The 69,041-nt window shown below is 43.8% G+C and overlaps 1 protein-coding gene across 1 annotated transcript; it reads left to right on the plus strand.

Annotated features, from left to right (window-relative positions):
- The first annotated feature begins 45,977 nt into the window (after positions 1-45,977).
- On the plus strand, positions 45,978-60,682 carry GPR26 (G protein-coupled receptor 26). Its single transcript, XM_069863560.1, has 3 exons — positions 45,978-47,053; positions 52,672-52,785; positions 60,295-60,682. The coding sequence occupies exons 1-3, from the start codon at positions 46,386-46,388 to the stop codon at positions 60,524-60,526; spliced, it is 1,014 nt and encodes a 337-aa protein (XP_069719661.1). The 5' UTR covers positions 45,978-46,385; the 3' UTR covers positions 60,527-60,682.
- Positions 60,683-69,041: the final 8,359 nt, after the last annotated feature.

The raw sequence follows: 69,041 nt of genomic DNA on the forward strand, positions 1-69,041 counted from the left end.
CAGACTCTGTCTTCTCTGCCCCATTCTTTAATTGACTTCGGGAGTGCTGGAAAGCCAAAGAAACATTTCTACAAGTATCTAAAGGATCTCCAAGCCATCCAGTTTCACAAAGCTGTCATCCCTTACATCTCAAAGCAAAGAGAAGGCTCTTTTTAGCCTGAGATCGAGTTTAATGTCTCAGGCTATGGCTGATATCAGGAAGAGAGAAGCGGATAAAGACCCTCCTAGCCGAGTGGGTACATTCTGCATAGCTATAATTTCCTTGGCTGCATTATTGCGGCAGCCTCCCTGATATGAAAGGAACCCCACAAGCAGCGTTTCTGAAGGGCCTGAGAGCCCTGACAGAGCAAAGCCCTGGAGTTTCACTGCACCTTCAAAATAAACCCAGCCCGCACAACAATGGGGTGCTCTTGTTCCACAGAGCAGGATGCTGCTTCTGCTCCTCCCTGTCACTCCCCCAGTACAGGACCCAGTAAAGCCCAAACCAAGGATCACAGATTCTGCTTTGGAAACTACCAGCCTTTGGCCTGGACAGGTGCACACTCTCCTGGGTGGAAAACTGGTTGGTTGGCCGGGCCCAGAGAGTGGTAGGAAATGGTGTGAAATCCAGCTGGAGGCCAGTGACAAGTGGGGTTCCCCAGGGCTTGGTGCTGGGTCCAGCCCTGTTCAATGTCTTTATCAATGACCTGGATGAAGGCATCGAGTGCACCCTTAGCAAGTTTGCGGATGACACTAAGCTGGGTGGAAGTGTTGATCTGCTGGAGGGTAGGGAGGCTCTGCAAAGGGATCTGAACAGGCTAGACTGCTGGGCAGAGTCCAATGGCATGAGGTTTAACAAGGCCAAGTGCCGGGTCCTGCACTTGGGGCACAACAACCCTATGCAGTGCTACAGACTAGGAGAAGTCTGGCTAGAAAGCTGCCTGGAGGAGAGGGACCTGGGGGTGTTGGTTGACAGCCGACTGAACATGAGCCAGCAGTGTGCAGAGGTGGCCAAGAAGGCCAATGGTACCTTGACTTGTATCAGAAATGGCGTGACCAGCAGGTCCAGGGAGGTTATTCTCCTTCTGTACCGGCACTGGTGAGACCGCTCCTCGAATCCTGTGTTCAGTTCTGGGCCCCTCACCACAAGAAGGATGTCGAGGCTCTGGAGTGAGTCCAGAGAAGAGCAACAAAGCTGGTGAAGAGGCTGGAGAACAGGCCTTATGAGGAGCGGCTGAGAGAGCTGGGGTTGTTTAGCCTGGAGAAGAGGAGGCTGAGGGGAGACCTCATTGCTCTCTACAACTACCTGAAAGGAGGTTGTGGACAGGAGGATGCTGGCCTCTTCTCCCAAGTGACAGGGGACAGGACAAGAGAGAATGGCCTCAAGCTCCGCCAGGGGAGGTTTAGGCTGGTCATTAGGAAAAGATATTTCATGGAAAGGGTCATTGGGCACTGGAAGAGGCTGCCCAGGCAGGTGGTTGAGTCACCATCCCTGGAGGTGTTTAAGGGATGGGTGGATGAGGTGCTAAGGGGCATGGTTTAGTGTTTGATAGGAATGGTTGGACTAGATGATCTGGTGGGTCTCTTCCAACCTGGTTATTCTATGATTCTATGATACTGGCAGACAGTCTTCTGTGAATTTAATTACCCACTAACGCACCCAAGACCCATGGGCGGCTGTGTGGGAAGCCAGTAGCATGGAACAGGTCATACAGCCAGGGCTGGCTTACCAGGTGCACATCCTTTTTCAAAGTCACTTTCAGCATTGCAAGCACCACTTTGTTCACGCTATCCACAACATTCCTCTGCTGTTCCCAAATATTTGAGGAGAGAAAGCTCTAATTCCACATTAATTAATATCCCCTTTTCCTTGTTATCTGTCATATTCATCACAGTCATTTCAGGTTCACCCTTTCATTCTGCAATTCCTTGGTTTTAAATGCAATGTGTGACTCTGACTGCCTTAACATATGCAGGTGTTTGCCCTACACTTGACATCTTCCAACCATGCTGAATCTCGAGTGACTAAGCAGTGATCCATGTAAACGTCATGTCGGCTTAGGTTTGATGGGATACCTTTTAAACACAGAAGGTGAAAAAAGATAATCCTTTCCCTTCTTTCTTTCACTTGAAAGATAAATCACTCTATTTTTGCTGTCTGGAAAATTAAAAAGCTTTTATTTAGCACCACTATTTCAGAACAAGCACTTTTATGAAATACAGAGGCACTCTGGAAACGCAGGAGCATATTTCCAAACGAGTGCGGATCTTCTCAACACCACTTTATGTATTTATTACAGCTCTTGCACTGCAGTCTCAGAAGCTGATGTATTTATACTCCTCACGATGTCTCCAACAGATGATAGGGCATATGCTGCAGTTTTCCTTATATACTCGGGACTGTAAGAAAAAGGCCTCTTATTTTAGCATGGACTGTGTCTTTTCATTCTTTTTCCAGACTAAAGTGGTAGTAGATCAGGTTCCCCTCCCTCTTTCCAAAGCTCGTGCAGGTGTTTCTTGAAGCGTAACCGAGCTCTGGTCTAAACGCCGTGCAATCAGAAAGACTGAATCCATGCAGAACAGAAATAAAGGAACATCTGCACATATCAGAAAATTCAACAGCGCTTGTGGTCTCAGTGCTGAATAATGGAACATGATTTTCGCCATATCACAGAATCACAGAATCACAGAATAACCAGGTTGGAAGAGACCCACCGGATCACCGAGTCCAACCGTTCCTACCAAACACTAAACCATATCCCTCAGCACCTCGTCCACCCGTGCCTTAAACACCTCCAGGGAAGGTGACTCAACCACCTCCCTGGGCAGCCTGTTCCAGTGCCCAATGACCCTTTCTGTAAAGAATTTTTTCCTAACGTCTAGCCTAAACCTCCCCTGTCGGAGCTTGAGGCCATTCCCTCTTGTCCTGTCCCCTGTCACTTGGGAGAAGAAGCCAGCACCCTCCTCTCTACAACGTCCTTTCAGGTAGTTGTAGAGAGCAATGAGGTCACCCCTCAGCCTCCTCTTCTCCAGGCTAAACAACCCCAGCTCTCTCAGCCGCTCCTCATAAGGCCTGTATCACTTCAAGGTTTTCTGTGTAGATAGGAGGGATTGGAGCCTGCCTGAGTCGCATATTGGCATAGAGTGTTCAGATGTGAACAGTCACTCAAATATAGATTTCCCAGCTGCTGCTGATCCCAATAGTGGATGCAGCTTATTCCAGAGCCCCTCTGCTAACTAAGTTACTGCCTCCAAAACCTCAATTCTTGCAGTTATAGTTTAAAATGTCTCTCTTCAACACTTTGAAAAGGCCTGTTCCCTTGGATTATGGTGATTCATGCATGACTTAGAGGTGATGCTGAGCCACATGGATTGGCAGTAGGGTGCAAGCTGGTCATGACAGTGAAGCCTGTGCTCCAGCCCCTCACAGCTATCTCTGCCTCAGACTAATGTGGATTTGTAGAAATCAGTTCTGGGTTACGCTAATATAGATCTACAGAAGTTAACAGGAGCTGCTTCTGACTTGCATTTGTATAAACAAAGAGAATCAAGTTTGCATTTTAAATTCACATATAATCCAGTCTTAAAATGATCACATTTTAACTTTCCAGGCTCCACAGCATTTCCTTGCAAAGCTTCTGTTATTAAACTTTTGAAGAAAAAATGTCTTTACCCTATTACTCCTACCAGTGAGCTCTGGAAACTGCAAGTAAGCTTGTTTTGCAAAGGATGAGGCCAGGATGAACAGAATTTTAATCCTAATCTGCCCCAAGATTTTCTGTAGTTCTTGGAGTAACTAGTTTAGTTTTAGTTTCTATCAGTTTTTGTGAAAAATGCAAATAAGTAAACTAAACCACTCTGAATTTGCCCAGGAAGCTAATGCTGGGCTGGGAATTTGGTTCTGCCTTTCTGTTTCGCTTCCCCGCCCCGCCCCCCCCCCCCCCCCCCCCCCCCACCTTCCTCCCTTGTCAGCCTGTTACTGAAACTTGAAAAACATCAAAGCCTGTGGTTTTCAGGTGGTTTGCACTCCAGCCTGCCGGCATTCCATGCTTCCTTAGCAGCCTGCTCCACTGCTTGGCTGCTCTAAAGGTTGCTGCTTGGATTCTTTATGAGGTTGGAAGAACTGTATGTCTCCGATCAGTATTTTTAGTGCTTTTTATTACTTATTTTAGTTTTTATAATAATACTACTAAATAATAATAATATAAACATAAATAACATAATAATAATAATAATAATAATAATAATAATAATACCCAGTGAATGTGGCTGGTCCAGTGGACAAGTGGCAGCCAGAAGACTCGAGTTCTACAACATCCACTGCGTGACTTCGAGGGAGCTGTTTTCTGCTCCTGCCTCGACCATGGACTCTGAACAGCTGGGTCAGACTGAGGAACGCTGTCACACCAGAAGCAGATATTTTAGGACAGGCTGGATTGCACAGACTGCAAGCTTTTGGTACTGAGTTCACTGAAATAACTGGGGTGGTGAAATAAACTCTCCCCCCTTGGCAGACAGTGCACTGCACGTCCCCTTGCCTGGCAGAGGGTGTCCAACCCCCTCGCTGGCAGCAGCCAGGGTGGCACAAGCTCGTGCCCCATGTGCCACTGTTGTGGATGGGCTCTCTTGCAGTTCCTGCCCCAGCAGGGCTGTCACTAACTCTATCAATTAAAGCGTGCAGTGCTATAGAATTCAGCTGAGTGCTGGGAGAAGCTTGTTCGCACTGGGTGTAACAAGAGTAATTATAATAATAATTTGCCCATTCCTCATGACTGTATTTTCTCTTAGCAACAGGCTTGAGCGCCACGAGAAATGCGATCAAAGTTGAAAGCAAATTCACTTTGATGCAAAGGGGTTTTTGTTGCTGTTTTGGTTAGGGAGGGCAAGCAGGGGAGTCTGTCAATGCAGGCAGCTAATGACAAACAGGGGATAAAGCCCCATGGGGATTAGCGAGGCCTGAATGCAAGTCAAGTGGTCTGATTCTGTAATTTCAACCAAGCAGCAAAGGAACCTACAGGCTTTTCAGTGTTTAGTTGCCACAAAGAAGCTTTGCTGTCATCCCTGAAACACTTTCTCAAAAAGAAATTTCCTGGAACACCAAGGTCTTATTTCTTGCTGGAGGTTAAGTCATTGCATTATCTCCTTAGGTAAAAATTCATTATGCTTCTTTTCGATGTGTGCTTGAGCAGCCTCTTCTTGTACCACAGGCTGCCTGTCTCTCCCTCAGGCAGTAACAGCATCGAGCGGTGTTCGGTGCTACTTATCTTGCTCACCTGCCAATTAGCTATAAAGCTACCAAGCTTTGTACCCAAAAAGAAAAAAAAAAGAAGGGAGAGAGCTGGATTAGTTTCAAGTTTAATTACTCCAAAAGAATTCAATATATTATTGCCTCAAACAAAAAAAAAATAACCTGAACCTTTAATCCTCTTTGAAGATGCTTCTTACTGATATATCTCATCACGTATTTTTAACACTAGTGACAGTACTTGGAGAAATTGTATCCAATCTTCAGTTAAGCCAGGAAACGTATTTGAGTTTTCTACTCTGGTTTTCACAGCGGCTTGGTAAAAGCAACCTCTTTACCCCTTGCAAACCATCCCATTTATGGTGCTTGGTTAAATATTGTGTGAGAAATGGAATAATGGTAAATTAATGTGTTTGTGCCTATATTGCCTACATTCACCTCACATGTATGAACTCATTATTGCCTTTTTCATAAGGATGTTTGGGTCCTTGAAGGGTTTCCACACTGCTGGTTGTGCCTCACAACTCTGATTGAACCCCAGCTCCAGGGAGGGAGCACAGGTGAGATTCACCCCATCCGTGGAGCCCCCAGGGACCAGGGGACATTCAGGCATGAGGGTAATCCCGTCTCAGGGGCTTGGCTCAGGTGGGATCATGGAGCACAGTGAGCTGGTCAAGCACCCATGGGAAGAAAATACCTTTCATTTCATGTGCTTTCATAAAGGATGCTTGACCCAGGAGAAACAAAATGCTATGTGGTTGAAGGAAGCAGAGGAAAGGAGTGGAATGTGGTTTTGTTGTTACGGAGTTTGAACACAGCTGTGAGCTGCAGACTTCCAAGGGCATTTTCCTACTTGCAAGCTTTTAGGATGGCTTTGTGCTGTGGGCCTGACCAGGACACTTGAATATTTGCCCACTCGAGTTTTGCAGGGGCTCACACAGCCAAATCAGCGGCAGGGGGTGATGGCACTTGTGTATATGCATGACATCCTTTTGGGATCACAAAGAAGGCTCCAGCAGGGAAAGCCTCCACCTGTGCAAGCAGCTCTCTATTTCTATAGCACTGCTCTCCTGAAGAGCAGGAGGTCCCAGATGAAATGGGGATGGGAGTGGATGCTGGAGGGCACACACAGCCCTTGACCTTGCATGGGTGCACACGAGATAAAGCTGAGGGAACCAAGGGCTCTCAGCCTCCTCTTCTCCCCTGTGCTGTTGTAAAGGAGCCTTAGATGAGGTAAGAACATAAAATCTGGTTTTCAAGAGCAACAAAACCAGCATGAAGGGAATTTACTCTAGCAAGGTTTCTTTGGCAGATTTCAAAGAACCCTCCAAGTATCTTCAAAGTTGTGATGAATGATTTGTTTCTCACACAAGCACAAAAGATTGCTTTGCTTTCCCTGTGAATCAACACCAGTCCAGGGGCTACAGAAACCACAGTTTCCTGCAAATCATTGCAAGGTTGACATACCTCCTCTAAGCATTTCCCACAACTGAAAAAGTAGTGAATTTGGTTTATTTTCAAGCTGAGCCAGTTCTTTGTTATCATCAGATTTACAAAGCAACTCTGTTTTCAACACAAACTGCTTCAGGAGCAAAGGTTCTTACTGGGTGACATTGGTTCATGCTTTCTTCTTAAGGTACACCCCAGTTTTGTAAAAACTGAACTCTTGAAACTCAAATTTGTCGATAGATCTATTCTGAAAAAAAAAAGAAAGAAAATCAATTTAAAATAAAAGGTGAAAGGTGTCATTTTAAGTTTTAAAACATGACAGTTGGAAATTGAAAATATACAATTCTGCAATCCATTTGTGTTGGGTTTTATCATGCAGTGAGATGTAGCACAGCGTTCCACTGTTTTGGGCATAGTAGTTGTTAATTTTAACTCTTTCTGAGTGTCCATTGCTTAATTGCCAAGTGTTGCAAATGGTTTCCAAGCTGCATTCATGCTGCTAAAACTGCTCAGAGTTCCTGATTTAACCCTTCTCAGTCAGGTGTCTCAGTCACCTGCCCTTTTGCCGTAGGCTGAGCCGAAATGCTCAACACCAGGAAGCTGGAAAGCTGCCTGGAGGAGAAGGAGCTGGGGTGTTGGTTGACAGCGGCTGAACATGAGCCAGCAGTGTGCCCAGGTGGCCAAGAAGGCCAATGGCATCTTGGCTTGGATCAGAAACGGTGTGACCAGCAGGTCCAGGGAGGTTATTCTCCCTCTGTACTCGGCACTGGTGAGACTGCCCCTCGAATCCTGTGTTCAGTTCTGGGCCCCTCACCACAAGAAGGATGTTGAGGCTCTGGAGCGAGTCCAGAGAAGAGCAACGAAGCTGGTGAAGGGGCTGGAGAACAAGACTTACGAGGAGCAGCTTAGAGAGCTGGGGTTGTTTAGCCTTGAGGAGGCTGAGGGGAGACCTCATTGCTCTCTACAACTACCTGAAAGGAGGTTGTAGAGAGGAGGGAGCTGGTCTCTTCTCCCAAGTGACAGGGGACAGGACAAGAGGGAATGGCCTCAAGCTCCGCCAGGAGAGGTTTAGGCTGGACATTAGGAAAAGATATTTCATGGAAAGGGTCATTGGGCACTGGAACAGGCTGCCCAGGGAGGTGGTTGAGTCACAGGTGGATGAGGCGCTGAGGGTCATGGTTTAGTGTTTGATAGGAATGGTTGGACTCGATGATCCGATGGGTCTTTTCCAACCTGGTGATTCCATGATTCTATGAAGACTGACCGCCGCCTCTCGGCGTGGCCCTGCCGGTCCCCTCGCAGAGCATCGCACCCACAGGGCTGGGGGACCTCAGCCCCTTCCGAAGGACCGAGCGCTGCTGGCTCAGGACAGTGGCCAATTCCCGCAGCCGTGGGAGCTGGGGGATGCTGACCCATCGCCTGGGACCGAGGGTGGGAGGAAAGCGCTGGAACACCAGCGCCCTGCGCTTCTCCGGCGGTTTGAGGCAGCCCTCTAGAGCCGAGAGCGAGAAGTGCACGGGATGGTGGGGGAGATTTCAGTCTGTCGGCTTTTTTTTTTTGAGGGATTTGATGGGTTTTGTTTGTTGTTGTTTGTTTGGTTTGGTTTGGGTTGGGTTTTCATGGAATCATAGAATAGTTTGGGTTGGAAGGCCCTTGAAGATCATCTAGTTCCACCCCCCTGCGATGGGCAGGGACATTTCCCACTGGATCGGGCTGGTTTGGTTTGGTTTTTAACACAAAGATTTTCTGCTTTGCTGGAAAACCGATTACAGTATCATGGAATCGTGGAATCATTAAGGTTGGAAAAGATCTCTAGGACAGCCCAGCCCCACCGTGCCAGCTAAACCATGTCCCAAAGCACCACAGCCTCATGTTTTTTGAACCCCTCCAGGATTTTGAACCCCTCCCACCACTGCCCTGGGCAGCCTCTGCCAGGGCTTCATCGCTCTTCTGGTAAAGAAATTTTCCTGATATCCAGACTAAACCTTCTCTGGCACAACTTGAGGCCATTTCCTCTCACGTTATCACTTGTTCATTGGGAGAAGAGCCCAGCACGCACCTCATCACAACCTCCTTTCAGGAGCTGCAGAGAGTGAAGAGGTCTCCCCTCAGCCTCCTCTTCTCCAGACTGAACAATCTCACTTCCCTCATGCAGAAGGCCTTTAATTCACAATTATTTCTCCTTACAGCACTTCCAACATTTTGAATATATTAGTGTGCATGGGACCAGTGAAGCTGCAGCACAGCCATGCTTTGTCCAGGTGGAATTTCTGCTCGAGGGCCAGGACAGCTGGGGTAAAGCTGGGCAGCAGCTCTGTGAATGAACTCCCAGGGCACATGGAAACACACAGGAAGGGCAAATGATTTTGGTGAATTTTGGGTTGGATATTTAAGAAATGCACAAGATTACTTCTGCACCTGGTTCAAAATTTGCGCAATGGGCATACCCTCATCACACTGAAAAGCTCACTTTACCTCCCACTTACCCACCTTTTCCCAAATCCCTACAGGTGCTGTATCCAAGCACTTCACAAACCATCTGGTCAGGCCTCAAAGAAACAGCTTCTGGCGTGGAAGGGAAGCTTGAAATTGAGGGTCTCTGTGGGATCTCTCTCCTGAGCTCCCATCTGCTGCAGCCAGTACAGGAGATTTCCCCATCTGGTTCAGCCTACTTCAAAGGGGCTCCCTACCCTGGGGGCGAGCAATGTGCCACCGCTGAGGACATGTGGCCCTGAGAAGACAGGTTTTTATAAAGAAACTGTGCATATGTATTTGAAACTTTGCTCTAGTTTTTTCATTTTCAGTAGTTTCCAACCAAGGTATCATACAAAGGGTAAGATATGGCTCATCCTTGCTTCTTGTCTTCTCTTCACCAAATCAGAACTAGCACTTTGATTTCACAACAAAATGCAAAGTCACCTTATCTTATATGCTTGAAAGTTCTCTTTAGGGAAGGTTTTGAAAGAAAAAGCCACCTTGTAACAGGTTAAGAGTAGATTATTGAACATAAATGTTGCAGTGTCAAAAATATGCAGTGACTGCCTATAAAATACCTCTTGCTCAAACCAGGTGTTCGATAAACCAGTCCATTCATTGGAAGAATCACATCAATCTTCATTTTAGAGGGAACTGGTGCTGAGTATTGGCCCCACAGTGACATTGATTCCTAGGACGGAGCAAACCAATTCTATAATCCATGATGAAGCTTGTGTACTGGTTCTTCATGTGTTTTTCCCTCTCTGTTTTTCTTGGCATGCAGTCACAAAATAGTAAATTCCCAAAAGGAAGTCCAAGACCTGTGAAATGTCAGATCATCAGGCCTAATCCACTGCATATGGATATGAGTTCCTGTGAACTTAGTGAGTGTTCAGACATACCTTGTCACTGGGTTGTTGGAGTTCCAGAATCTCCTCAATTAGCAACTTTATGTATATTTGACCAATAACAATGCCTTGTGTCACGGTCAGTTCTGCAACACAAGCCCAGTCCCTCAGGCACCTGATGATGAACTATGACAGCTGCAGCCAGGAGATGACTGAAGCAAAGTAAAGCACATCCCCCAAAAAGCTTTGTAATGGGTTCGGTTGACTGGGGAAGTTACCAGTGTGCTTGAATGACTGGAATGATGCTCTAGGATCGTTTCTGGCATCTTGGTGTCTTATCTTTGCTTGTAGTGGGAAACTGGTCCTAAAAGTGCGCAATCTCATACTTTCACATCTGGTTTGGGCATAAGGAATCTCTCTGAGCAGGCTGGAGCTAGAGATGGGTCCAACGCACAACCTTCAGTCTGAAAAGCACTACAAACCACTCTCAGTTTTTTGACTCATCTCTGCTTGCAAATTAGTGAAACTAAATAAAGAAGCCTGATTGGGTCGCCATTCCATGTGTGCCTTTTGGAATCGGTACCCTTCCCTCAGAGCATATAGATGTGCTCTGTGCATCCATGTGGACTATTTCAAGGCTCTTTTTTATTTTTATTATTCATTTGGAAAACAACCGTGATTTCTAAATGTTGTAAATTTATTTGTCATGGGCTTGTTTACTTTGGTCTCCTCTGACAGAAACAGTTACAGTCACCAAACCAGATAGAACCTGAAAAAAGCATTCGTGTCATCTGGGAAAATGATTTCTCTGAAGCCTGGCTTTTGGTCACCTTCGTACCTTATGAAAGTATTAACAAAAAAGCTAGATAACCCTCCTTGCCAATGAAAAGTATATTTCTGCTGCCAGCCTTTGATTTTTTCCTGCCTGGCTCCTGATTCTTCGTATTGACACCTAAAATGCCCCTAAAATACAACTTATACGTGAAATTACAGTTATTGCAGCCTCCTTTTTCCTCGAGTAGGGAGACTGAGCAAGCGGTGGCCTGAAATAACAGCCCTGTGTAATTAGGTTGTGCTTTTTGATGTACTCCCCTCCTCTGACCCTGTGTGAGCATGATAAGCATAATCATCTTCTCCCTTGTACTGTATTTTGGCCATATACTGGAATTTGATCCAACAGTCACCATTTGCTAAGGATAAGAAATGACTTTAATGCCACACGCCGACATCTGAATCCTATCAATTCTTCCCTGTTTCATCTCTTCCAATAGCCCAACCAATTGGCTTGAGCAAGCAATTCAGGAAAAAAATAAAGGTAATAGAGGCCCCTCTTTTCAGAAAGGTACTTCTGTCCAATTGCTTTCATCTTGAGAATACAGCTATGAGGTCTGTTTCAAGGGATGTCCTTCAGCAGGCAGCATGAATTGCAGAATCAGTCACCCAAATGGCCTAGCACATATAAAAATAACCAGTATATCAACGGGGCTGAAGCCAAGCAGCGGTTAAAATAAATATTAGATCGGTAACACTAAGCTCACTGTGTAGCTCAACAGACAGATGCAGGCGGAAAGGAAAAGCCCAGGCCATTTTTAGTTTGATTTATATCATTGCTTCATTTTTTATTCAAGGCAGGAAACATTCTGAAAAGGAAATGTTAAAGATTGACAAGGATTGCCAGAACAAAATGAAATGCGATGCAACTGTGAAATCGATAGGGGAATATTCCTGCCTCTAATGTGACAGGGCGCTGGGACTGAGAGGAAAATAAGACTGTCTGTGGTGGTGGAGCCCTCTTAGGTGAATGCTGCAGACCCTGCCAGTGCTGCACGGGGCTTTGCGGTCTTCAGTGCTGCAGCTGTAGAACAAGCCTTCCCCTGCGTGTGCAGGCAGCAGCTCTCCCTTAAGCTGAGCTGTAATCATTCACATGAGTTTTGGAAACGTTTGTTTGGAAACTTCAGACAGGAAGGTGGAGGGATCTCAGTGAGGGAGGTAGAAGGTAACGTGCACAATTAAATCTGAGAGTTTTGAAATCCCACTGCAAAACCCCCTCTTTCAGCACATTCTTTCCTGTTTGCAGGAAAACAAGGATGTCTTCTCCTGGCTCAAACACCCTTTAACCAAGTTCACAGTTAAGAGAATAAGGATAATTTCCATAACTGGGACTTGAGAGCCCCAAGCACTGCTCCCTGCTGGAGTTCCTGTTTGAATGAACTTAATTCAGGCTATAAAAACATTTAAGAAAATTGATACCCAATGCATCTCCGAAGCCCAAAGTGTTTAAGCTGCACCCATGGTTCAATAAATGAACAGATTCCTTTCTAGTCTTTTAAACTGAATTTGGAAGAACTCCTTTCTGAACCACTAGTGGCTTGATTCAGCGCTTTGAAAGACCTGAAAATGAGTTTCCTATAGCTGTGACACTGTTCTGAGCGTGTTTGCTGCAGTGCTGGCAGCTGCCAGGCTCCGGGGAAGCTGGGAATCCCTTTTGTCAGGTGAGTTTTCAGAGGGCGAGAGCAGGTGCAGCGGGCTGCACCGCGCCAGGAGCTCCAGAGGCTGCTGCCAGAGGAGAAACCTGCTTCCAGGGGGTTGTAGCTTTAATTGCGTTAAACCTGTCGGTGATGTTTACTTAGCAATTATTAATGTTTGCTTAGCAATTGGTAATGTTTAATTAGTTAAGTTAGCAAGGAGCAGGTCTTTTTAGACTCTGGAAAGCAGGCTTTGAGCTGCTGTACTGCAGAGCTGGACCTGCAGAAGCCCTCAGAGGTGGTTTCTGAGAGGCAGGACGGGTGTTGGACACGGGAGCTGGCCAGGCACCCCCTGCTTTTCCTGCTGGGATCCCTCACAAACCACCTGTAACCTCTGCTCAGCCCCTCCGAGTGATGCTTTGGAAAGATTCTCCAGCTCTCGGGGGCGTTTTAGCATCACGGAATGGTTTGGGTGGGAAGGGACCTCCAAGCCCATCCCGTTCCAGCCCTGCCACGGGCAGGGGCACCTCTCAGCGGCTCAGGGGCTCCAGGCCCCGTCCCGCCTGGCCTCGGGCCCCTCCAGGGCTGGGGCAGCCTCGCTGGAAGAAGGTTTATCCGCCGCTTTAACCCTTCGGGCCCCGCAGTCCCCGCCGCTGCCGCGCGGGGGCGCCCGAGCCCGTGAAGAGAAGTCGCGGGTACTCCAGCAGCCTCCCTCCTTGCAGCCAGAAGCCGCCCCTCGCCCTGCCCCAGGCCGAGAGGCTCTCCCCGGCCTTCCTTCGGCCCCGTGCTAAGGTCTCCCTGCAGCCTTCTCTTCCCCAGGCTGAACAACAACCCCCCCGCCCCAGCCCTCGCATCGTCTCCCTGGCCTGTGGTCACAGAATCATAGAATTGTTTGGGTTGGAAGGGACCTTAAAGATCATCCAGCTCTCACCCTCTACCCTGGGCGGTGAAGCCTTAAGTCTGTCTGCCCGTCCATCCCCAGGGGTGACGAAAGCACTGAGGGTATAAGTTGCAGACAGAGCCCTAGAAAGCAATGCTCCATTTTATAGTGCACAGGAAGAAGTTACAGTCTAAGAGAAGCCAAACGTGGTGTTTAGGCTGTCTAGAGGGGCTCCTCTGGACTCGCTCCAACAGCTCCGTGTCCTCCCTGTTCTGAGGGCTTCAGAACTGGACACAGGGCTCCAGGTTTGGTCGCACCAGAGCGGAGCAGAGGGGCAGAATCCCCTCCCTGCTGGTCCCACTGCTCTGGATGCAGCCCAGGACACTGGTGGTTGCTGGGCTGCGAGCACCCATCGCAGCTCATGTTGAGCTTCACATCATAGAATCATAGAATCACCAGCTTGGAAAAGACCCATCAGATCATCTAGTCCAACCATTCCTATCAATCACTAAACCATGCCCCTCAGCACCTCGTCCACCCGTCCCTTAAACACCTCCAGGGAAGGTGAATCAACCACCTCCCTGGGCAGCCTGTGCCAGTACCCAATGACCCTTCCCATGAAATTTTTTTTCCTAATGTCCAGCCTAAACCTCCCCTGGTGGAGCTTGAGGCCATTCCCTCTTGTCCTGTCCCCTGTCACTTGGGAGAAGAGGCCAGCACCCTCCTGTCCACAAGCTCCTTTCAGGTAGTTATAGAGCGCAATGAGGTCTCCCCTCAGCCTCCTCTTCTCCAGGCTAAACAACCCCAGCTTTCTAAGCTGCTCGTCATAAGGCTTGTTCTCCAGCACCCCAAGTCCTTCTCCACAAGGCTGCTCCCAATCTCTTCACTTTCCCTCTGTGCCATCCCTACATGGAAGTTCGCCTCCTATCTTGACACCAGTCGAACCCCTGTGTGCAGGAGTCCTGCTGGATGTACACATGGTGCTTCTCAACAAATTGAGATCCTGCTCTGCCCACAGCTGTCCAGGAGGTGTGGATACAATCCAGGGAAAACTTCCTTTTTCTCTGGAAATGTATTATTCTACTGTAGAAGCCCAAAGGCCACTTCCCAGAGCCATATCTGGATACCGCTTTATGTGTTGTCCGCACTGCTGAGACCAAGACACCGCAGAGCAGATCAAAGGGGAAGAAGAGTTCCCTACAGGCCTGCTTCCAACTCCCAGGGTGTATGGGGTGGGCTGATGGAGCAGGTGCTGGTGTGCACCAGCACTTACTGAGCTTTAGCAGAACGAGAGGTGCTGGGAAGCCAGGGGTAGATGCAGCTCCCTGCATCCCAGTACCAGCCTGGACACCTGCCCAGTCACCAGGGAGATGCCCAGATACGGTGTGAGCTCCGAGAGCGGGGATCAATTTGCATTTTTAGATCAAGCTGCCAAATTCCTTCTAAAACCTTCTTTAGGTGATTTAATTCTTTATTCAATCTGGTCCTCAGCTTCAGTTCACTCATAAAGCATTTTCTCCTAAGGCTGGAAACCTTTTGGAACTTAGTGCCTGTTGCCTTCTGCTTGCAGAGATATTGGTCATGACTTTTTGGGATGAGCTAAGCTGGGAAGACCTGACCAAATCTGACCACAAGCACTGATGCCTTTCATTTATACAATGTAAGTAGAAACTTGTCAAATCAGAGCATAACAAGTGGTGAGGAGGTTTGCTTTGCAACAAACAGCTTGCTAACACTGTGAAGGTGCCTGTCAGTGGCTCTGCTAATTGTCAGGATTTTTTTCAGTTGGGGAATTTTGCTGAAGAATCTCCCATCCATGTAAGAAACATCCAGAGAAAGGAGAACAGGTGAGAGTGAGCATTCAGGACAGACCTGCATCAGGAGACAGCCTTGTTTGAGAGCATTAAAATCAGGGTTTGTTCGATGTGAGCAGACAGTGAGTGTGCAGTCGCTGGCTATTTATAGCTCCCAAATCAGCAGGCAGACGGCTGATGTAGCCAGGGGCCAGCAGGAACAGAGCAGTGTGGTTTATTAGCTAGGCGAGGTGGACATGTCATTTAATACATCCATGTGTGAAAGTATTTTTATCATGTTCTGCATGCTGAAAAAGGTCACAGACGCTTTAAATATGAAATTAAATAAAATTAAACCTTACTGAAGATATCCAAATCCCTCAGGCACTGGGAGTCTCTCAGTGGCTTAAACAGCATTTGTAGTGAGAAATGGGCAAACCACAGGGGACCCCAGTCTCTCCAAAAACCCCAACAGGAACAGCTTTGCAATAGTTAGAAAAAGAAACATAATTTAGAAACATACAGCCATTATCAAGTGCTGCTTAATTATCAAATTCTGCATATGGACTTCCTGACTGATGAATTGAAAAGTAATTCAATTCAATTAAAAAGTTACAATCAAAATAATTGGATTGGGTTGTGATAGCTTAGTTCCTTTGGCCAGTTGATGCCATCAGCTGGGCAATTAACCAGCATTAATCAGTTGATCTCCAGCAGAAGTGTTAGTTGGTTTAATACCTGTATTTATGTCTTGCAGATAGCTCTGTATCTCACAAATGAGATAAAATAACTTGCCCTGCTTCCTGGCATCTCAGGTGTTTCCATGTGCCCATTGCTGGGCTGGGTTTCTTTTGACACGTTTGTCTTCAGGTAATAGCTTTCATGTTTAGATATTTTCTTTTTTTGGTAGGAACAACAGTTTCTGAAGGAAGCCTGTGGGTTTTGTAATATTTTTTTTCATATTCTTTACCCCCAAAAAGAGAAAAAAAATTCAGTGAAAAGCAGGGGTGGTTGTGGGAGCCTGTTGCCTTATTCCACCAAAATCCAAGGGGCTGAGGAAGCTGAGAAAAGCAGAGAAACCTTTGTTCCCTCTGGTATGGAAAAGCCCCATGGGTACAGGCAAGGTATTGCAGGATCACAGAAGACAGATAACTTGTTCTTTGGCTCTCAGTGTAAATTTGCATTGCATGTATCTTCAGAATAGTTGTTGCACTTAAGTTTTTATATTAATTAGTCTGTTCACCACTGTGTGTGGAAAGAGCCAGCTCCCAAATGATCACAGCATTGCCATATGTTTAGTATTTGCATTTATAATTCCCCTGGCAGAAAATGCTTTTGCAATTAAATTACTGTCTTTTAGAAAGAAGCATGAATTTTTAGAAGGGTCAATAAACCTTCAGTTTTCTCAGTGTTTTCCTTTTCCCTTTCCATTTTCGTCTTCTCACCTGTGTCCCCTTTTGATTTTACATTGCAGTCGGGAAAGGCAGTACTGGGGCTGAGCTCCAACAGAATCATAAGCAGGCGTTTGTGGGAGCATTTGAACTCATCTGATGCTTCACACACAGACAGCAAGAATCTAGCCTTGCATTGCTGCAGCACTGCTGAGGGAAGGAGCAAAAACCTTTAGTCTGGAAGACAAAGATTTTCTGTTCCTTCATTTCCTCTGGAGAGGAAAGGTCCTTCCTACAGGCTGATGCCAAGAGTTGTGCAGGCGGTGATGCTTATGGACTTCTGTGCTCATCACCCTTTTCTTCACCAACGTGAAATGAAAATCCTCTCATGTCATCAGTCTTAGAGAAATCTGTGGGGATTACAAACCGAGGAGAAAATTAATTTCAGCCATCAAAGCACAACCTTTCTGTTTGCCTTTCTTACAGAGGAGGCTGGGAGAATCCAAAGCTCAGTGAAGAACGTGTAGTCCTTATTCCCATCACAGATTTTGATCTCAGTTTTTCTAGGGAGAGTCACAGAGTAGTCAACATTTTCAATTGCTGCAAGGGGAAAAGTTTTCAAAATCAAAACCCCGCTTCCATTTGAATGATAAAATAACTTTCAGTTTAACTGATGTAAATTAATAACTTAACAGGGAAGAGTTTTCTGTTTGTTCAGTTTTACCATCTAGAAACAAAGCATTTTATCCCCTATTGGTTTTGCAAGACTTGCAAATACACAAGATGTCACTCTTCAAAATACAGACAGCGATGCAGAGAGGGAGTGCAAAATGTGTTGGGTAAGAGTACAAGGAATATCACTTGCCAAGTGATACTTGGAAGGAGTTAAATGCTATTACTCATTTTAATGTTCCATTAACCATTGGAAAATGTATATTTCCAGTTACCTTTCCTAAACCAGCAGCTGTCTGTTTTTCTAATCTGAGTTAATCTTGCTTATCTTTTGTCTTCTTAAAAACAGGACTAAACCCAGGACATACATTCTTAAAATCACAGCAATCTTTTAAATTGATCCATTTTCAGCTTTTTTAGAATAATTGCAGTAATTCAAATTCATTTGGTTTCTTTCTTTTTCAGAACAACTGATGCAGTTCTACTAAAAGGTGTGTGATCCCTTACATGATGACAGTTCCGATACCTTCTTCAATCTACATTGCAGTTTTGTCAATGGCAAACCCTCTTATTTCCAACATAGAAGGAGTGGTTGCTATACACCACACTCTATAAACAGGTGTGAAAATAAACCCATTCATTCTGAGGGAACAGAAGAAGTGGGGCTGGAAGAAATTTTCCACCCCTCTCAGCCAAATATTCTTCTGCTTAGGCCAAAAAAGCAGCTGGGTTGCTGAAGAGCAGCCGCCTCCTTGGGCATCACCCACCAGCACTTGTCACAATACCTTGTATGTTATGCATTTGAGAGAAAAGAATACCCATGTAATTGCAAACAGTTCAGGCTATTTTTAACTCTGTTAAATAGAATTAATTAATCTAGCTCAGAAAAAATATAAGGCACCAGCTTCTTATATTTTTTTCAAAGCTTTTTATAGTTTTGTAACAGGAAAAATTCCAGAAAAGCAACCCAGAGCTGCAGCTGCCTAAAACATGAAGAAAAGGATTTATTTCTATGAGTCTCTAACATTTTTCTTGTGAGAGGAAGAAAGATGTATAAGCTTCCCAGCACAAATATCAAGACTGTGGGATCAAGACTGTGATGGACTCGTGTGTTTCACTCTGTGAGATGGAGCAGAAGAACCAGGACAGTGGCTTTTGGCCCATCCTTTATGTATCCTTGGTGATTGTTTTCAAGAGCAATGGTCTGTCTGCTTTCAAGTCTAAAAATTCCTGTGTGTACCACCAAGAGATGTTTGTTGCTTGCCACTGTGGATTCAAGAGATGCAAGGAACCCATCTAGTAGCACAGCAGAACTCGGTGGTGGGAGCAAGGAAGGAAGGATAAGAAGAAAGGCACACAATCCCCTTTTTTATTTTGGGCACTTTTGGCTGGCTACAGACTTATCGGAATGTAATGTCCAGGTTGAGTTATACTGATAAACCAGAGAATTGAGTACAAGACTTAAGTGCAGCCTGGATCTACCTGTGGGTTCCCACTGTAGAGAACCAGTCTACAGCTTGCACCATCCTTGGAGAGCTTCTGCTCCTTGGAGTAAGTCCATTGTGTCTCTGTAGAAAGGGAAACCATAGGAATAACTTTGTGCAATATCTGTGTAGGACCGGGAGGGCCCGTGTGTTGAAGCCTTCACTCTAGGCTATGTCAGCTTCCTGGACTGTTGGTCTGCACACACTTCCAGCCCCTCTGGGGTTGAATGAGAATGACCAGAGCTCTGCTGAGTTGTGAAAATCACAGCTTACCTCTCTTCCAGGCTTGCAACAAGGAAGACAGTGAGAGTATCACTTGTTCCCCAGAAGTCTGTTCTGTACGGAAGGGCTGGGCTGCACTGGTCCAGTTAGGAACTGGGAATATAACGTAGAGTCCCCAGCACACGAGTCGGATGGAGTGGCCAGTGCCCAAAAATTCCACAGACTTCTAAGAATTATCCCTTACTGCAAAGCCCAATTGCACACATTTATTTTCTCCTCCCTGCCATCTTTTCTCCTGATGAGCCTTCAGAAACATTTTTTAGGGAGTCATGGAAACACATGGTGATTAAAGAGTTTATCAGAGGTTCTTTTTGTTTGTAAAAATGTTCCCATAAATTAAAAGGTGACTTGCACTGATATTCATGAGAGTGTATAGGAGGAATTGCAGAGGTAGCCTGGAGGACAATGCTGGTTTTATTCAGGTAAGCAGGTACAGATGCTTTTACAAACTGCACACAGCTGGCATCCTGCTTGTACATACAGACACATATATATGTGCTTGTGTATACATATAAAGAAATGAGATGTGCTAGTGCCAGCCCTCAAGCACTCTGAGGACCATTGTGTCAAAAGTGTCCTCATGAAATGGGAAGCAAGGCTGGCAAGAAGCAACAGCAGTAGCTCTTGGTGAAGTTCCTGAATGCAAAACCGGGGGTTTGGTTCCTATTTCTGGTCACTGCTATGGAAAAGCACTCTCCTCCTATTCTCCCCTCTCTCTCTTCTCTTTTTTTGGCCAAGGTTTCCTCAAAAATCTCTGTCTATGCCCCTAAGTAGATTGCAAACTCTTCTGAGCCAGGGATGGCTCTAAATTGGCAATACCTGTCATGATGAGGATTTGCTTTCAGCCATTCCTCTGCTAAAATCAGTACCTCTTGAGATACTTCCTTAAATTCCTCAGGTTTCTCTGGAAATCCAAGACAACTGGGGAGATATCTCTTCTTTTAGAAAGGCTGTTTGATTGAAGCTGTAAGGAATGGCAAATCCAGCTGGATTGCTTCTGTTGTGTTGGGTATGTTGATGACAGAAGTTTTGTTCTAATGAGAACCAAGATGACTCAATTGCAGGTGCTGCGTCTGCCAGCACAAACACCCCAGGGATGTGCAACTGGTCACAGGCAGAGAGAGAAAATGCAGGGGATCCTTCTGGGCGGTGATGGTAACAACTCCTGGAAGAACCCACAGGAGCCCCTCTGAAGCCTCCCACAAACACCACTGGCAGTGGGGGGCTGCTGGATTCTCACACAGGGGTCAAAAGCAATGTGCAGTGGCCTGGGGGACCTCCAGCTCCCTGGGAACACAGTGGGTGCTGAGCACTTCACAGGGATATAAATAAGGCAGGCATTTTAGCCCAGAAATAAACAAAAAATAAAGGCATTTGATAAAAATCATTACAGCATCATTGGAAATTTCTATATATGTGATAAAAATCCTTTCCAAATCCAAACCAATCTCCTAAAGTGAAGACTGACTACAGAAAAAAACTAATAACTAGAAGCTATTTAGAAGGAACAGAAAGCGTCACGAGAATAGGGGAATAAAATATATTTCATATAGAACAATATAACGTTATTGGCAACACAACAGCACACAAGCCTCTGGAGGTGTCACCCTGTCTTCTTTGATTAAAAGCTTGCACAGAAATATGAGCGTTAATTTAGGAAAACTGTTTATATCTTCAGTCTCTCTAGAATATTATTAATTGAAGTATGCAAAATAAGGTCTTCAGAGCTCTTGCAGAATATTGCAAGCAGCAAGGCTTTATGCAGGAGGATAAAATGAGGATTTCGGAGAGGTTGGGAGAAGTAATTAAGTTCTATTGCTTGCAAGTGCATTCATTTACGGGAATAACTTCCCCACCAAAGTGGACATAGCTCTCTTTGTTTTTCCCTCTGCAGATATTTCCTAAAGGGATGATTAGCAGGGTACTATGATTAATCCTAAGAAAGAAGCCATCCAACTACTAAGTGATCTGTCAATCTTAACAACTATCTTGGATTCTTAGGCTGTAGGACTTGAGCATCATTAGTGAAACAAGCAGCTTCAGAGGCATTGTCCCCCAGCCAAGGGCAGAGGATAGGTAATAAAAACATAATCTACAACAATTTCCTTCCTTCAGCTGTCCATGGAGGTAAATTCTGCTTTTAAATGAGTGCAGGTAGGACAGACACGTACCTTTCTGATCATCTTTCCTTTATTTATGGCATGGGATCCACAATGAGTGGATGTGGTATGAGAACAGAGAAACTGTTATACACTTATCCTTCCTTATAGGATCTTAAAGCAACATCCACCATTGCTTCTTTACCTTTTTCAAGTTTAATTCAAAGCCATCCTGCACATATATCTTGGTACTTCTAGGATATCTATTCCTGGGGCTCAAGGACAGAAAGAGAAACCAGCAAACATCTCGTGGTTTATCCCATGGAGCTGGACTCTTTTTAAAGTCACTCAGGCTGATCAGGCATTGATATCCACCTGCAGACTTTTGAAGGAGTCAGGACTTGCTGGGTAGAGTCATTAGGCAAACTAGAGGAGTTAATAAGAGCAATGCCTCTGCCATGTAGCAGGTGAACACAGCTGCACCCGGTTAGATTTACAGCTCCCTAAGTGACCAGACTTTCCCCAACACGGCTACAAAAGCAGGCAGGAAGGGACTGGACAGACCAGGCTGGGAGAAGAGAGAACAAAGGAGCTGCAAGCTCTGACAGGAAAGAGGCAGTGGCCTTAGGCAAGTAAGAATTCTCACCATTTGGAGGAAATTCTTAATAGGGGAGCAAGCCAGATTTCACACAGCAAAACAACAACGCTAGAGGAAAATGAAGAACATCTCTCTCCTCACCCCTTTTCCCCCTGTTTGATAAGGAGTAATAATATTTAAATGCTATTTTAAAAGTCTGTTTATTTCTTAAATGAATGGTCTTGTTTAAACTTGCAGACAGAGACACTTGAATATCATCTAATATGTTGAATTTTTTAATATAAAGCTTTCAATTCTTCATTTTAGGAAGGAAGCAGCTTTCACAGTACAGGAGAATATAGGGATCTCCTTTGACCCTGATGTCCACCATCCACCACCTTATCCAGGAGTGTTTGTGCTGGGACTGCAGTCCTTCCCTCTCCTTCTCCTTCCAAAGAGTTTCTTCAGGTCTTAAGAAGAGCTACTTAACTGTTAAGATGATTACAATGTCAGTCTAGAAATCAAAGAGGCACACCACAGAACTCGAGGTGCTTTAAAAAGAAATTAGGGTCACCTTGAGGTCTAAACACAATTAAATTGTGCTCTAATTTTCACAGGAAAGCCTTAATGCAGGTGTAAACTTTTAGGAATCCGAAGTCAAACAAAGTGGTGGTATTTCCCTTCTGAAGGGCCTACTCAGCATGAATAAGGGTTGAAAGGTTGATACCCCAAAAGTGCAGCTGATCCTGAGCAGAAAAGCAGTGGCTGGGAATACAATGTGTGCTCAACTTCTAACTGAAGTCATCATAATAAAAGCGAACTAGCTTGGGGAGTGCCCAGCACCCCAATCCAATTTTCATACTAACATGTTGCTGAAAGTACAAATTACAGAGAATTTGCCAACCCAAAGCTAATGTTCAGAAAAGCATTTCCAGTAAAAGGGAAAATAGCTTTTCAGTTAGCGATGCCACTCTTCCAATAAAGCGTATGTGAAATAAAGCCTACGCGATTCCCCTGAACACAGCAAAACTCAAAGTAAAGTTAATTGTAAGGATACTGGTAAGAGGATTTGTGTTCCAAAGCTGAGCTTGTGGAAAGAAACCCTTTTCAAATGCTTGTTCCCCTGATGAGTGAGAAGCAAAATAAGTCTTTGTGCATAGTCAAGGGTGAGGGCTTTCTTGGTGGGAAGAAAGCCGGCTGGTTGAGTTTTACCCATAGGAAGGAGAAAGCTAGGCACACTGTCAAGCAATAAATTCTAGCAGAGCCTGAAGTGTGTCTGCTGAAGTTACTTTCCCCCACCTAATAATTACACTTCCCAGAATATATGACATGTTTACCTGCCTCCTTTGCTGCTAGATTCACCTCCGTGTTCCTCCTGTCTGCTCCCCTCCGAGGTGGTTTCACTGCTTGGGTATCGCACCTGCCCCGTGGCGGGAGGCTGTCCTAGGTGTGCCCTTCCTCTCCATGTGTGCGTCTGCCTCACCAGCCTTTGGTGGAAATCACTCCTGAGGTCATAATCTTGTTGCCTTTGATGTTAATTACTGATTAGTTGTCTAATTATGATATATTAATGTGTAACAATATGTAACGTCTCTGGGATGGGATGTCTGAACACCTGATTTACCCCCCAGAAGAGCACAGTTTGCTGGAAGCTTACTCTAGAAGCTATGTGTGGCTCCCCAGACCCTGTCTTTGCTGCGATCGATAAATAATATTACAAAAATGGTGTTTACTGCCATTTTGCATTAATCCTTATAAGTGAGGTCAACTGTCATCAGGCAGCCAGCACCGTTAATTCCAGTAACGCAAGGGCAAGGTGTCAGCGAATAAGAAAAAGCAGGTTACAAAAAAGTTTGGATAACGTATGTGTTTTCTAGTCATCAGGTCTTGATGATTTACCTACTGGAGACTTTACCTAAAGAATGACCCAAATGTTGCTAACCTGATGAAAACAGGGATGGTTAGTGCAGGTGTGGGGTCTCCCTGGCTGGGGGCCCTTTCATAAGGGTCCATCAGAAAGGCCACTGGTGCTGCGGGACAGGGAGATGAACTCCTGTGAGATCCTTTCTAGAGCTAAAAATGTGTTATATGATGAATAATTGTTTGAGGATATTTTAGATTTTATTTGAGGTATCATTTGTAGATTGAGAGTGGAAGGATTGATCCAGGAATAGGACTTGACCCAGGAATATGGTTATTAGATGGGCATTGCCTAATTCTTGAGAAAAAGTAAATAACTCGAAAGAAAAATCCATTAAAATTCTGACTAAACCCAGTGGGTGCATATGCAAAAAACAACTTTGTGATTCAAACCTATAAATGTAAGTGAACATTTCTGCTTTTGCATAAGCCTATTTCTTTGGCCAATTCAGGTGGGAATTCCAGAAAACTGGAGTTGGTTTCATGCAGGGTGAGGCATCACTGACACAGCCTGGTGTTACCCAGCATGGCATTGGATTGAGTTGTTGTTATGCATGATATCATGTTTGTTTAGAAAACTGTGTTTGGAAATCCAGGAATTTGATGAAAAGGACGTCCTGTTTCCATCGGTGCAGGTTGATTGCCAAGAGTGAATTTGGTACCTTATGAAACAGGAAAAATAATTAGTGCCTAAAGAAATCTGGATGTTAACTGTATATTATTTTGAATATTTTAATATTCTGGCTGGCACATCTGTTCTAAAAAGCTACAAACTTCTCTCTGCTCTGGTGGTCTATCATCTGACCATTGGTAATTGGCAGCTGATGGAGGAAGACTGCAGAAGAATGTTTCAGTGGAAGACAGTTTCAAAACACAATTTAAATGGGATTTATAATCCCTGAGTGGTCTCAGGGATTTTTGTTTCCAAGCAAAGTGCTGATGACTGGCCAGCCTCGGGTACCAGTCCTGGGCGTGGAGTGGGGGGCACTGGATGGTGTTCTTTCCATGCTGTCAGGGAAAAGGAAACCTCTGCAGGGCACTGCAGTGCACATGTGCTGCCACCAGATCTACACAGATGTGATTGTCTGCAATTCGGTAAACAGAGCTTTTCGTGATGCCCCAGAAAGAGAATCTAGTTCACACCCTCCAGGCTATACAGAGCTAACTGGGATGGAAAAGAGTAAGCAAATAAGTGGAAAACAGCCAGCAGAGGCGAAAGAGTGGCTGGCGTCCCCAGCCCACTCGAAAGCAGAGCACAATGCGTTGCAGGAAAGATGTTCCTGAAGCTACCGGAGCAGGGGGGCAGCCAGCTGAGCTTGTTAAATGGACATTTTCTGATGAATAAATATTGTGTCTGTCATACAAAGAGGTTGTTTTTCCAAGGGAGTGCTCCTTTCCCCAAACACAGCTTGGCAAAGAGGAGCAGAAATACCCTTAAAGCCCTGCTGCCTGGACAGGACACGCTGGAGCTGTTTGGTGCTTTCTTGCTCTCCATGCTAATTTGAGAGGATGGGAATTTGATGTCTGTATGGCCAGGTATCCTCTGCTGTGGACACTCAAGTGTTCAACTTTTCTGTTACACTTTGTGTCACTTGACAGTATCTCTATTAGCAGCAATACCTGAGCGGAGCAAAGGGAGCACGTCCTTTTAGTGGAACTGGTTTTGCACTTAACCTGCTGTTTGTTTTTTTTTTGTGATAGCTCTGACTGAAGGAACTTATTAAATAATAACACTGGGATGCAGCAGTGAAGCAGCTGGCATAGTGTGTTCTTAAAAATCTGACAGTATTGCTGCTCTGCCATAAATCTAACTTCAGCATTTTAATGGGCTTAAAAATCATATGTGCTTTCATACGGGTTGTATTCCCAGTTTCTTCTTCATAGTTTTGCTTATAGTCTTGCTCAGCAGGGTAGACCTGACTCATTTGATAGCTTTGTGGAGAAATTAAAATGCCAATGGATTTCTGTGGCCTCCCTAAACAGCCAGAGAGCTGGGGAGGAGGGCAAGGAGGATGCTAGGGCTGGTGCAGGACTTCCTGAGCTCTTTTCTTTCCTGAGCGCACAGGGCAGCAGCCACATATGTCTGGAAGAGACAAGTGCTGCAAACCTGTACCTGGTGTACAGTGTGCCAGGGCCACGTCTGAGGGAGGTACAAGGGGGTGTAGTTGATTATATGTGGCAGGGAGCCAGGTTATCCACAATATGAGAAGCGCTCAAGACCCCAGAGATCTGTCCCTTGCTGGCTAAGGGACTTGCGCAGCTTCACCCTGTGCCAACTCACTGCTGCTGGGTGCTGCAATGATTTCCAGGAGGGGTGGCAGTCCCTTGGTAACTTGGCAAGAGTCTTCTCCTTGCAAAAATAACAGTGTTTATTTTTGGGGTTTTTTTTGCAGGTGCAATTTCAAACTATGGGAGCAATTTGAAATAGCAATTTGTTTGTGCTTTTTCAGTACTTCTAGGCTGGCTCTGCTGGCCACTAATCTGCCCCACACCTTTGCCACCTGTTGCAAAGGAGGTCTCAGACTCCCTGAGCTGTGAGAATCACTTTAGGTACCTGTGTTTGAGGTCATTAAATATTCTCTGGCAGCCTCATCTGCACACGAGAAGAACTGGAATTGAATAAGAGTACAAGTAATAAAATAAAATAAGATAAGCAACACTGAACCTTTCTCAGGATAGGCATTGAAGTCTGTGCCTTTCACCAGCCTGATGTAAGGGCCAGTTTATTTGGATGTCCCCTGCAATTACCAGGCTTTCCTCGGTGCTCTGAAGCTCCGACAGGCGGCTGAGATGAGATCTTCTGGTCTGGGCAATTTCCTGACGCTTATGGCTTTTTTCCAGCACTGCCTTTGTACGACAGCTCAGCCCATTTAGTGCTTGTACTTAGCAACATTGGTGATATTAATCTCCCCAACTTAAACAGAAGTAAGGGGCTGGAAGTATCAGGGCAAGAAGATGCTGCCTTTAACATCAAAGCTCTTTTCTTTCCTACCCATCTCTCTCTACCCCTAGCTGCATTTGCTGTGTCTCTCAAGGCCTGGCTTGCAATACCTGTGGTCAGACAAGGCATTTTACCTCTCTCCCAGAGCGGTCTCTGCGTGGCACAAAGCTGTTTCCTATGTGCGGTGCTTTCACGGTGACAGTGCCCTCTTCACTGTCAGCTTCGGGCCAAGTGATTAACACTCCTCTATCCCAGAGAAGGGTTAACAAATCGTTCATATTGGTTGATGTTTCCCAATCTTTCAGTTGATTGCTGTGGGCAGAGTGCCACAAAAGGTTAGATTTTCTCCCTAAAGGGACTTGTTGCTGAAAGAGCAACTAGGGCATCAGGCAGCTGAGACACCTACCACTTACTATGTCTTACCCCATTTCTATGTATTGAGCCATTTGGATGAATCTCTCCAATTTGCTCTCTCTCTAGGTTTCCCAAGACAGCCATCCCTACTGCACTGCAGCTGGTTTCAGCCAGGAAAAAGCTGGAAAAAAAGAAAAAATTTCAGTGACAGAAGCTGAGAGAGACAAAACCACGCAAAGGCTGTGAAATCCGACCATGCTACCCCAAGTCGGCTCTGCCTGCAGCTCCTCACACTGTTGCTAGTACCTGCTGTGGCTTTGGCAGCATGGAATGTGAAGGAGACACCTGATTTGTGACTCTGCTTTTGGTGAGCTCTTGGACAAATACAATATTGCTGTGATCCGTGAATTCTGCTTTGCTTGGTGAAAGCTCAAACAGGGATAATGTGTATGGAATTGGGGTTGGGCAAAAGCATTACAGGAGATTCAAACAAAGGAAAGGGAGGAAGAGTTAGGAAAGGCCTGAGAGTTTCTTGAGGGATGGGGAAACTGAGGGGTTAGTGTTTATGTGAATGCAAAGCCATCCACCAGTGTTGGAAAGCATTGTTCCCAAATTTGGGAAAATCTAACTACCAAGCATCAGGTTTAAAATGGGGCCCACCAGGGTGTGGATCAAGGGCTCAAATCAGCCAGGGGGAGGTTTTCCATAGGCTGGAGGGGCAGCTTGACCAGGCTTCTCATTCATAAGGTCACAGCCCAGTGGCAGTAAGGTGCATCATGCCTGCCAGTACCCCTTTTTTCTCCTCCTGTCACCCACTCTTTTATTACAGTGAAAGATGGCTGTGGTACTTCATATAGAATTGTACCTTTCAGCAGTGGATGCTGTAGGTCATAGTGCTATGGAACGCAGCACCCACAGGAGGGAGAAGCACGCACAAATGTTACTCTTCAGGATCTACAAAAGCCTAGAATATTTTAAGCTCACATAACTTTCTGTACTGATTAATCCTTCAATACAAATTAGTGAGTAACACTGACAATTAGTTACTTCAACTCTGTTGTGTTGCCTTCTATTTAGACAGTTAAATATGGATACAAAGTTAGATAATGACACTCCAACTGGGAGATGCTCTATAAACAAATGAGATAGTCTAACCTGATTGGTAAACTTGCATTTTTAAAATGCGAAATATTTTTTTTTCATTACTTTGCAATTATTCATCAAACACCATCTGTTAAGAGTCAAGTTAATAAAATGCCGAAGAGTGTAGGATAACAACCAAAGTCACTCATTTTAAAATAATTCTCTTGAAAGGAAATAAATACACTTTATTTGAGCCAGTGAAACTTATCACATGTCTGAGAGGGGCAGAGGGTTTTGATGTGAAAACAAACCCATTTACATTTTCAAATACCATTTTCCTGTTGGGTTTAGAGAATCAAACACAACATTTTACCCAAGCTGTACTGTAGCATGGTGAGATTTAAGCTTTTAGCAAGTTTTATGGGAAAGCAAAACTTGCCACTTCTTTTTTGTGTGAGAACTGACCCAGACTTTCACTCTCAATTAATTATTTCTCATTCTGATTTTCAAAGCCAGCTTCACTGGATACAATACACCTGACTGTTCCCATACGGAACAGGACTGCAGTGAGGTCTGACAGACCACAGCCATGCTGCCATGAGAAAGCATCTCAACTGAAGAGGTAGGAGAATGCAGCAGTGTCCTGCTCACACCAGAGAGTACCGATCTGTATGTTTGAACACTCTTTAAACAGCAGAACCCTCTATGTAAGGGGCATGTGTGCTTCTCAGCCTCTAGGGTGTGGGGGAACACAAAGCTGCAGCAGGGGGCTGGAAACTTCTTGCTCTGTTTTTTTCAGCAGAAACACCATGGATATGGGAATGATCTGGATTCCCTGCTCCTTCTCGAGGCTCTGCACTCCTCTCCCTGCTGCTAATCTGGCATCCGTGTCAAACAGTGCCCCTTTCCTGAGCAAAGCTGTGAGTTAGGCCATGGTTAACCCAGCTGCATTTCTCAGCCTGCCAGCAAAGCAGCGAGGGCTGCCGTACACAAACATTTGTTCAGAAACCTGATATCACTCCCTACTGCCAATTAGGTTGAGCATAAGCATTTTTCCGCAGCTCGTTTTCCACTCTGTGTAAAAGCCTGATGTTTTTCTTCCAAAGCCCAGCTGAAAAGTCAGCATGATGAGTGATTTGCAGAGTGGAAAGTTGAGAGAAGCATGAATATGGCAAAATATTTGGGTTTAACTTTTTAAATAGAAGCAAAAGTTTTGGATGTGCCCAAGTCAAAGCATTTAATTTGGATTTTTTAAGCTGTTTTGCAGTCTGGTTTGACACACAACGCCCACAAGATCTGAATGTTGCTTCCCTGGACTAAGGATGGTTCACAGACCTCAACCTGATTTTACTGTGGTTACTGCTCTTCAGGCCCAGAGATAAATCCTATTAAACCTCAGGTCTGTAGTGTTACCCTCCCAGGCAATTTCTGGCAGCCAGAAGGGAAGAGCAGAGTCCCAGGAAGGAGGTGAGCTGCTTTGCACTCTTGGTAAGAGAAGAACTAGTGGTTTTTAAACCAGTCTCTTTGCTAAGCCTATATTAAACTGGACAAGATGTTGAGGACTTATACCCCATTTTTTTAACTGTTTGCTATGCCCTTTCTACTGTTGTTTTATTCCACAGAACTTGAAAACTTTACTTGCATGTCTATATTACACAAACCACTCGGGTGTGTATCAGCCTCTATCCAAAATGCTCTTTGAAATACCACTCATTGAATTCTAATGGCAGCCTATGCCTACACAGTTTATTAAATATTGAATTATCTGGGCTGCAGGGTATCTTGAGGCTGATAAATTTCAGATAAGAAGCTGAATAAAATACATATTTATAATTAAGCTAATTAAATTAACTCTAAAGCTTGTAATATATTTTATCTGGTGCAGTTGCCTTATTTCACTTAAAATCACAGCTAGAACAAAAAGGGCCACACAAATGTAAAACTCTTTCTGTTAAAGGAATAATTGCTGTTTAGGAATCTTGTTCATGTTTATGAACAGAAACCAATTTTTATGGCCATGACTCTATAACGCAGGTTGTTGGGGCAATAAATGAAGTATTAGCAGGATGAGAACACAACTGCTTCCCTCCTGAAATGTGATAAGCTGTGTTTTACAGAAAATAGGAGCAATGTGCTTCCCTCCTGAAGCGTGATAAGCTGTGTTTTACAGAAAATAGGAGCAATGTGCTTCCCTTTGGGCATTTCTTAGGAATAAGAAGATGAACTCTTAAAAGATGTCTCAGTCTAGCCTTCAAATTTGGATTGGTCTTTACTTGCATATCCCTGAATGCATTTACTCAACCACAACCAGAAGCATCTTATTGAGTTCCATTTCTGCCCTCTTTTAGAGGGGTGTGGTTGATGACTGGATGGCTGCCCCAGCTCCTGAGACCTGTGTGTGTCTCCTACTCTCATACCATGGGTGTGTAAATGACAGCATCAAGCAATGTGAATCTGAAATGCAAACACCTCTTCTGTTTTTAGCACCAATCACAGCTTTTTTCAGCCTTTTTTTTTTTTCATGAATGATTGACTGGTGGTGAACTGTTATTATTACTTTTTCATTTTACTTGTTATAAATATACCCTGCCTAGGGTTTCATGGCTTGATGCCAGTTTGGGAAGTCCTCACCAGCAGCCTTTCCCTAGTAATACAGGAAGGCAGATAAACCCAGTTGTTTTTACCTCTTTGGGAAGCTTTTTCCTCTTTGGTGAAAACCCCAGAAAGGGTTAACTAAAAGCCCTCAGATTCTCTCCACTAGTCTTTCTGTAAGCCTTTCTACTAAATTCTGCAAGCTTAGGATCAGGTCTTAAATAGTGGATGCCGAAGGGATGGAAGTCTAAAGCAAATGATGGGAAGGGGATAGAAGTGTCATGAATGAGAAATAATGCTGATTACACAAGAAAGAATGTCCTGAAATATTAAAATCCCACCAGACTTGTATCTTGACACCTCCTACCCATGCCGCAAAAAAACCCAGCAAGACATGTAAGTAATAGTCTTTTCTATCTAATCTTGCCAGAGTTGCTCAAGAGATATCTTTTGGGGGGATTAACTGTTCCTGCGCACTTTCTTCAGCTTATTAGTGGAAAAGCCTTTTCTTGTCGTGTCTTTCTCACCTATGAGATTTTTCTTTGGAAAAAACCAGAGCCCTAACCCAGAAACCAAAGGTTTTTAGATCATATTAGAAAAGTCTCATTCTGCTTTTCCCTTTTATCTTGCTGTATTGAGGAAACAAGCAATGCTGCCACACTTATCTAAAAACTGAATGCTCAGGGCTAACAAACTCGCGAAGGTGGAAGGAGCAGCTTTAGAGGGCAGTGTTCTTTTTTTTGAAAAATAAACAAACAAAAAAACCACCAACCAAACCCCCCAAACACTTTCAACATACATTCAGTAAATCCATGAAGGAAAACTTAATAATGAGAGCTATACTTAGAAGCATCTTCCTCTGGTAGAGATTGCACCAGATAAATAAGATGATTTCTACAGCTGCAGAGCATGCCTGCAGTCAAGAACAGATTTTTCTAGCATGTCTAGGAGTCTGACTAGATTGTTGGCTTTGTAAGATTTGCACAGTTCCCAAATCTTGCATTTTAATGCCCACACCCCTCTACATCTAGAGGTGCCCACATAAACCTACTCCTCCTCAGAATTCATGCTCCTTTAATATATATAGAGGCAAAATCCTTCTCTGTCTTGGAGTGAATATGGCGCATCTGATCCGGGTTACAGAAATGATATATTCTATGTTATTCTGAAAATCAGAGAATCGGAAAATGCCTCCTTGGGTTCCTACATGGAGAGTACGGGATATTGAATTGCAGCAATAAAAAATGGAGGAAATGAGACATGTCATTTTGTTACCAGAATCTCTCAGAAGATTTCCAGTTCAGCTTGGATAATGCATTGCCTCTTGGAATTTTTATTGCAGTTCCTGTGCTGTTTTCCACCCATGCTGTGATACAGCTCTCCCTGGTGAAAACATCTAACACGGTGGTTAAGAAGGCTGCACAGCAAGTAATCCTATACTTTGAACAAAGATAATATCCTGGAATATTCATAGATATTGCCTGGATTTCTGTCTGGATCTCTTTCTAGCTAACTATTTGCAGAAGTTTAGGAAGAAAGACTACAGATGCAAGGGTCACTATCACACTCAGCAAAGAAATACCTGCGTTTCTATTAGGAAAGAGAAAAGCATAAGAGAAATGAACGAGATTACAAATCAGTTTTCCTGTTTTCAGCTCAGGAAAGGAGGAGAGAGGCTGTTGTTCTGCCTTCATCGCAGTGGGCTGTCTGTGGATAGCTGAGAGCAAGCTGAGGCTGTAATGAGCCTTCAGTCCTTTCTGGGATGGCAGCAGGACAGGGTGATGGTGACTGCAGCTTCTACGTCATCTGAGCACGGAAGGGGCAATAATTGCTTGTTACTACAGCCCAGGACCCCAACCCCACCAGAGCACCTGCAAGGGGGTGATTCACACAATGCTACATCACCTTTACCACCAGGGATTTGACCATTTCAGTTAATATCAGCAAAGCACACAAACCCTCTGCTCAGTTTTGTAGTGGGTTAAACCCTGGTGGGACCTCACTGAGACAAAATGACTTCTGAAGAACATAAATGTGAAATCAGAGCACTACTCTGAGATGCTGTCATGGCATGTTTGTGTTTGCAACATTATAATCTTGTGCCATCACTTTCATTACAGACCCCTATTTTCAGTGATGTGTGTCTTGTCAGAAAACATTATTTTAAAGCTGCGATTTAGCAGTGCAGCCCCTTGCCTGTGACACTTATAAAGAAAAAATCTCAAACCATAATGCAAAATAAAAATATTGGTTTTAGCTGATTCATGATTCAGGGGATAAATCTGAGCTGTTATCTTGTTTTGGGAACCCTGGGAATGCATGGCTGGGATGGCCCTGCTGCTAAGGGAGGAGGGCTGCCTCTAGAATTACGCTTTCAGCTTATTAGAGCGAGCAAGCTGTTTGCTGATAATGCACTGGAATTTGCTTTAGCATCTCCTCCAGCTGCAATAGCCCATCAAGTCTTTTTAAGGCAGCTTTTACTTGCCCCCAAGATGGACAAATTCTTACAAGATTTCCTTATTGAAATCATGTCAAGGACCATGTGGAATTAATGAGCAGAAAATTTCTAGCCTCTTGGAATCAAAATTCAGATTTTTCTGTTCTTTGCATCAGTTTGCCATGTCTGAGTAATGCACAGGGAAGTAGTTCTTAGCGATGCGAGTAGAGATTGCTACCAGACTTTCCACCTGATTTATAGCAGATGCACCTAGGGAGGCAGGCTGGGTGCCTGTAAAACAGCAGCAGAGTGGAAGCTGTGACATCTAGGATGGCTTCAGGCATGCTCTTAGTGCTTGGACAGCCCCACTGTGACAGTGTGCGTGTGGGAGTTGCACCCAGAGCATTGACAATGGCAATTAGCCATGGCAAGACCTCCTTAGGGCAAAGGCAACTGTTCCACTGGCCCTGGGAACCTCTCCTGCATGGTGCTGAGCAAAGCTCAGGCATTTGAGAGAAGGCATTGTTTCACAAAATATATCCAATATTCGAAACAACCTGGGGATGGAGGCTGGAGAAAAAAATGATCTGAAACATCAACCTCATAAGACAGAGAGGCAGGAGGAGGCCACCCCACAGTTTGTGCTGTAAGTATCTGTAGGCAAAGAGAAATAATGTCATTCATTGTACATATTCCAATGCAGCCATTTGCATACTTGACACATGTACAAACATGCTCCCTTTTCCTTTCATGGTTCTTAAATTGCTAAACAGAATTTAAACCAGCAGCTTAGCTCCCTCTCTGCTCAGCAGACAAATATTACCAAACATGATCTTCTGGCCTGACATGTGGATTAAGAGAACTAAAACACATGTTGTATATCAAAACCAGGCTTTCCCGCTGTGCATACTGTATCCTGCTCCCAGGACAGGTCCTTTTCACTTTTGGCGGCCCGGCAATGTGCTTTGACAGCGGTGGTTGATCTCCACTGAGCAAGGAGGACATGTTAAGGTCATGAACAGAAGAAAAGGGCACAGCTGGAACAATATTTCAAGGATTTTTGATTGTTATAATGGTCTCCTTGAAACCATAAATGAGGCCTTTAGCTGATGCTGATGGTAGGTCCTTAGGTGTCAGGAGGCAAAGGAGAGGCTTACTCGTACATCCTAAAGCAGCTGTTCCTGTTTTGCCTCTTTCAGCATCAGTACTACATTTGGCCAAAGTTGCCTCCAAATCCACACAGCGTGTGTCCACACATGTCTCTTTTATGGAGTACTTGAGCTCCTCTGGCTGACTCCATCTGAGGTATTTTCAAACACCACTGTGCATTGGCCACTGCTCCCAAGTTCCACCAGAGCATGAGCACACCCAGCAAGGTGCCACTTACTCCAGGCGCTCTGATAGAACACCTTGCTGAGAAGGTGCAGGAAGGGCTCAATGCAGACATCCTCTTGTCTCATAGACTTAGCAAGCAGTTTGGCAGCTGGGTCTGAAATGCTGTTTCAAAAGACCTTTTTTATAAAAGGAGTCACTGACACTTGAATCTGTGCCCTATTGATGAGGTTTTCCTGAGGAATAGACATGCAGTTTACTCTAATTGGATTGAATCCTTTTTTCTCTGTGTGTGTTCTCTAATGTAACTCCTTTCAAACTTCTTCCCTTCCCCTAGGATAACACCAAAGAGAAGACAGACAGTCAAATGTTTGGTCTACTGAGAAAAAATAAAGTATCAGAGTTTCACATTTTGGGTGCTTCTCTCCACTAGCTTGCAAGAAAGGTTAGAAGAAAATAAATCCAAAATCCGCTGTGACCTTACACAGCTGATACTAAAAACAGGGAGAAGCCTGTGCACAGACAGGAGAAATCACAATAGCTTGAAATCCAAAGCAATCCACATCCACTGCTTGCAAATGATCAAATATTGCAGGAGGTGTGTATTAAGAAACCTCATTTTCTCTGTCTTTAGAGCCATTTTTGAAGATGTTTCATTTTAAAGGAAATGTACCTAGAAAGGAAAAAACCCTTCCAGCCTCACCGGGCTGTGGGGCTGCAGGGGCACTGCCTGCATCTCCAGGTGAGGCTGCGGAGCTTCCTCCCTTAGAACCACCAGGTTGGAAAAGACCTCTTGGATCATCGAGTCCCTTCCTGGGGTCCGGGTGAAGGAGGAACAATGCCCTGAAGCCAGTTGAATTATACTGATTTAGAATGAAAACAGAAGAGCTATTTTGTTAGCAGCAATTAGAACTTCTACTTTTACATAAGCGAAAGCATCAGCATTCTGTCAGGAAATTACTGTAAAACCACAGCTGGATCTTTCTGCCCAAATCCTTAGGGGGTTCAGATCTCCCACGGAAAATGAGTGGAGACTTTGTGACAAGCTAATCCACCTAGAATTTGTAATGAAGTGTGTGAGATCTTTGACACTGTGAAAAGAAATCAGTCAGGAATTGCTTTAATTTTTCTTTCTTTGCACCTAATAGATCAATGAGATCCTCAAGAATGCTGAGGAAATTCTTACATGAATGCTACTCAAGCATTGCCATTCCCAGAGCTTGCCAAGAAGGTGCAGGTTTTCCTTGAGACCTGAGTAATAGCAGCCCAGCTCCTGGGGTTGGATGACAGATATTCACCACAAAGGAAGCAATCTTTCTGCGTAGGAGATAATTGCAGGCGATGTTTATTAAGACTGGGGTTGATAAGAATCAAATAGTGATTAAGGACACAGACCAAACTTCATCACTTTCTTCTTTTCTGCCTTATAATTAGATTTGCTAGCTAGACTCAATATGAGCAGGTGAAATTTAATATAAGAAAAGTCAAAGATATTCTGGAGTATTATGATATAAAGGATATAGCAGATCACTTCAGGGTCTCTGTCCTCACTTGCTCCTTCCACCAATCTTAAATTTTCCCATATGGCTGCTTTTCTCTTTTTTCATGGTTGCTCTGAACCTTCATCAGTTTAATATTTTTAAAAGACAAATGGATTAGCTACTAGGTATGGAAATAATATACATGAATTTGGATTAGAATCACTTTTTCCATTGTGAAATAGATCCCACTTGAGACAGGTCATGAGAAGTCCTTAGTGAAAATGAGCTGAAGCTGTGCCCCCCTTGTTTACAGCTAATTACTGCTGTGAGCTGGGTATTTTCCAAATTGTTCCACCAGGAGCTTGCTAATCTCCCATGCCAGTTTGACTCCATCTCGGTGCATGAGTTTTACAAAAGTTTTCTTTCATTATCAGTAACCCACATGTAGTATGCTGACTGATAAGAACAGAGGAGCAAGCAGCCAATGCTGCCTGCTTCAGTGTTTGTGTTAAGTTAAACATTCACTGCATTTTAAAAAAATAAAGGAGATGACAAGGCAGAACTTCAGTTGACAGAAAGGTTCTGACTTATATAGAAGAGTTTTAGCCCCGTGTTCTATATTAGACAAGAGATGAAGGCAGGTGTCAATCTATTCTCTGTTCATCCTGTTCTCTCTTACTGAACTGGTTCTTTTTTAATGTGAACCTTACCCTTGTAGAAGGCCTGGGTGGATGAGTGGGATGCCCTGTGCACTGGCTGGAAGTCTCCAAAATGGCCATTGTTTTTAAATCTGTCACTTACTGAGCTTTCTCTAGGAGATTCAGCTTCTGTGTTTTTCTTGCCTGGTAATGTTAAAATAAAGAGAAGTTAACAATTTTTTTTTTTATTTGTCTTATTGCCTTGCTCTCATTCATCCCTCCTGTATGGCTGCTTCACTTCAAGATGAGCAGGAAAACAAGATCTTATTAAACATAGGAAGACTTTGCCATCAATGTCACCAAGAGAGGATTCAGACCATCTTTCATTGCTGTGGCCGAGACCTGACCTATAAAGGCAGCGCGGATGGCTCAGTCATCCTCTGTCTTTGGGTCACAATAAGAAGTGGAGGCAAAAAGAGAGGGGGTTAAAGCCCTTAATGAAGTGATTCATTATTTCATGAGGAAAGGAGTAGCCCTTCCAAAAAACCTTAATGCATAAAAGCTTCCTTCATCATTATGCAGCTTTGAAGAGGTGGTCTTCTAAATAATTTAAGGTACTATTGACAAATCAATAGTCTTTTATTGACTATGCATATAAATGATATCTTATCAGCTAAATGAAATGACCAAGATGAGATTAAAGAAACCAGTATAATACTGTTACCCTGTTTTTTAGCAGACTTTAATCTCCAGACAAGATTAACTGAATCTTGATCCCTAGCCTTATGATCCATGCATCCACATATGTTGCAAGATGTGTTTGCCCAGCAAAAATGCAGAGTGATTTAGCTTAACTCTTCAGCCCTATTCCTGCCCAACTGGGTATGCCATTAGCACATTTACTGCCTTGCATTTTCATTTTCCTTAAACTCATTTACAGTCTTACAGCATTGTGGCTCCTTGACTCCAGCACCTCTGTGAGCTCCTGTAGGTCAGGTCCATTTCCTGCTGCTCCGGCCAGGCTGCAGCACTTGTATACATCAGCCGCAGGAACTCACTCACTCACCAATTAGTTTTGCATTTGGATTTTTTTCCTGGAATACACTCTGCCCCGGGCCTGAGGAGAGCTGCCATGCCTGATTCTCAGTAAAATGAATGTTATGTTTGCTCCCAGCTGTAGAAAGCGAATGGTGGAAGGACAGACTGGGTATCTCAGAGAGATTTTTTTTGATGGTAAAGTGTTGGCTTAGATTCACAGGTTCTGACTAAAAACTTTTAGGCTAATAACATTTTGAAGATGAAGAGGCTGAGCTGATAGCAAGGGGATGCCACACCTCATTAACAGAGCTTCCTGAACCACAGGCCTTCAAATAACAGAACTATTTTAAACAGCCTGCCTGGGCTTATCAAAGGAATTGCATAATTCCTTCATTACCATGGTAAGCCAGTTAAAGCAATAATTAAAATTAGAATTTCAAAGTCCTTAAAATTAATGGCCTTGTAGAAAAGCTTTCAGTGAAAAGGAGCCTTATAAAAACTTTATCGATATATAACAAATCCAAAGGAATCACAGACCCAAAAGAGCTGTTACAGGAAAATAACTTAATTCTTTAACAGACTGCTTTGCAATGTGTCTTTCAGTCTCTTAAAGACCTAGAAATTGAATGTTGCCTTCCCTGAGCTGGAATGGCTTTTATAAGCTTTCCAGGATATTTAAAATAGCTCAGCAATCAAGTGGACAATGTGCAGGGGTTACCTAGTCAGCTGAGCTCTGAAGGCCACCATCCCGGCACAGTACAGGGACTGTCAAAAAAACCCAAAACAAACACACGTGACTATGTAAATTAAAAATATTTTTGAACCTAAACTCTTCTGCCCAGCCTGAGTCAAAGATCCAGATATCCTTTGCTAATAAAGCAGACATATTTGGTTAGACCATGCCCAGTTGTATGATAACCTCCTCCCTTGCAGAACTTATTAGGAAGAGTGGGAACAGTACTCCACTCAAGGGAAAAACAAGATGCAGAAATTATTTATTTCAATCACAAGATAACGCTGTTATTAACAGATACTTCATGAAAAGAAGTGAATGGATATGAATGCCCATTTAAAATTGCTATACTAGAAGTAATTACGAAGAATAAAATACCTAGCTAATTGCTAAGTGGCAATTAATGAGAGTGCATGCTCATGTATGACCTTTTCTATAGAAACAGGCACTGACATATATGTACCACTCTCAAAGCCTTCTGTTGTTCTGTTTTCATCTTTGCTGAGTGAGTAGCAGCCAGCCCAGTTTGAAACAAGAGGAAATTGGAATTCTGCATGTCTGAAAAGAGCAAGTGTGACAGGAGTGATTTCTGCTGCAACATCTTGAAGAACTACAGAGTAAAGAGAACAAATTCTGCCTAGAAGAGCGCAGACGTGACAGACAGCACCCGGGCACCAGAACACAGGATCGATATTAAGTGTAGCATCCAGCAAATTCAGTCCTGCCTTTCCTCCACAAACATCAGGAACGGATTTGTTTTACCTGTCTTCAGACACTCAAGAATATTTCGGGTCTTTTAATTAGTGACTGTCTTTCTTATTCTAAAATATCTTCCCTGCATTTCAAATATCTGGTGCTTTTCCCATGACAGTTTAAATCCCAGCGTGACAGTCACATCTCAGGTGGCAGTACCATCACTGCACTAGAGGTCACTCCTAAGCTGAATTACTTTCCCTGAATGAGTGCCTTCCATTTGCATCCCTTTGTTGTTTGAACACGGGTCTCTAAATCTGCCAGGCACTTCTGAAGTCACCTGACAAGCACCAACTCCTCAGGGCAAAGTTTTCCTCCACCATGTGTGTAGATGTAGCTAAAAGAGAGTGCCTTTGGATTTGTTGGAGACCTTAATCACTCCTACTGCAGGTTAACCAAACATTACGATGAACAGGAGTCTCTAGAGTTAATGAGCAAAGACAAAGAAAGGCATCACAACACATCCTCATGGCACAGCCTGGAAGAGGAAAGGATATCATCAGCTGTGACAGCTGAGCTCCTGTCAAGACAGTCTCAATATCCGATAGAGCCCTCGTGCCGTCTCCTCATGGGGGATGCGCTTGTAGGTATGCACGGAGCCCCTTCCACACGCACATTGGCTTGCTCTCATCCTTATGACAACATTGACAGGAAAATGTAAAAGTAATTCAGAGCAGTAGTAACAGTTTTTTAAATTCAGGTGATATTTGGTTGGCATGTTTTCGTGTGAATAATATTAGAATAGCTGAGCAGCTTGCAAATAATGATGGCATCATCTAAGCTGACTACAAATGCCTGAATTCCCTTTTCCCCATCTTCCAAAGGCAATTCTCACTCAGCTGGTACAGGTACAATACTAGGTATTGTTTCAACAATTCCTGGAGGCTGGAAATCAGCCTTTCTAGAAACACCTTCCAGACTTTGGGTCAGGAAGTGCATTGGGCTGTGCTGAATGATTATAAGCTCTGCAGATGAGCACGCAGGAAGATGAACAGTGAAAGAGCTGATGGGAAAATTTACTTCTCTCTGAAAGTACTGATCTTATCCTAAAGGTTGTGATATTATAGAGATATTAATTTAATTCTGATTTAAATAGAGCTTTTTTTGTTTATTTGAGTTTTTCAACATCTCTCAAAGAAAATTATGTTAATTTTCAGATTAGTTATACTTTTATTCACTTGTCTGTAAGAAAGGTGAGGAGTAAAAATAGGTTGAGCATGAAAAAAAAGTAAATCAGAAAACAAAACTAAGTCACATCTTTTAAAAAACTGAAATATATCTAATCATTCTTTGCTAATAAATATATTCTTGTGAGAAATGGTAATGCATTTGAAATTAAAATAGCTTAAAAAGCTTTTGTTTGAGCCCTCCTTGTTTTCATTACAGTAAAACCAAAGAAAACAGGTACATCTGCGCACCCTGTCCTTTCAATGAATACTGTTCCAACAAAGCTCAATGTGAAGATGAAGTGTGACTCAATATCTGCATCACTGATGATAGACTCCAAGATATAAATTGTGACCGAAACCTCATGCTGGAATGCGTCATTTAACATCTGGCATTTGCAGGAATAATGGAGAGAGACCAAGTCATTCTCCTACTCACACCGAGTGACAGAGCTTGCTCATCCGCTAATTAGTCCCCAGGAAGAAAGCTCTCCCCGGGTTCGGAAGCAGCCTGGGAAAAGGGAGAGCTGCAGCTGCCACCTACACACACAGCCACCCACAGACATTTCTGCCTCGAAGGTGCACATGGCCTGATGCTGCTGGCTTGATTGGGCTTTCTGAGCTGCCCTAAGAGCCCTTAAAAAGCCATCCAACAGGGAGAAGTGCCAGAAGCATCAGCCATGTGCCTCAGGACCTGATGTTTCTGTAATTCCATGAAACAAGCTGACAGTGACAACCTGAGCATGAATAATTCACCAGGAGGGCTCTGGTGAGCAGCTGGAGCTGTCGTGGCACTTGCAGCATGAGGCAAGGCAGAAGAGGATTCCTCTCCTCCTTTCCCCAAAGCAATCGCATGGAAGAAACTACCTGGCTGGCCAGTAGCCCTCGGTTAGTCCCAGTGTACCACACAGCATTCACTGTGTGCAACACAGCACCTGCTGGAGAGCAAGGGACCAGCCAAGCAGCCAATGCGTGAGGCTGGTCATTTGGGGCTAGGAAGAGTTGAGGCTGAAGGAGAAGAGATCTTGGTCAGTGAAGGTGACAGAGGAGGCGTAGCAGCTACCTCTGGCACCACAACACCCTGCCAGACAGCACCCGAGAGGGACAGAGCTGCGGCTTCTCTTGCCACCAAACAGCTTTGCCGGGGTTTTGGATAGTACTGGACTGAAAACAGAACAAAGGCAACTCACACAAGTGAGTAGAGAGCTTCCTTGTGCCTTTTCTTCTTGAGCCTGCATCCTGGCATGGCAACCAAAGGCTTGCAGCACTTGCCACGCAGTGGATCACAAGCTGTGATGTTGCAGACAGAGGAGAAAGTGTTCTCCATTACTTCTGACGTTGTTAATGGAGCAGTGAACTACCAGCGCCGGCCGCCCCATTAAGTCTGCCTGCCACCCTGACAAAGTGTATAGACATTATGCAAGTCATTACTCGAGTTATTGCCACTATGCATATATGGTGAAATTCCAGTGGCTGGAATCACTGAGACTTCACCATCAACCCAGCAGATTGATGATTTCATGAGCCATTTTCTTACTCACATAAAAGAGAACACTTTGTTTCTTCCAGTGTGACACTTAACCTTTAAATAATCAGACTAAAGATACCACTGTTACTAAAGTTTAGTTTAATTGGCAATAAAGTGAAACAACCCAGCTCTACAGCTCACAAAAGTATTTCAACCTCTCCAAACAGCTCTGAAGCAAAAAGCAGAGGCTGATGGAGGCAAGAGGAAATGCCCATGGGCTGTCTGCATGTACACCGGCTTTTCGTGGAAAACTGGGTGTCTTTGCACTGGTTGAGACACAGATAAAGCAGAAACAATCTCTTCCATGTGTCAATAGTGCTGTTAATAAAGCCCTCCAAAGTTTGTACACTGCTTATCAAAGGAGGAAGGTGAGACAACAGGAGAAGGCAAGCCCAAAGAAAGCATGAAATTGAGATTTCAAAATCTGACAGAGGAAAATTGGAGAGCTACAGCTCTCAGTACAAAGGAAATGCACCAAACCAGATGGATTTTCAGGTTAGATTTTCAAGTACTTTTCTCAGTGGTGTAAAGCCTTAAACATTAGTTCCCTACAAAATGATCACCTTAGATGTTTTAGATCATCAAAATAGCCTCATATATAGGAGATATTGGACATAACTTTGAACATTTCATTTATCCCAAGACGCAATTTCATAGTCTCAGTGTGACAACGTGCAGAGAAAGTTTTTCCCTTCACGGACACGCCAAAGACAAACCTTCTGTCCACATGGTGTACAATTTTTGAAATTGAAACATCAACCCAAAATATTGAAGATTTAATCAACTTCATGCCTTTTTTTATTGCCAAACATAGACAAAATATGTAATAAAAATCACTGTATGGAGCAACAAATTCACCTCTTCTCTAGAGGAGGTCCCTGTTGCAATGTGCCTCCTGTTTGGTGCGATACTGTTACAAACCCTGTCTCCGTCATGGTAAACTGCTCTGCATGTGGTATGTAGGGCATAAATCCATCAGCTATAGGCTGTTGTAAGAGAATGGCAGCAGATTTGTATAATCCTTCTCGAACTAGTCATTTGTGGATAAAATTCATTATTTGATTAAGACAAGGCCTTTAGGCTCGGGGTCTCGCCTTGCTGTGTTCAAACGCCTTCCGTTTGTCCCCAGGAGCTCACAGGACAAAGCAAACACAGGTTAATTTTACTGAGCTGCAGTTCCCATGGCCACACAGGACCTGAGTCTCTCTGCTGGACCACGCTGCTTCACAGCCACCTGTCTTTCTAATGAATATAAACCACAATACACGTTGTGTGGGTTTGTGTGCTTGATAACGGAGCCAACGCCAGAGGAGGACTGACCTAAACCCAGATCCAGCACTGTTGGAATTCACTGGTGATAACTGATATTTATTAGCAGTGCTTATCGATGATTCATAATGTAGTCTGTCACTGAACCGTTACAACCCAAAGCTGCAGTCCCTGCCATTAGGAGCTCAGGCAACACAGCCATTTCCTCCACAGTGTTAAAATAGGCACAGCATATTCTTTCCTCCTGATTTGTGCAAAACAAAGCTGTTTGATGGATCCATCATGCTCTCTTACACATGCATGCTAAATAATTCCAGACGCATTCAGTAAATATCCTCAGCTGCAGGGATTACCAGCTGGGGAATCAATTATATACATCACTTGGGCCTTTAGAGTTAGACATAAACTCTGGGAGTCTAATCAGTCATCAGGATAAAACTTCATTCTTCCCCAGAAATCTAGAAATCTTTTTCACTTGACCGTAAACACAAGCCCTTTTTAGCTGCTGCATTTTCCCTGTAAATGCTGCGAGGTTAGCCTTAACGGTAACAACAGTTTCTTTACCTGAGAAACTTGTGCATTGCAGAATAGCTTCACAGGAGAATGGAATAGAATGGGATAGAATGGAACAGAGTAAGGCAAAGCAATAAGTAAGCTGTGAAGCACAGGACCAGGAGTGTTTCATTGATTTAGACCAGTAATTACTGAAGAACATACCAAACTTGCTGCTTCAATTTATTTTCTCCACACTGATATGAATGATAATAGCACCCCGCCAAACTCTGGGGGAAAAGGGCTGGGCGGAGGGAAGGGAGCTTTCAGGTCTTGGAAGAAGGGGCTCAGACACCACGCAGAGGAGACAGTAGGTCCCTCATGACTGTCCAGCTGCTATCTGCTCTCTGGTGAACAGGTCCAGTAGTGCCAGTACAGGGTCCCTCCAGCTTCTCCTGCCTTTCAGGATACATCCACCGTTACACTTTGTCCACCACAACATCGGGTCCATGTTGGCCCACTCACAACAAGGGCACTGCAGTCTTTATCCCATGCCAGCCCCAAATCTGACCTTTCATATTCCATCACTGTTTCACTGATCTACCTCATTCTACTTCCCATTACTTCATATCTACCCTTCACTTTGGGAAAATCCTCTTTTCCTGACTGTCATCCCTAATCCTTTTTCTCCAGACACAAATTTTCCCCTCCCTGTGCACCCAGGCTTAACACTGATGCCAGAGGCCCTGTCACTCCAGAGAGTTACTCACCAGCAAATCCAGGAGACACCACAGCTCGCTGAAGGGAGAATGGCGTGGTGCTTCAGGAGACCAGCCTGATAAACCCATACTCTCCTGTGCTGCAAGGCAAGATAAATAGCTAAATCACCCAGTGCCTGTGCTGCTGGGCCTTGAATGATATGTGCAGCTGGGGGCCTTGCAGGATTGATTTGAACAAGGAGGAGGCTGAGCGTGGGAAGGAGGAGTCAGGTATCCCCTCAACACTAAGTAGGCACAAGATTCTCCACCACCATCACAGAGAACCTGCCCCCCACAGATCACTGGGGTTTCCCCTCCTTTTTCCCTGCCCTTCCTCATCTCCCAGCAAGTCTTGCCATGCTTTTTTTCTAAATGCCTTCCTCTCCTAAGAGGGTAAAGACCCCTCTTATTATCAGTCATCTTTAGGCTTTTTCCTGTGACTCTGGACCTCTGCCTCAGGAAAAGACTAGACGCTGAAGTCCTGCTCCTCATCCAGTCAGCATGAGGAGATCTGATTGTGTCCTGGAGATGGGGACAATGCAGGACTCCCAGACAGACCTGGGTTCTGCACCCTGAGCCACTCCTCCACTGCTTGGTGCATGCAGGAGGACCTCTGCTAAGCCGTCCTGGAGAGTCCCCACTGCCTTCCATCTCTATTAGCCCTTTAAAGCCTGGACTAAGAAAACAAAACAAAAAATGTGGAAGAGAAAGGGTTTTCCTCCAGGATGCAAAGCTCTGACACAGTGCAGGGTGACATCTCTACTGCTGAGACCGAGTGTCTGCGACTGATAGCTGCTCAAAGTCCAGCATGCACGGCTGCGAGCATCTAGAGCTCACACACGTGCAGAGACATTTACTGAGCCACAGCAACGGCGCTGCAGGGTATCTTCTGCCTTCTTATTGTGCAGGGATTAAGGGTTGGCTGCCTTGATGAGAAAGCTGTCCCGACTGCTACCGAACTTTCAATGTTCCCAGTTAAAGCTGTTTTAAAGAGACAGGAAAGGCAATCAGAAAACAGTTCCCACTCTGTCCTTTAAAACAAACACCTAATTATGTGCAATACGGACTTGTTCTTATTTCCTTTGCGAAGCTGCTGCTTGGGTTTGATTTCACAGGGCGCCCACCCTCGCAGGAGGGAGGCTTTGATTAGGAAGAAGCAAAGGCTGTGGAAGGGAAGGAAACCTGGCTGAATAGTGAGACTGTCAGCACGTTGCTGTCTCTGCCACTCACCTGCTCTGTGACTTTGGGCACGTTACAGAGCATCTGGGGCTTTGGTTGCCCTGTTTCTAAAGGAGGAGGGGAGGCAATCATTTCCCTCCTACGTGTTGTACTTGGAGACATAGGTCTGCAAAGTGCTAAAGCAGAGCAGTAAAACCATTCTGGTAGCCTAAATGACAGCTCCAGAGAAGGACAAGAATAAATCCATTTTTCCCCATCGTTCTGAGCACAGCTAATGGAGAGAACAGAAAGCCCCTCCCCTGGCTGAGAGGAAGCAGCAACTGTGAAACTGGTGGACAGAGATATGGGAAATTCTGGTGGAGTGCAGGAATTCAGTTACATGGCTGTTTGCAAACTAGAGGCTAAATCAATTAAATGGGATTTCTCTTGAGGAAAGTCTAGTCACAATCGCAGGGAGAAGGGGAGGGGTTGTGGAGCAGGGATGACATAATCACGTTTGCGAATCACCAGCAGTGTGCATGCTTTAATCCATTAATGGGGTTTTTATCTGTGATCATAAAAAGCAGGTTACATTCAGCCTGGAAGGGAGTGAGGGCTGGAGGAGAGGGGAGGGAGGGGGAGGGAAAGAGCAAGAGAGACAGAGACAGAAAGCAAGAGAGAAGGAGAGAGCAATTCACTCAGTGAATTGCTTGCAAGCTTGGATCTGATAATTAGGGATCTCAGGAGAGAGGTTTCTCAGAATAACCTGCTCTCCTTCAAATGGACTAAATGGAGACAGTGGTTCAGTCCTGCTGATATTTTTTAAGCCCTCCTCACAGTTTGATGGGCATTCCCAGTGCTTTTATGCACGTCTCGGAAAGCGTTGACGTGGAAAGGAGCAGCGAGGAGGGGGAGGTTGGAGAAGAAAGCTGCAGCTCTTCTAAAAATACAGAGAGCATGCAAGAGTGCGAGCAGGCTGGGGAGGAGGGCGAGGCGAGCGTACCTCGCACCATGCTCCCTGGGTGCCAGCGAGGCGCAGTTTCGGAGATGTCCTTCCTGTGACTGGACACACCATGAGCATCTGGGAGGTGATCCTGGCTTTCGTGGTGGTGGTGCTGATGCTCGTGGCCCTGCTGGCCAACGTGCTGGTGCTGTTGTGCTTCCTGTACAGCGCTGACATCCGCAAGCAGGTCCCGGGATTGTTCATCCTCAACCTCACCTTCTGCAACTTGTTGATGACTGTTTCGAACATGCCCCTGACTTTGGCTGGGATCATTTACAAGAGTCAACCTGGAGGAGACCAGATCTGCCACATTGTGGGCTTTCTGGAGACTTTTCTCACCACGAACTCCATGTTGAGCATGGCAGCTTTGAGCATTGACAGGTGGATTGCTGTAGTCTTCCCTCTAAGTTATCATTCCAAAATGAGGTACAGAGATGCTGCTCTCATACTGAGCTACACGTGGTTGCACTCGGTGTCGTTCCCGATAGTGGCAGCTTCTCTCTCCTGGGTGGGCTTCCACCACCTCTATGCTTCCTGCACTCTGTACAACAGGCGACCAGAGGATAGGACGCAGTTTGTGATTTTCACTGGGGTCTTTCACACTCTCAGCTTCCTCCTCTCCCTTATAGTCCTATGTTTCACATATCTGAAAGTGCTGAAGGTGGCACGGTTTCATTGTAAGCGGATTGACGTGATCACTATGCAGACCCTGGTGCTGCTTGTGGACATCCATCCCAGGTAAGGTGCCTGTGTGTTCAGCAAGTGAGAGGATGGGGTTTGGTGTCACATTAAATACAGTCTGATCTGTGTCACAGCAGGGGATGGGGATGAAACAAGCATCCTTCCTACCAGTTTCTACCGTGCATGTTTCTTGATACTTGTGTTTATTTTTCGGGTTGTAGAAACAACTCTTTTTTTTTTGTTGTGCTTAAGGGCTTGTTTTGGGAGGGGGAGGAAAGAAACAGGCATCTTTGGCTGAGCATGCACTTCCCTTTGAGATAGTGATAAGATCCCTACCCTTTGTCTCTGAAGGGGGACTTAATGGTCAATAGATTTGCATTTTATGGCACTGTACAGCAAAAACATTGCTGGATCCCTGAGAAGGAGCAGGCTGAGGCTGCACATGTTCCTGCAGTCAGAGTTCAGAAGGGAAGCTGAGCGCTGGGTGCCGCTCCTCTGCCTGGCAGTTTCCTTATCGCTGTGCTCTCTGTAACTTTGAATTTCCCAAAGGCAGATTTGTAACGGAATAACATTTCTAAAATGCATACATTTGAATACCTATATTTAAATCCAAGTGAGAGAGACTTCTGTAGCAACGCTAAGATGACAAGCAAGGAACGCATAAAGTTAATTTCAAATAAGTCTTTAAACACAGGAGAAGAAAAGTCTCTGGGGGCTGCAAAGAGAATGGGCAAGCACCAGAGTATGAACATGTGCTGGGATGCAACATAGGGGATTGTGGACAAGCTATAAATCTTGCCTGAATAGGCTGTGTCTGGATCTGGGAGGGAGGCAGGTTTGTCTGGTGGAGGGAGAGACAGTTTTCCCTGGGTCAGTAAGGGGACCAGAGTGGTAAAGCAGAAGGAGAGAAAGCCTCAGTGGATAGAAGCCCAGGAGTGGTAGTGGGCAGGCAGTGATCCTCAGGAGGAGCTGGGGAAGGTGTCAGGTGCAGGGACGGAGGATGTCAGCGTGTGCTGCAAGTATGTGATGGATGCCTCTGCCCACAGGTGGAGAGAAGGAAACAGAGAGGACAGAAGCAGGCAATGCTGGAAGGATGGGGGACCAGGCTGGTCAGGAGGGAGTAATAGGACAAACCAGAGTGATCTGATTGGGAAACAGGGATGTGAGCAATGAATCTGCATAGCTGAGCTAGGATGGAGAGGGAAAGGATGGATGACAGATCAGCACATCCTCCCTAAGTGGCTGTAATTAGCTGGACAGAGGGGGCTAAGACTCAGCTAGGACCGGGACGGGGTGGCAGATTCAATGAGTGAGCTCTTCAGAGGGGAAACCAGTGGCACTGGTCACAGCATGGAAAGTAATCAGCCTGGTTTGCTCAAAGGAACTGGTTTGTCTTCGGGCTTAGTGTGGCTGAAGCAGTTTATTGGGAAGGAAAGAGTCCAATGTATCTGTCTGGGAGAAAGGGAGAAAATGGTTTGGCTAGGTAAGGTGACAGAGTGACTGTGAGGGATGAGTGTGCTGCTTGGGAGACAGTCGGAGACTGAGCTTAAGGTTCAGACTGTCTCTCTCAGAGACTGAAGGGAAGGGAAATATCTTTCAGAAAAATGCTGGCAGTGCAGGGGGTGTCTGATACTGGGGAGAAGTCTGCCTGGAAAAGAGGAAAGCCGAGAACAGTTGAGATGGCAGTCCAACCCCAGACATCCAGTCCAGCCCCTCTTGCTGTCCTTTGCTCCTCAAGCTGGAGGAGAACACGGGCTCCATCTGTTTGCAGCCAGCCAGGAGCAGCTGCAGGACCGAAAGCACATGTGGCTGTCCTCAAAAAAGGTCATGTTTTGGGGATTCCTACGCCTAAGGCAAATAAGTCTGAAGGGATCAGGGCAAGACAGTGCACTTTTAGAGGAACACAAATAAGCGCTCAAAATCCTCCACTTAAGCTGTTTGATGTGTCTCTTGACCAAGAATGCAGAGCAGAACTTCGGGCGAGTTCTGATACTGTACTTGAGAAACATACATATAAATCTTCCCTTATCCCTAAGTCACACTGAGGAAAAAACACTTTTCTGCCCGACGTGCTCTCTAGTTGCTAACTTGTGCCTCAGCCGGTTGTAGTCCCAGCCTGCAGGGAGGTGCGGTAGTTGCTCCCAGGGCAGTGCCACAGACCCACTGGGGCTATTTGAAATAGCAGTCACTGCACCTCATGCTTCAAGTGTGCCTGAGCTGCACAGCAAATCTTAGAAAAAGGCCCAAAATCGTGATGGGATTTCTCCTTCTCTGCATTTTTTCTGGTCTAGGTTAATTTGAGGGTGTTTCTGCACTCTGTAATCATCTCCCTGAGGCTGTGGGAACAATACCTCCTTTCTGCAGAGAATGCAGGGCTGTCCAGGCACTTTGCTGAGAGCAGCCTGTATTACTAAGCATTATTTGTCTCTTGCATCAGTTTATTCTAATGCTTCTCTCTAAGAAAGGAGAGGTTTAGCTTCTTTTCTAGACTGATGTGCCCGATGGTGGTGCTGCCTTAGCTGGTGACAGCTCTCGCCACTAAAGGGAAGACCTCGGATTGCCTTCTCTACCGCCAGAGCTGCATGAAGGCTGCAGATCTCCTGGAGCAGTCAGCAACACTCGAAGCTCTCTGACATAGCAAGGCAGCCTTTGAGTTATACAAATGCTTTACATAGAGTCACTTTCAGTATTCACTACAGCACCCAACAGCACAGACGTGGACCCTGGGAGAAGGCACACGAGGGAACAGAGTTTGTAATCCCACCTAAGACTGCCCTGATGTTTCTGGCTTTCTGCACAATCCAGTTTCAATGCTGAGAAATGCGTATGGACAATTTTCTTTCTCCTGTGACTCAGAATCCACCCACAAGGGGTTCTAGTGACAGGCGTTACAGCCGATGGCTTTATTACCTGTGACTTAGAAAGGCACGAGTGATCTTCTGAAGATCATTCAAGACGAGTACAAAGGAAACCTCTGAATACCCCACAAAATCATGTGAGTGTTTAGAGCACATGCCCTTTCAAGTTAGATTAGGCGTTTTTACTGGATATTGCTTTTATTTTTTTACTTTCTTCTTAAGACCAAGGTGTCTTAGGTATTGTGAGAGGCTTGGGCAAGACTTCACTAAAGTGCTTGACCTATGTGTTTCTTCTCTCACACTAACTATACTATCTTTTTGGTGTATCCAGCTTTACAGATCTTAAGGTCCAGTATCTCTTAAAGTTTGTTTAAAATACCAGACCTTCAAAAGGATCTATCTCAGATTTTCCAGGATATTAAAATCTTTAAATGAAAGCTTAGTCAATAATCCAGATCTATTACTGGTCTCACCACCAGAACTTGCATATAGGTTCTTATCTTGAGCATAGAAGTGTGTGCAAAAGCAAGATACCCCTCTGTGTACATTCCTATAGGAAAGAATGAGATAAAATAACTTCCTCTGTGATGTGGGATTATTTAGCTACATCTGGAAAGGCTGGAAAAAAAAAAATAATTGTGGGAGTCTATCAGGGCTTCCCAGATCATGTGTGAGCTCCAGGAGTCAGATAGCTTTGTATGTGCCAGTACAGAAAAGATACAACTGCATCTAAAAATACCCCAATGCAGAACTGAAAGCACATAGGTTACCTTGAAAAGGTTGATTTTTTTTTCTTTTCAGCTGTCATTTCTTGCTCCAAATAACTCAGACATAGAACACGTAACACTTTCAGATGGGTTTTCATTCTATTTAGGCATATGCTTTAAGAGTGAGACGATTTGTTCTTTCAAGCAGAAAAACCTTTTCCTCCAGTATTTTGTTCATTTTGCCATCATGGGGCCTGGCACTGTAAGACCGTATATAAAACAGATCAAAGGAAACATGTTTTCCTCAACAAAACTGAAAGGCAATATGAGAACTCACTGCCACAGGGACCATTGAAGCACACTGAGACCCTTGGGACATGATATGCGTTTAGATGATGATCAGACATTTGGAGGAACAGCAAACAACGTAAAGGCCTGGCCGCAAACCTCACGGCTATTGACATATGTGAATGCGGAACCTGACATTGAGTCATCAACTACAAACTCACACTAAAACCAGACACCAATGCCTAGCAGTTACAAAATGCAGCATATGGGCCAAACTGTTTGGTTTGCTTGAACTATGTGATCGCGTTATCTTGAGACCTGTGCAATGAGACAACATGCAGCAGCACTGCTATGTGCGTAGAGAGGGATTTCAGGACTGCTTTGGGTTTGCCCTTTCCCAAAGACTCTGGTCCAGGTATAGCTGGTTCTGGGAGACACAAACAGTGCTGCCCATCCAACCTGCATTCCTGGAGAAGAAAGATGCTTGTCCACTTCCCCCAAAATGTACAACCAGCATAGGAGTTACACAGGTGGGTAGAGAATCATGAAAGAGTTTGGGTTGGAAGGGACATTTCAAACCCATCCAGTCCAACCTTCTCTGCAACAGGCAGGGACATCTACAAGCAGATCAGGTTGTCCACAGCCCCATCCAGCCTAATCATCATTGTTCCCAGGGATCGGGCAGCCACCACCCCTCTGAGCAACCTGTGCCTGTGCTTCACCACCCACAACATAAAAAAATCCTTCCTTGTAGCCAGTCTAAATCTCCCCTCCTTCAGTTTGAAACCATTGCCCCTTGTCCTAGTGCTACAGCTCCTGCTAAAACCTTTGTCCCCATCTTTCTTGTAAGCACCCTTCAATTCTGAAAGGCTGCAATGATGGGGTTTCGTATTACCACTCATTTGGCAAAAAAATGTGCTGATCTCCAAGAGGATCTCCTCCAGTCTCAGCCCCATGCTCCCATCACCTTGCTGGCAAACCAACTGTCTCCTCAGCAACTCTCTGATGGCCTGGTGAGACCACCCGAAAATGCCACAGGCAGGAGAAAAACCAGGGTGTGACTACAATGCAACTCTTTTTTGGGAGCAAGGCTGGTTTGAGGTGAGGAGTCAGAACGTCACTGTGCTGTGGGCTTGTTGCATAATTCCTGACTTTGCAAAACATTCAGCGTCATGACTGTGCTGAGCTGCACAGGCTGCCTAAGGATTTATGATGGCACAGCTCACAGCTATGGGATGCAGCGATCACTCCAACAGTGGGCTGAGTGTTCAGAGCATGTTTTTTTCTTGTTATAATTTTATTGTGCTTTATTGCTTATCTTGCTGGGAAGCTTCTCCTGTCCAGGAGAGTGGTGGGTGAATTGTTCTTTCTAGGGAAGGAGAGTGCTACCTGCTCTGCTCTGGATATTTTCCAAACTCTGAATATCATGAGGCAAACTCTGGCCTGAAATTATAGCTTGCAATACTTCTAAAAGGAACTGCAACTGAATTCAAGGCTGAATTTGACTAATCAGACTACATATAAATTGATATAATGGGATACAATATGTGTTTTTTAATAATTGGTTTTGGAGGGTAAGACAATCATCCAATGCAACAATACCTGGTATTGTCCCCAGTAAATTCAATGCACTCGGCATTGGCTTATGGGACATGGTTGGACTTGATGATCTTAAAGGTCTTTTCCAGCCTAGCAATTCAATGATTCTATGAATGCAACACTTCCTGAAAAGGTTAATTTCCACCATTCCATAAATAAAGCCATTAAAATCTGCTACCTGATGTTCTGATTCACGTTCTTGTTTGTGTTGAATGTCACACAGTGTAAGAGAGCGTTGTCTAGAAGAACAAAAGAGGCGGAGGCAGCGAGCAACAAAGAAAATAAGTACCTTTATTGGTACTTTTATACTTTGTTTTGCACCTTATGTAATTACAAGGTAAGTGCGAACCTACATACTGGAACAGACCACTAAGATGCACTCTTAACTCAGAGAAGTAGGGCAAGCTGAGCTGGAAAACAACTCCAGTCTCCTGTGAAAACATTGTGCAATATTTCCACTCCTGTGACAGAGACTGCATTTTCTGAGCTAACTAAGCCATGTAAGATGTCCCAGCACTTATCCATACATTCCTGACACAGTCTGTGGGCCAAACTGCTCTGTCAGCCTAGTCTGTATGTTGGCTGTGTGGGAGGGATTTAGGAAGTCTTTTTCACAGGATTCTGCAGCCTTCCTTTTGGGGTCAGGTAGTCACCTACTCCCCTCAGGTTGCCTCCCTGGTTCAGGGGGATCTGCAGGGGAGGGCACATGTCCAAACAGGTAAAAACCTGGGCAACAAGATCCAACCAAGGTGAGAACGTGGTCCACAGACTTAAACGATAGTTTTGTCTGAATGGATAGAGTTTATTCATTATGGCGTCAAGCTCCAGCAGGAGAGGTTCAGGCTCGACATAAGGAAAAAATTCTTCACTGAAAGGGTCATTAGGCAATGGAACAGTCTGCCCAGGGAGGTGGTTGACTCTTCTTCCCTGGAGGTGTTTAAGGTGCGGGTGGATAAGGTACTGAGGGGCATGATTTAGAGATTGGTGGGAATGGTTGGACTCGATGATCCGGTGGGTCTCTTCCAACGTGGTGATTCTATGATTCTAATCACAAACGTCAAATATCAAAGCTCTTGCAGCTCACAGCTAAAAAAATATTTGTTATTTATGGTCTGATGTTCTTACCAACCTACTAGCTTATCTTTGGAAACAGCTCCTGTGGGAGACAATATTGCCCCTATGAAGCATGAAGTATTAAAAAGTGAGCATACCCTGAAAAGTGCTGTCTAGTTGTAAAAGGAAATTTATAGCTTGCATTCCTTATTAAAAGGCTCTGGAACAGCTAAGACACTGCTACACAGAACAGAGAAAGAAAACAGAAAATTAAGTATCCCCTATTCCAATATTATCAAATAGAAATTTTTGGGGCTGACTTCAGTCAAACTGAGATCCACCATCAAAAAAAGCTGAATGAGGACTCAGTATAAGTGGGCATGTAGCCAGCTCCAAGTTTTTCCAATCCAATGTAATATCCTAAATTTCTATTTCTAACAAAACAATTCACAGGAAGGTCTTTTGGTCAAAATGGAAACCTGCATATCACATTGATTTTAAGTTCATGAGAAATATAGCCAATTGATTCATGCAGCAAATACCTTTATATCAGTGTTACTGGATTTACCTTCACTTCCCTCAGTGGACACAAGAAGACAGTTCCTGCCACACACTCTAAAAGCTATGAAAGGATGTATAATCATAGGCATTTAGCCTCCATTCTTGGGCTATAAGATGCTTGTCTTGTCGCAAAAGGTTAAACTCCGTTTTATGTCAGGTCTCTGAACTTAATGAAAGTCATTGCAGTCGCAGAATAGCTTGCGGCTCCATCCTGAGTGACGCCAAGTGCTCTAACCAGGACTGTCAGAAGTATTTTTGTGCTCCTCTGTAGGCAGATCAGCATTCAGTCACCAACTGCCCACCTCCTCTTAACTCTGCGCTGTCCTAATTTATGTCCCAGTAGCCTTAAGATACAGAAGAGGGGTTAGAAAAGTCCCAACCCTCCTCCTTTTAATCCATACAAGGATCATTTAGATGTTCCCCCAAGTCTTCAGTCTACTAAGGACTAATGGCTTGGCCACAGGCAGCAACTACGAGAAGACTCAAAATGTAGGGTCTTGAGTGCACGGAGAATGCATGAAGGGCTGGGCACCAGCCACATGTGTCAGGTGGGGTAAAGGCTATTAATTTCCTGGCCTTCTCAGCTCTGACATGCTTTGAGGGATCACCACACAGCAGCCTGAAAGGAATTCCCTCTCCAGCTGCTCAAATGCCCGTTGAGATCTTCCTGGACATTGCACTCCACAATGGGTATTGGAGGACGTGCAGCACCGTGCTTCCCTGTCCCTCACGCGTACAGCTGAGGGTGTTGAAATTGAGGGGATCAGAAGACTTTTGAATTTCAACATTTAGGCAAGTATTATTTCCTGGACTGTGCCCAGCTCTTGACACTCACAAGACAGTGGCAACCAGTCGCAGTCCAAGGCAGCAAACAGAAGATGGCCAATGAAGTGCATGGCTCAGGCTCTACCTTGGACAGCCAGCTGTCATCAGCAACATGCCTAAATTAGACATGCTTTTCAGTACTTCATGAATTGAGGCCTCAGAACAGCAAATCACAAGGCTTTACTATAACAACATCTTCCTGCTTCCACACTGAAAACAAACGGTAGTCTCTAGCAACTCCATGAATCAGAGTTGTACTCGTCATCCCAGCCAGATATATTCTCTCTGGGAAAACCAGAGGTGTTCAGATTACATTAAAGTAAAAATCAGGTTAGCCACCTCTTTTATCAAGAAAAGGCCCCTTTAATTACTTCAGTGGCTGACCTTACTTGGTATACGAGTAGAATCTGATTTTTCTTGATTCAGCATTTCCACTGCACCAAGTATGACAGCTTCATTACTCCACTGTATACTCCTAGGCATAGCTTGTTTCTTGATTTGTAAAAATTCTTCTAGTATGCATCTCTTCTTTTGCTCTCTTTATCATTATATTACTAAATCACACTGTTTAAAACCAATTTTCTCCAAAGAGCTTTTGTATAAGAAAAATAAAACAAGTCAGGGCAATTTCTATTATTCCTTTCCAACTCTGGGCATTTCATACGAAAAGACAGACCTCTGCTCAGTCAGTCAGCAAGCGCTGTCACTGGGAAAGGAAATCAGCCTTAAAGTAAAAATCCTGAAATAACACGAGGAAGAAGTAAGCCCCAAGCCCTCAGGTTACAGAGGAGTTGGTGGAAGAGGCAGGGTAAGATTAAAATCTCTTGTATCATCTCTGGTGGATGAGGGGGAAACAAACTGTTTTTAAATTGGTTGCCTACCCTCTGCATACAGACCCTGCCTGGGTAGACAAGCAAGCTCGGAATTCCTCTGCAAGTTATGTCCTTGCCTCTCTGTGCATCTAAAGGCATGATTCTCCTATGCAGCCTTTGGTTGACATATTTGAAGAAAGTGACCTTCTAACCTTCGTCAAAACCATCAGCTGTTGTGAGAAAGAGCTATTTTCCTCCCAGAGAGGAAAAGCTCTTGCTACAAGCAGGACAGTGCTGCTTGCTCTCCTCCTTTCTCTAGGATGCCTTACTCTCATCATATCTCTATGATCCTTGCTCTCCTCATCTCTGTGCTGACGGATGGTTTCTGCAGCTTTGGGAACAGCAATGGTGGTTTGCAAGCTTTGCTACCAGAGATTTCCAAGATTAGCCACAAGAGTCCAAAAGTTGTACTGCTCCCTTGCAGAAGCTGCCCATTTGCAGCATAGGCACCACTTAAGAGGCAAAACTAGCTACAGGTAAATTAGCTAATGATCCCTGTGATGTCATTTTTGTATCAAGAAGCACCTGTTAAAATGAGGGACACAGAAGAGTCAGTCTGCCAAGCAATAAAGTGAAAATAAAGTAATATCAACATCAAGATAAAGCTCATGGTCAGCTTATTCATAGCATTCACACAAAAGAAATAACTAAGGTCTAATTGTGGTACTATGAGACTTGTGTGGGGAAAAAAATACAAGCAGAATTAGATCCAAACAGCAATGTTAGGAATGCAAGCTTAACGAGCTGATCCAAATTCTTGGGGAGTGGACTGAACGTCTTCTCACAAGACCTTCGTCATCTACCAGCCCTGAGCTGCAGTTCAGCTTCATTTCGCTCCTGAACAACGAGATGGTTTTGCTTGTTTGAGGCTCTGGTTTGTTCAGTTTTTTCTCCATAACTTAGTTAAGCTCTCAAATTCCAGCAGTGCAAAGCACTCATGTCGTCACTGGAGTGGCAGTGAAATATTTTACTACAGAGCTAAATTGCACATGTATATAAAGGGGCTTTACTGGGTATTGTCTGCATAAAAGATTAAGGTCTTAATGTTCAACATAGCATTCTCATTTGTTTACTGAGAGTGAAATGCAATAATTGGATACCCATTTGTCATGACATGCTACAGAATTATAAGTTTCTAAAATATTGACAAGATGTCACAACAAAACAGCTTAAAGGATTAAAATAAAAAGATATTGAAGAGCAGAAAGGAGAAGAGTAGCTTATGAAAATGAGAGCAGAAATTATGTAGCTGAGAGTGTAGAATTTAATTTACAGGTAACACTGAAATATTAATGCTCCTTCACTGAAAATGTCTTCTTTTTGGCTGAAACATTTCATGATAATTGAAGCTATGCATATCATTTCCCTCATAAATGAGAAACAAAAGCAAAGGCAATAAGGTACGTGATAAGCCTTGAAAGACCGACATCCAGTTGTTCGTACATGAAACAGGATTGCACATTTTGGGGTCTGTCTGCATTTCTGCGTTTCCTGCCTGATATTTGCAAATGTAATTTATTATAAAATATAATACTAAAGAACTGCAAAATGTGTAAATATCAAGAACTCTTAAGGAACATAATATTCAAAGAAAAGAATTTAAGATTGTGTTGATAAAAATATAGGCATTTTAGCTGATCAGTCAATGAAGATAAAATTAGCAAGCCTAGGCTTGCCCCCTGAAGTGTCAAATGGATATCATTAACATCTCCTAGAAACTGATTGACTGAGACTCAGATACAAACTCTCATCTTTTGGTCATTCAAGGCATCCACTGAATTTAATTCAACTTAATCAAATTCATGTCTGTAAAGCATTAGGTAGAACCAAATCAACCAGATGAAACTCGACATGATGAAATTCAAAATGCAAAAATGGCATTGAATATATGAGGTAGAGAATAACGAGAAGGAGGATGGCTCACGTACAAAGCAAATATGACTCAGTAGATGATTAATTTCCAGACAGTCAATTCTCAGTTTAGAGCACGTTAATGCGGGTGTCATAAGATACATTGTATTAAGCAAGAGAGAATACAGCAGATGAGACCCCCTGGCAGGCCGAGTAGATGATAACTATGTCTGAATTTGGATCCAACTTTCTTACAAAGATATCAACCATGAGCAACAAGGAGAGGTTGAAAGAACAGGATTTATTTAGTTGAGATGAAGGGGAGAGAAGTGAAGCAGATGGCCGTTCTTCGGTGTCTCAAAGCTGCTTACAGTGATCAGCTGAGCCAAGTGGCACCAGCAGAGAGGCTAGAGCAACTCCCAAGTATTTTCATGTAACATAGCGTGGTCACCTCAAATATCCCACATGTCCGTGGTCCCAGAGAGTATTTTGGCTAATGTCACCACCCCCACAAACATTATTGTACAGGTGCACTCCACTTCCAATGGAAGCAATACATAAACTGATAAAAGGGCTAGAAGAAAGCACATGAAACTCTCCTCAGTGTTAGAACAACTAACCTTGTGACAGTGGCTACAGCCCCAGCACTGGCTGCGGACCTGTGGTGCTCAGCCCAGCACACACATCTAGGAAAAGAACAGGACTTTTGCCATGGACTTTGCAGTCTAGGCAAACCAGAACAGAGCGAGAATACAGGAGCTCATGGTCAGTGGTGTAGGAAATTAAGGAATTAAGTCCCACTTTCATGCTCAAATGTCTGGACCACACCATCTACAACCACTAAACAACACTATGTAATGGAAGTTTATGGAATGAGAATTAAATGACTAAGGAAAAATGATCCTCAGCATGCTTAAAGACATTGCTACTGCAGGAGCCATGCTTCGGAATGCTCCTTAGAAGTGGTGCTTTGCCTGAAGAAACACTTAGCAATCAAAGCGTTGTCCAGGCAGGTCCCAGAGCACCTGCAGCTGGAGGCTGTTTCAGCAAAGATCTGATTTGCCAACATATAGTAGGGCTCTCTAGCAGCACACGTGGCTGTTCCTCCTTGAGAAACCTCAGTAGCTGCAGAGGCGTACTGAACAGAACTGACCATCAATGTTGCTCAAAGACATGGAAAAGGAAAACCTTGTGGAATTCTCAATATTTCACTGTCAAAAATCCTCTAAGGCTCAGTACAAAGTGAACTATCCATGCTAGTGGAGGTATAAGAAGCACATAAGTTTCTTCTCCCTCTTTCCCCCAATGACTTACAAGTTTTGCCTAGCTAAATTTGTTGCAAATATGTATGTTTGGCATTTAAACAGATCAACATTTTAATTAAAGATATATTATGCTTTCTCCTGATATGAGAAGTTCTCTATAATGAAGTTTTCTTCCCAGGGTGCTTGTCCCATTGCCCAGAAAAATTATTTGAAGGCAGCAAACTTTCTCTGGTCAACACTGCGAGATAGCACTGACAAGGTGCTTTCTCAGATACTCTGGTGGAGACGTAGAATTGTGATTTCAGAGCAGATGCTGGTGTTTTACATTTTGGTAGGGGAATCTGACTCTCATGAGACCAAGAAATGGCCCAATCTCAGACTTTAGTGCTCAAAGTACGGTTCTGAATCAATATTTAGGAAATAATTTATTATAACGCTTGTGGTTAAATTTGCCACACATGATGGATTCGATGGTGATAAGTGTGAAAGTCATCAGGAAACATACTGGGAAGATTATACTCCTTTCATTCCCTTTAGAGCTATATTAAGTCTGTGATGGACTTCAGCCACCAGAAACATGGTCTTACAACACACGCTACTAGGAAAATGCATGAAATGAAAGCACTAGAGGAAGGGAAAAAGATGAAGTGAAATGTTACCATCTAACAAGAGATCTTAGTAGGGCTGAAAACCCCAAAGTCATCAGAGAAAGTAACACCCATTGTCTGTGTGGACAAGTTTCAGCACAGAGGCTGGAAGTATAATGGCTGAGGGTACATTATGTAGGAGATGATTTTATGAGCACATGATTTACAATACTTTTCATCAGCACTAAACCTCCTGTGAGGTGCTGACCTGCTTACCACAGGATATTTGTGATCCCAGACAGGGTGTTCACTAGACAGAAAAAATAGGGCTGGGTCACCGTACCCTTTATCAAGGATTTTGATGCCCTGAGTATATCAGATAAGTTCAAAACCCAGCTGTACATCAGAGATCTGAAGTCTGGTTTTAGTCTCCAAAAGGTGTATTCCAATAACAAATAAAACAGGCTCTTTTGGAGACTGCTTCATGTCCTCATGGAGCCGTTTCATTTTGCAATAAATTCTCAACATATATTGAGGCAACACATCCAGGCCCACTTCCAGCCTCAACAAATGTGCAGTTAAATGTACATAATCAAATATGCTTTGAACTGTGGAGGTAAAGACATTTTGATAGGAGCTGCATAGTCCCATCCTTGGGGAACAGACCTCAAGGTTACGTTTGCAGCCTTAGAAATGTGTAATGGGAGCTCTATACTCACATATTTATGAGCATTGCCCAGGAATACATTAGAGTTTAGAGGGCTTACGGTTGTGCTGTTGCTCCATGTTTTTAACATGAATATTCACTCTTTCACTCTTCCTCTTTCCACAGACTTGTTGAATTATCCTCTGTAGTCCACATCAGTTCCCACTGGGGAATCATTTCCAAGTGCTTAGCTTACAGCAAAGCTGTTTCAGACCCTTTTGTGTACTCTTTGCTACGGCATCAGTACAAGAAGACATGGAAAGACATCATAAACAAGATCCTCAAAAGAAGCTCCATCAATTCCTCTGCCCTCACGAGCGAATCACACAATAGGAACATGTTGCAGCTGAATGAATGAGGAGCCTGGTATGGGACCTACGAGGCATATAAAAAATATATGGGAAACTAAAGTAACTGGCCTGTCCCTAGTAGTTCTTCTCAGCTGCCCAGGTTTTGGGGGGCAGTCATGGAGAGGTCAAAGCCCAGCCCATGCCCTTCCAGTGGCCCATGGAGCACCTGCGGGAGGCAGGTGGCTTTGTACCTCCTGCCTCTCACTCCACGACTGCTGTTGATAAGTGTCCTGCAGGCTGTGCAGATACAAATCTCCCACTGATTTCCATCAGCAGTCACACATACATAGGGTGAAAAGCTAGTCCTCAGCAGGACTCAGAGTAATGGGAGCAAAACAGTGCCATCATGACATTACTCTCAAAAGCTTCAGTTGCAAGTAAGGTTCCCTCTGAGAAAGCTGCCAACCAGACTTTTTACAGAAAATAATTCTGTCCTAGTTGTAAATCCTGTCCAGAAAAACTCTTAATAGGAAAAGATTTACCAAGAAACTCATGCAGTGCCCAACACAGCTTTCAACCTCTTCTGGTACACGCATTTTGAACAATCCTATGGAATTGAAGGAAGGGAAAAATCAGTTTTGAAGTGTGCTGCAGGCTGGATTCAGCCATATCTTCTCTCTTTTTTTTCTTTTTTAAAGTAACTTCCACACAATCCCATCAGTTTTTTCCCATTTAAATTTCAGAAAAGTAAAAATGGTAGACAAGATGGAAAGGTCAGGACACCTCCTGCTGACCTTCCAATATATCTGAGCTAGAAAAAGATGGATTTTGTGCAAGGATGCAGAACTGGGCCCTCTGCCTAGTGGGGGACATATAATCTTTCAGAGGTGTTATTAACCATGGGGTTTTTTTTCCCTACAGATATGTTAATTAAAGGAAAGGTGAGACTAAAACAGATTCAAAAGTATAATTTCCAAAGCAAGTGGAACAAAAATAATATAGCCCTTCCCCACCACGAAGGCACAGCCAATAAACCAGATTCACTGAACAGCAGATCTCAGGATGTTTCAATACAGGTCATTAGGGCATTCGTTGTAGCTTTGCAGAGCAATGTAAATAATATTTACCACTTACTCAGTTCAGCCTGCAGCTAATGTAGGCATAAATACCAGAAAAATGTTCAAACCCAGGCCAGTCCTACATGTCACACTGCCTCAGACACCACCACAGCATCTTAATTTTTGTAAGAATTATTTTGTAAAGATTATTTAGGTCACTGTAAGTACAGCTGCTGATGGCAGAAGGCTTCACAACTGCCATGTAGACAGACAATGCTGAAACCACCTTTCAGTGAATCACAAAGAATCACCGTCCTTGGTGTGATTTTCAGTGACTACTCTCTCAATCTTGTGAAAATGCTACAAAACAAGGCAGTTGTTCAAGAGTTTTTTTTACTAAGACGTACAAAATCAAAAGCAATAGTTAATCAGTTGTCCTTTCTGTTGCTATGATTTTTTAGGAATAATCAATTTCTAAACCAACTTGCATTCACAAAGCACATTCTCCTCATAAGCTCTCAAGGTTATTTTCAAATAAAGAATTACTGGTTTCAAAGGCCTCACATTTATTCTTTGATTAACAAAAGGCTTGTTACAGATTCTGACCTCAATTCTGCACACATTTTTCTCCAGAAAGCGACACAGAGTCCACAGACAACAGTAAATGAACCTCAGAAATGAAGTTAATTTCCTGACAGCAGCTGACATTGCTGTCCCTGTTACCTGTCCTGCTCATATTCTGACTCTCAATACCACGTGGAGAAAATACGGTCAGAACTATAAGGAGAAAATACGGTCAGAACTATAAGGAGAAAATACGGTCAGAACTACAGGGAGAAAACAAGGCCCTCAGTGGGATTTCTTTTTAGTTATCACTTCCCATGCCTCCAAGCCAAAGGCACCACTGGGTGCTGTGGCCCTGCAGAATCCCTGACAGCAATGTTTAATGAGTTAAATTAACCTATTTCCCATCACTTATGCTATACAATCAATACCAGTGATTTTGCAAACATTAGCATGCTCCATTTTTCAAGCTCTACCAAGAACATCAGCCTTTGATAAAACAGACATTATGGCAACTATGGTTTCCTTCATACCTTGTAAAGAACATCCACCGCTGAGGTTTCTGGTGGGTGATCTGAAGCCCAGCCAGGTAACTCCATGAGGGGCTTCTTTCCGAAGTCACCAGATGTGGGTAACACCTCAGCTGCAGGTCTGAGGAGCCCTGCCTTAGCCATTGCTCTGGCACAGTGCTGCAGCTGCAAGGAACAAGGTTAATCTATAAACATACATTGGCCCCTGCTTTATAAATGGAAACATTTATATAATGAACATCATAGGCCACCCATAAATAAAATACTTCCATTCAGCTGTTCATTTTAGTTATGAAATGATGGCATAACTACAATGAAATACACACCCTAGTACAGTTACTGAAGTTCAGTAAGCCCTTAGGCAGATTAAACATCTACCTCATCTTAATCGTTTTACATTTAGAATTAACATATTGGTCTCAGGTGTAATAGATAAAAATACCCAGTTCAATACCTGTTTTTTAAGAAATTCAAGTAATCTTGATAGTGTCAGAATACAGGATATTAGAAAGTTGACTATTGCTGAGTTTAAAAAGATGAAATATCTCTATATCAGACTGTTACATGCTTTACCCATGATTGTTGGTCCACAGCTGTTGTTGACTTACAGAGCTGCTGCTGAAGTCACTGGGAGGTCTGTATGTCAATAAGCCCAGCTCTAGGAGGATCTCAGATTTTATATCAATTATTGAAATAGAGCAAGATAATCTCCCAGAAAATAAAACAAACCAAACCCAAACATTACACATGTAGGATGGCAAGTAAAAGATGGAGAAGAATAGAGCATTGGACTTTGTCTCATTATGCTTGTGTATCACAATCAGTCCCCAGTTGATTCGTGTGTCACCATGAGCAATAAATCTCTCCCCTTGTATGCATTTAAAAATTTGTCTTCCTTTCATGGTGCCTTTCTTCTAGAATTAATCTTATAAAACAGAATAATTGTTATTTCCCCTTACTGACATCAGCTCTCTGACATATTGCTGTGTTCCTACCATCTGAAGCAAGCAAGAGTTGTAAATGCTGGTGCCTGACAAACTGATTCAATACAGAGAATAACAGTGATCCCCTAGTGTAGCCTGACGACACTTTATAGAGTAGTAGCAATCTGATGCTGTGGTTCATTCAGTGCTAGATATCATGCTGAATTCTTACAGGCAGCTGGCAAAACTTTCTAAAAATCTATGTTTAAGTGATGAATATAGATACGAGTAACTGTGTCTGCCGAGTAGCATGTGTACAACTCTTTGCTTGAGTGGGTTAGCATAACGACAGCCAGTACAAGGCGCAATATTTCATTATTTCTGATTCTGAAGGAGAACTGTTCTCTTGTCTGAGACAAATGTACATGTGCATGTGGGGTGGGAGGATCTTCCCATTCACAATTTAAATGTTATTGAAAAAGTTCGTGCAGCACGGCTGCAACGTGTGCCCAAAATACAGAACTGCATGTGTGAGACTGTGCAGCTGCTTAGGCAATACGCAGCTTTCTGTTTGTTGGTATCCACCACCCATATGCAATATCTATTTCTCATATGCATGTTCAATTAATATTTCCTTCATCTTTTGTAAATTTGGCAGGCAGAACACTGGCAGATGAGTAAGAGAGTTTAGTTCCTTTTCCTATGTCACTTTGTGGATTCAGAGCTAATTTTACAGCTATTTTTATACTCTCAAAGCCCTGACTGTGAACTAGGATCCTGGTTTACATTATATTTTTTGAACCAGATTGAATGTGAAGATCTGGGTAAAAACTATGAGAGACTTGTAAGAGTTTATTAAATAAATAATAAGCACCAGGTCCTTTCCTGGCATAAATCAACACAGTAGTTTGTTGTTTCACATGATGGTGATAACCCCTTAGATAACAGCACCCAGGTTTTATAGATCTGTCTTCTAAATGTGCAGGGCTCTGCTATCACAGTACTTACAAATGGAAAGGTGTAAACAGGATTTAGTGAGCTCTTCATACGCATACGTGCCTGCTTGCAATGCCAGGAAAACGCACAGCTCTTTTCTAAATAAGTTCTATCCACGGTTTTATTCTTGGAGCAAAAGATCCCAACAGAATCCTGTTAGAGGTGCTTAATAAGACTTTTTATAACTTCTTACTTCTGAAAAAAAATCTAAACTAGACACTAAAATTGTTCTGGTCACCACCCTACGAAGCCCAACCACTGCTGCAGTAACAGTGACGATGCATATCACTGCACCACAGACCGGTGGAGGGGGACAGGGACCTCTGGAGGTCATCTTCTCAAGCCCCCAAGAGACACACCACTGCCTCTTGCTGTAGTTCACCATCTCAGTTTTGCAAACGCATCTGTTTGCCGTGAAATTGTGCTGGAAAATGACTTTAACCTGCTGCAAGTCAATAGTAAAATCTGCCTGGAAAGATTGAGTTTTTAAATGCTTTTGGGAAGACACTTTAGATAACTGCATCAGAACAGCTTCCAAGGCTACAAAACTGGGGCAGGAATCAACATGAAACCTGAGGGTCAGGAAGGTTGGGAAGTATAAACTGGCTTGGTTGCCATTGCAGTGAAATGCATTGCCCTGGCTGCAGCAGGCCTTTCCCAGCAATCTGTTTCCACACCAAGAGCTCTCCAGGTTTCCCAGACATCTACTTACCCCAGAGAGAAAGGTGAAGTTTCTGACAAAGCTCAGTGGCTGGTATAGCGTGGGCTGAGGCCACAAGAACAGCTCAGCCTCTGTGAAAGATCCTTGTTGGGCTGGGAAGGCTCTAATGGTTTTCAGGTGGGCTTTATGGAAACTGGTCACATGGTTTGGATGACCAGAAACCACCTACACCTGGGTGAGCCTCACCTAGGAGACAGGTAATTTGCAGAATGTGCTTGGGTTTTGGACCTACATGCCTAAGGTTTCATAATCCCCTTTCCCCTTAAATGCTAAATGAAGGCTCCGAGGGCTCAGGCAATCTTGTCCTATACATTTTGACACATACCACAAACACTTTTGAAGCAACCCTTTGAAAATTGCTTGCTTTTCACTACCATTAGATATCTCTTCTCCCCACATTAAATATTCTTGTGATAAAACAAAGCCTAAAAGCAAAGCCAGAGACTTTGCACTTACGTCAGCTGATTGTTACTCGACCCTAAAAAGCATGGAAATCCCAGTTAGATCCTGATCCCATGGTCGTCATGTTCTTGCTTCAGCAGGTGGCCTGGGAGCATTAGGATTGAACATAGGTTTAAGTGTTTGCAGAATCAGGGACTGTGCTTCATTCATTATAATAAAAATCGTTGATGGGTGAAGTTTCTTTATGAAACCCCTCCTGCTCCAGAAGGCAGCTGTCCCTGTCGAGGAATGTGAAAGTTTACTCAGAGAAAAAAGCTGCTGCAGTCTTTGTAAAGTGTCTACTTATTACCTGTAGTCCTGGCATGTATCATGTAAATATGTATTTAGGGTCTATGGATTTTAAGCAAGGGTTGCTGATCCAATGAACCAGAGAGGTTGCTGTAGTTTATCATCTAGATCTCTATATTTATGAGAAAGAGGGTTTACTCTACAGACTGTAAGTGCACTTCGGAAAGGTGTGTGTTGAGAAGCCAGTGTGCCAGGTGTTTGACAGCATGCACGTGCCGTGAGTTTGTGGTAAATATGATTTTTTTGTTGAAGAAATCCTGTTGCACGTGGTTTCTATGTAGCCAAAGGCATGAGCACACATGGTTGGTTAATAATCTGCAAAGGTGTATTAGGAAATTATCTCCATTTGGAGTTACTGCTGAATAATAGGGAACTGTTTGGCAATCACTGTGGTTATACAGTTAGAGCTTTAAAGCAAACCTTATTAAAAATCACATAAAGAGCAGAAATTGTTAAGCCCCCATCCTCCTGTGGTTTGATCCAGCGTGAGTTCCTGAAGAAAAATAAAACCAGTGCTTTTTAAATGCTGGTGCATCCTACTGGGACACTAGTGGGGATGCACCACAACCCAGGGTGGGAAGACGGCTGTAGCCTCCCTGGTGTTGGCCATTGTGGCTGGTCCTGTTCAGTCACAGTGCACGTCCATCAGACTGAAGTCTGAACAAAAATCTAAAACAACCCCTGACGAATACCAAAATTCTGACCACAAAATCCTTATGTAAACACAGGGAGTTTCTCCTCCTTCTGCTTTGCTAATGTGACCGGTGAGCTACAGGGAGAAAAAAAAAAAGAAATCTTGTGAACTGAATGACTTTTGTTATGAAAAAATGTGTCAGTGAAATACTCAGTGTCCTTAGGACCCCCCAGCAAACACATGCTGAGGCTGGAGACAAGCTCTCCATGCTCTGCATCCAACCCCACCATCCAAGTGGACCCAGCCGCCTGTATCGGCCAGAGTAAAGAAGGAGTCCTTTGATAACAGAAACCACAGGGCTTCCCAGACAGGACATTTGACAAATCACAGATTGCCTTGGATAGTAGAAGTAGATAACTAAAAGGTGCCTTGATTTACTTTTAATTTACTTTTAATAGGGCATTTTTCTAAACCTTAGATTTTTTTTTCCATGTCATCATTTGCTTAAGATCAATTAGGATTAAAAAATCACATGTATTGGGCAATCACTCATCATTCCCTTCTGAGTCCTTGCAGGAATGTGACATATTGCCAGTCTTTCCAGATACAGTCAGATGCAGACATTTTCCTCTAGAGGAGATTATTAGATGATCATTTGCTTTTGAACAAAAATTCGGGGCTGGTTTTACAAATCCTTGCTTCAAGGGCAGCATTTGCTTTTGTAAGTAAAAAACATTCATACAGTGAGAAGTGTGAAAGGTTCAGCCTGGGCATGTAATCTTTTTTTTGTTTGGTTTGGCAAATAATCAAGATAGGTGATTTCCTATTTCTAAATGCACCCAGCCAGTGGGAAGAAAGACAGTTCTGAAATATCATTAATAATAGCTGCTGTGGGTAGGGTGTGTTTTGATTATATTGTTATAAATATACCCTTATAATTTATCAAATTGTACTTTTTTACGTAACAATGGGATGTAAATGCTATTTATTTAGGGAAAAAAATGGCAAGATGAATAAAACCTTTCTAAACTGCATAGGTAGAGACATGCACAGACTCATTTGTGATGGCCAGATGTGCAAGAGTGCCAGCAGTTATCATGGATTTCAGGGTCCCAGATACCACTCTGGTCTCCCAGCAGATATTTCAGAGACACAGTCAATCCTGTAAAGGCAGATACACAAAACTCTTCCATGTTAGCACCCACAGTTTAAAGGAATACTATAAAATATGTGTAAGTCTGGACTTCAAACTTCTGAATAATGGGGCCTGTGCTGTCTGTTCTGTCTACAGCAGCTTGTGCTTTGTGAATATATAACAAACATTGTGATATATTTTTATTACATAGAGCTAACGGCTAATACAAAGCCACATATACAAACAAATACCTGCTATGTATGTATATTGTGATTTGTTAAATTTACTGTCAATGAAACATGATTATGATTAAATGACTTTGTGTGACCTATTTTTTCATATAAAAGTTAATATTTGAAAGAGTCTGTTTCACTTCATTGTTGCAAAAGCCTGTAACATCACAGTGATCTTACCTGGTTGGTCCTGCTCATTTTTAGAGGACAACTACAAAGCCACCTGCAATCAAATATTACATCACTGCAGTATGAACAACAGGGGAAAGCAAACACCATTTGTCATTGGGTTTTGGAAAGAAGTTTTATCACTTTAAATGTCAAATATTCCTTTTCAGATTTCTTTTTCTTTTCAGCATTTCCTGAGAGTGCTTCAGAGAATCTATTTCCACAATGACAGGTGATGTTCTGACATCTTTCCTAATGGTTGTATCGTTACATCTGACTTAAGAATTTAAAAATTAATACCGCACCTTTGCTGCCCAGATATCACATTTGATTTCCATTTTACTAACTGTAGCTACAGAGCATTTTCCTATGTGTTGCCACTTTTGATTTCATTAGTTCTGCAAGCTTCTTAAAGTGTAAAATAAATTATTATATACCTTTTCTACAGGGCAGTGATTCCTGTTGCTCTATTAAACATCCTGACTTTCGTGACACATGGGAAGAAATAATAACTTGATTTATTCTGTTCCAACTCTGTTTCTCAAATTGTGTGCTTGAACCTAATACTCCCCAAGTCTTAAATTTACCATTTATCCAATTTGACCACCACAAGATTTCACTGACAGCCAGGGATAAACCTCATTCTGCTGGTGTTTAAGGAGTAGACCTGTGGGGATAGGATGAAAACCAAAATATATGCATCATTGCCTTACCATTCCCTTTCTTTCTATTGCTAATCCTCTGCTCCCCACAGTCAATCTGTCAAAATCAAATTGCAGCATTTAAAAACAGTTTTCTCTGGAATTCAAGCAGGTCCATACTCATAAACACAAATGTGACATGAACAGCCAACTCAACAGAGCAATAGCAT

Source organism: Phaenicophaeus curvirostris, chromosome 9 (genome assembly GCF_032191515.1).
Source record: "Phaenicophaeus curvirostris isolate KB17595 chromosome 9, BPBGC_Pcur_1.0, whole genome shotgun sequence".
In the NCBI taxonomy this organism is placed as follows: Eukaryota; Metazoa; Chordata; class Aves; order Cuculiformes; family Cuculidae; genus Phaenicophaeus; species Phaenicophaeus curvirostris.

Excerpts from the sequence above, each read along its gene's own strand:
- GPR26 (XM_069863560.1), top strand. The coding sequence starts at position 46,386 with ATGAGCATCTGGGAGGTGATCCTGGCTTTCGTGGTGGTGGTGCTGATG. Across the intron at positions 47,054-52,671 it reads CTTGTGGACATCCATCCCAG|TGTAAGAGAGCGTTGTCTAG; the intron begins GTAAGGTGCCTG and ends AATGTCACACAG. Across the intron at positions 52,786-60,294 it reads GCACCTTATGTAATTACAAG|ACTTGTTGAATTATCCTCTG; the intron begins GTAAGTGCGAAC and ends CTCTTTCCACAG.